Here is a 72089-nt window from a genome sequence, read left to right as displayed (position 1 = left end):
GTGAGGAACATGAAAGTATAAGATCTGGAAATAAACACGGACCTTTTTTAGGGAGAGCCTGTTTGGTAAAGCATGGATTCTTATTGGATGCCTGCTCTGGTTTGAGAATTACTGTGTGGACAGGAAGCACTGTCACAATTGCCTCTCTAAAGGATTTCCTCACTTGTTGACTCAATAAAACGGTGGTCGTAAAAGGGGATCTAGTCTCTCTCTACCCCTCTCTCCCCCTACCCTCCCTCTCTCTCTTCTATCTTTTAACTTTAAGTCGTATAACCATAAAAGGGGCAATAAAATCACTCTTTCGTCCCCTCTTCCTCCCTGGTCTCTTTTTTCTCTCCTTCCTCTGCTTCTCCCTCTTCGTTGGCTTCTTCCTCTGCCTCTGCCTCTGCCTCTCCCTCTGCCTCTCCTTCTCCTTCTCCCTCCGCTTCGGCCTCCCCTCGCTGGCCCGGGAATTTGTCTTTGTTATTCTCTTTTTTCCATTTCATACGCCGGTTCTGAAACCAGATCTTCACCTGTCGCTCGGTTAGACTCAAGGCGTGGGAGACCTCGATGCGTCGCTTGCGTGTGAGGTAAGGGTTGAACAGGAACTCCTTCTCCAGCTCCAGTGTTTGGTAACGACTGTACGTCTGTCGACCGCTGCGCCTTCCGGGAGCTAAGGAAATCAGTGGGTAGATGTTTAAGCATACACATGCACATAAAAATCATGTGATAATGTTTACATTCGTGTATAGAGCAGCTGGTTGTAACCCAGCGCTGAACCTGATTTCAGGAACTTTTTTTTATAACAGTCGCTTGTGTTATGACTCGGCTGATGACATACCACACATCCAGCTAGTATTTATTCGGTGAGACGACTTCCACAATATGCGCCTGTATACACCTACACCCTTAAATCTCAGAGTCTTGAAGGATGAGTGAGAACCCAGGCCAAGTTCTGTTACTGCACTCTGAATTATATCTTGTTAGTGATGCGTTCCTCTCTTTTATTGTATGCTGGCACATCTTCACTCGTGTTCAGATGAGCGTCTCTTCACAGTTAAAACGTATTTACTTGACAGCATTTAAAAAAATATATGATCGATTCTGTTAATGTGAAAGACAACACCGTGGGTAGTTAACGAAGATCCACATTACGGTGAGTCAACAACCTCTGTGTAATGCCATCACACACGGAGAATGTCTCGACCCAATGCAAACAAAACAAACACGTACACTCAGATATACAAATACACACTCATAGAAACGCACACGTACCCACACGCATACAACAAACAATATATGTATTTTGAACACACAAAACTGTCGATTTAAACGTAAAAACAGGAGCTGACCGTGGGGTCTCATCCAAGGGAACATAAGACCAGGCGACGGGGTTTGATTTAGATGGCCTTGTCCGTCTCCGAGGTTAGTGCCATTCGACGATTTACAGTCTGGGTATTGCGCCACACTAGCCTCTTGCTGGGCGCCATAAAGTGATTGTCTCGGAAGAGCGTCGTAGCTGTAAAATTTCGTGGCATCTCCGTGGCACGCTAAAGCGCAGGGGTTCTGTTGGTATCCGGCAGCGGAGATCCCCGGCGTTCCATGGTGAAAGAAGTCTTGGACGTGATGGGGCGTGGGTTGAAAGCCCGGTGCCGTTGCTCCAGCCCCATACACCAGCCCATGGGTGCGGGTGACGCTTTGAGGGAACCTGCAGTCGTAGTAAGTTGGCTCCAACGATTCAGCGCCTTTGTACTTGGAAAATAACGGGTTCACAAAGTAGGAGCTCATGTTTTCTTCCCCCTTCCTGTTCAGTGTTATTGTTGGATGAGCAGAGTAGTGGACAATTCGGTATTACCTTAGTTCTTGTCCAGAGCCCATGCATATAACCGCCGGAACCATACAACCAGAGAGACAAGCTGGAGAAAAATATTGATAGACTCTCAATATCCAACTCCAGGTATCACCGTTTTTCTTCCTTTCTTTACTGTTCCCCCCCTTCTCCGCTGAGGGCTGCTCGTTTGTACCCTTTTCTGTTTTTGCAGCGTCTAATAGGACTTATGTCGTGAATGGTTGATGTGTGCTAAGGCTGGCTAGCTCCTCCGACACAGTCACAAGCGTTTTTGCGCGCCCCCCTCCCATGACATAGACCCCCTCCCTTCTTCACAACCTACCAGCCTCAATCCCCCTCCCCTTCTTTGCGTTCCTAGACGTCTACCTTGAGCAGCACTACTCGTTTTTATCCAGACCGGTTACACGATTGTGCATTGAAAGGCAAATCGCCGCTGTTTATGAAGCACATTTCGATTTCCCACGTTTTTGTGCTTGATTTCACGTGTGTACCAAGGCCCTGTAATCCGAACAGTAAGTGCCGGCCTAGGTCCGGTTAGTAGAGCAGTAATAGCTCGTATACTAGTAATCGTGTGTACTTGACACAAATGTGCAGTTCAATTACTATATTAAGGTTAAAATGGCGTGTGTGCATTTTAAAAGCTTCTCACGGTCTATGCTGCTATTCTGAAAGCAGGAACCCTGAATGAACATTTCTGAGTGTGCTACTATTCATTTTAAATTGTGCTATATTTCCAGCACGACATTTTATATCCAATTAGGTGTAAGCCTACATGTATTGAAAATGTATTTGCTCTTCACTACACGTGTGTAGACTTTTGCTTCCTTCTCTGATTTTGCATTTAATAAAGTTATCTTTTGATATATGTGTTTATCTTTGTGTGAATAAAACTGTGTTGATTAAGATGTCATTGTTTGTTGCATTTATTCATTTTAGAGATGATTCTTTCATCGACCTGTACACGCATAAGTACTTGTGCTTGTGCTTAAACCTCGTTGCACAAGTGACCTTGCATTATTTAGCTGGGGCAGTTCAGATTTTGCATACAAATTATTGTCTGTCCGTGTAGTGAAAACCTTCCTTTGCAGATCAATTATCATTCACCCAGCTTGTTAAATCTTGCTTTCGATGCATGGGCCCGCAGGAGAGAACTGCACAGATTATTACATTTGGCCCTTGAATTTTATACAAATTAGAGATTTCACAAAAATTAAAACTAAAACAATCATTGTCAGCATTACATAGCATATAGTGATGGTGAAAGATCGCGTCCAAAAAGTCCATAAAAGGGCGAAGGGAACTGAAAAGCTGTTTATCTAATTCGGGGGTTAACGAGGTGAAGTTACCTCTAAACAGCAAGCAGAGTTTTTATGGGAAAAAAAGTATACATTTAAGAACTGACGAATAATAACAGTTGACCAACAGTTCATAAGGAAATTCTTGAAACATCTGATGACATAAATAAATAAGATGCCCCAGATGACTCGTCTAAGCATATTCTCACGGTCTTTACACAGCTATACTACATCAGGTAGGCCAAGGCTATGGCTTACAATGAGAGATCGGGCACAGTTCAGCTTATTTTAAGGATAAACTCTCTTACGGTTTACAATGTGTAATATATGATGTGTGGAGATCAAAGATGCCACATGCGAATTACAGAGGGTTGGAAGTGAATGGTGCACCCTAGCGGACGCTACATAGAAATGCAATGCACGTCTCACAAGCCCTGCTTGGTTGTCAACCTCTTTTATAGAGACTTTGTAGCTATAAAATCCGTCTTTATGGTGTCACAATGCAGCGAAGTAAATTAGTATTCAGGCATTTTATTCAGCTGAATTAACTAAGTCTTTTTTTTCAAGCACTGGTAAAACCTCTCAGGGCTATTTTGCCATGGAGAGAGGTGTAGGCCTAATAAACAGAAATAGAAATGAATACTCCGATTTTTAAAAATACATATTTTTTCCATAAAAGTATTGCTGACAAGAATTAAACTTGTCTACAATTCACAACGTTAATATAAGTACTAGGCCTAGTTAAATGACTAAATAAATGTAGATTCGTTATAATTTAATTAATCACTAGGTATTAATTAAATTCGTTCTCGATCTTTCCAAGATAAAAAAAAACAAGTGTGTAAGAGCGATTGCCCAGAAATTGGATAGCTTATTAGAGTGTCACTAAACCTTAAGTGCCAACACAAGTGATATACCTAAGGTTCCATGGTCGGAGAATACGGTCCACTCAGCCTGGCCAAACGCAGAGGGTGCAGGGCAATACAAGTACGTCTGCAATAGTCTTAAAGATAGATCAACAGCGACATCTAGCGTCGAATGTGTGTTTGGTCAGACAATGCTTCATCACCCTTTCAGTCGGGAACGCGCAGCGTGCCAGGCACTTTTGGAGTCACCAACGGAAAAAAGGCAAATGTGGAATGGCCTCTCAAGCCCTCCGATGATCCCAGTGAATCCCATGTCTCGAAGTTCAGTTTCGTGAGAGGCTTAGTGGATGTCTGAGGCCTTCAAGTAATTTGGCCGAAGATGTTGTGCCATACTCATAGGCCTATAATAAGACTAGGCCTAGTTAAACAACTTCGTAAGAATGTAATAAATAACATACTAATAATTAGCTGGTCAAAATGTGTCTTCTAAAAGAAACAATAAAACTAATATTACACTATTAATAATACAAATATCATAAATTGTAATTATTATTATGATTATAACCTAAACGATTCCTCTGGCAGTGATTTAGATTCTAATTCTGATCTTGGTTATTGATGCCTATTTCCTCTGAAAGTAACGGATTTTCGGAAGCGAAATTGCATTAAAAAAGGGTAGCTAGGCAACCATTCAGTGATATCAGTGGCTGTATAGGACACTGGTGCGGTTGTGCAGTTGCAAGTGGAATGCAGTTCGGGTCTTTCAAGTGGGCCTACTCTGCAAACCCCCTTCTTCTTGTAGAAATGTAGATAATAAAGGGGAAATGGCGAAGGGGGTCGACGCGTTTGTAGTGGACAGTGCAGACAAAAACAAGTGCAATAAGCCTGCTTTGAAACAAGGCCCAGCATTGCATCCAATAAGAGCAATAAAGTAATTTAGCCCAGACGTCTAGCCAGTTCCCTGGCTTTGCTTTGTTCAATTGCAATCGAAGCAAACAGTGCAGCCGCAAGCAGAGTTGTAAAACCTACATTACTCTGTGCTCCGCGGCGGAAATGTCCAGCTTGATTGGGCTTTAAAATCGCCGCATCCTGTCAATAATGTTTGTGGCACCTTCTAGAAAAGAGACAGTTTGAGACATGCTCGAGGAGCCGAAACGCCAGACCAGTCACGCTTCCCACAAGGTGCTGTGTAGACTAGCTCTAGGAAAGACCGGCTCACCAAATTCGTCGTACAGCCAGATTTAAAAAAAAAATAGTAGGCAACCGATGGAACAAATGGAAAATGATGACCTTTAGTAGGCCTAACCGACACACACACACACACACACACACTACATAGGAGAGCGCGAGCTTTATAACGTAATTTTCAATCTAAACCTTTAAGCCTTTTACTAAATCTGAAATCAAACAACAAATTTGAGAAAATACAATTGTACAATACAGTTAATAAACTGTAGTTTGCCTAATTAGACAATGATTCATTTCGCATAAGTCTGCGTGGAAAGTCATGGGCAAAGGTATTTATTTATAGACCTGTACATTCACACGTGTTAGCCAAATGCTTAATTTCTCAACTGCAAAGGTTATGAGGCAATGCAAAAATAATACGCATCTTTTATTTCTTAACTTTGTGTTCTCACATACACTAACTAGTCAGGCAGACCTACCTAATTTACAACAGCTTGATTATTTAGAATAGCTCTTTACGGTTTCAGATATGGTTTTTATTTTTGTTGTAAACAGATGGATGTTTCATACTACTGCTTTTGTAATTTTAGAGACGTAGCTATTCATCGCATGAAAAGGACGCTCATGACAGAAACACTTCGTATATCCTCGCGTGAGCGAGGGCACATCCAATGTAGCAGTGGCGCCTTCGCAGTGGGCCTCAAAATGTCACCCTCGTTTGCAGTCTAATTCATATCACTTGTATTTGTGGCTACCGTGGAGGGAAGTGGTCAGGAAACGTTCATTACGGAGGAAGTGGAGTAGTGGAGAATGACGACCTAACGCTACAGCTGCTTTCAATAAATATTAGCACGGTCGTTCTACGTACTGTCTCGTGACAGAATTTGTTTACCTTTTCCTCCATATCAAGTACTGGCTCACGCACTGTGTTAAAGCACGCCACTAGGCCCAAGGATTTTTTTTCTTCAACGATTTGCTACTTCATGACGAGTACAACAACTATGAATGCAAGCAAGCCATTGCAATCAATCCCGAAACACAGTCCACTGAGATGATGTCAGATATATTTTTAGTATAACCACAATCTACAATATAACATAAACTTTCAGAATCAAGAGGAAGAAATGCATTATACGGCAGATGCAACAAATATCCACAGTGACGAAAACACATACAATCCCCTTGTCATTTTTCTTTTCTTGTACAAAACCTTCTAGTCAAAGTGTACACATACGATGCAACATCTAGAAAAATACACAAGTTTTAAATTACACGTGAACACACCAACACTACTGAGTATAATTCCTCGTCTTAAGTCTTCTCCAATGTTTTTCGAACAATGTCTTAAGATGCATTTAATTCACTCATGGTATACAAAAATAAAAAAGTATGTGACCAAACAAGCTGCATGTCACATATAACAAAACAATCAAAAACAGCCAAAGTAAACCGCTCAGAAGTCATCCACAGATCTTGAGAAGTGAGATAGCTAAGTGCAACAAATATAGAAATCATGAGAAGAGCGACTGAATTGTTTTTTAAATTTTCAGTCGAAAGTTTCAGTCACTCTTTGTCCATTTTATTTATTTCAATGTCCATTTTAACTATTTCAATGTTGACGCAGGTCTTCGTAATCTTCTGTGTCTGTCATTACGAGCTACTGTTCATTACTTTCGGTCTTCTCCTTGTTCATTTTCTTCATCTTCATCCGTCGATTCTGGAACCAGATTTTGACCTGTCGCTCGGTGAGATTTAGGACCCGGGCCACCTCGTATCGACGGTCCCTTGTAAGGTACATATTGAACAAAAACTCTTTCTCGAGTTCAAGTGTTTGATATTTGGTATAAGGACACCGCTTCTTCCTTGTGGAGCGCGCGTGGATCCAATTCGCCACTGGGTTACCTGGAAATACAAAAACAAACACACACACCACATCAGACGGAGTTCAAAAAGTAATTTTAATTTCCAAGGCCCACAACATTGACTGGGTGTGAAAAGGAACTCATGGTCTGCTTTCATCATAATTCGATGACATCCAATAGATTGTACACATTCACAAAAGGGTGAATTCTACGTTCTTCCCCCGCAAAATATTCCCTTTTCAAGACGATCTAAAAAAAAGGATCCAGTCGTAAAAAAGTGAGTGCACCCATTTGCTTTATTGGCCCATAAAAGATTTTTAAAAGCCTGTAGCTTCAAGTCTCGGCAAGCTCTGCAGCTGAGGCAGCTCGGTGTGTTTGGGCCATTCGCATTCCTAATGCTGTGGCTCCGAGGTTTATCTGCTGAAGACTGCGTTGGTCACTTATCCCCCCACAGTAAACACTTCAAAACAACACTAAAACCATTTACAGTATGACGTAAAATCTGTGTAAATCTACGATTGTTCACCCTTGGCTTGTGTGCAATCATGCAACTAACTTAACACGAGAGAAATACTTAAATATTGAAACTACTGTCTTTGTAATAACAATGATACACCTGCTTTGACAAGTTCTCTAGAAATGTACTAATAATATCGTGAGGATCGATTTTGTAATGTTATTTTGAGGGAGCTTTAAAAGCAAACCTCAAAAGTAAATTAAATATTCCTGGATAATGGGCTGAAAGAGCGCCATGTTGACAGGCCTTGGGGCACCTATACTAGGTTATAGACTCCGAAGCAGAGGTTATTGCCATTTCAGGGATACAACGCTATAACAAATAGTGGTTACAAGCTATGATAATACAATGTAAAAACAAGACGTGACTGTACACGAATAGTTGCTTCCGCAATGAAAATCTTGACTCGTCTAAACGAGGGGGTGTTATTTATTTTATACCCATAAGAAAAAGTTGTATTACTGGTTAACCACGATTTAAAGGTTGTGTTTCTCAAACGCAGGTTTAAAGAGAAGGAAATTGCCTATATGAGCTTTGGTCTTGATTCTCATCGCGCCAATGAAAAGCTAGTTTGCCGAGATTCCCCATTTTATAGCCGGTTTATTGCTACTGCTTACTTTACAACCTTAAAGCCATTGGCGTTTGTCCTGTCTATCGCTGTCTCACAGCCCTCCAGAAGAGCCCGCGTTCAAAGGGAACTGAAAAGGGACTATAATTTCGTTTTATAGTAGGGGCCAACGGACAACATTGAGCACAAATCCCTCAATGGCACAACATCCCCCTCACACCGCCATCACACGGACCGTAAACAGGGATGGTGGCGTATAGCCTATACTTACTTGGATCAAACTGCGGCTTGTCTTCTTTGAGCTTGTCCGAAACCAAAGCCTCCGCCTCTGGCGAAGGAATGATCTGCTGCGTTTTATCCCGGAGATCAGGTGAAGAACCATAATAGTAATCCGGATAGCCGCGTCCGTTGGCGGGGATGCAATCTCCGGGTCTGCGTTCGGGGATAGCGTCGGGCTTCAGCCCGTAGTGTCTGCTGTTAGCCGGGTAGCCTGGAAAAGAGACTGTTCCAGAGATAGGCTCCAACCACGACCGCACATACCTCGAGTCTGTGCTTAAGTGTGGCGGATGGGTATAGGGATGGTACACCACGGAGGACTGCGAGTGCACTGGGCCCCAGGACGAGGTAAAGACTGGAGGTTTAGGCGCAAAGCTGCAAGAAGGAAAATCCGAGCACTCCGGGACAAGAGGAGACGGTCGTGAACCGGCAGGGAGCAGCTCCGGCGCGGAGAAACGCGTCGCTAATACTTCCTCGCTCTCGTGGTTTATCAACGAATCCACATAATAATTGCTTATAGGACCCGTGGTCGACATGACGATGTGATACCTCTCTCCTCTTTTACATGCATCAGATTATTATATGGAGTGTATGTGTACTTTTTTATCTGCCCATAGAACAATCAAGTCAGGTAATTATTTCTCCCGGGGCTTTTGAGCTCTCATTGGCTGGTGGAAGACACGTGATCATATTTACTCCAAAATTATACAGTCGATTAATGCGCACGCAATACTTGGGACAGTGATGTACTTCAGATCCGAAAATGCTCTTTATGAAAAGGATTTCCATTCTGTGACCAATCATTAGGCCGGAATAACCACTCATCATGCCTTAGTTTTATGCTGTTGTCATAAACAATGGACAACTGCGCCCCCCAGTTATTGGACCACGGAGGTACGTTGACTGCTCTAAAGAACGCACTATTTCCTCGTGTAATTTGTCTTTGTCGACTAAATGTCGTTTGAAACTAAAAAAACTTCCACATATCAAGCAGAACTGCTCGATTTAAATATAAGGCTTATCGTTTTCTATCATGATCTTGTGCATTAATTCACAGCAATCGATTAAAAATAGTTTATATCTGACCGCACTCCTTTTCGATGTGTGTTCCACGTCCAATATGATTACTTGGGGTGAGGCTGCTATTTATCGGTTTTGTTAGACTATTAAGTTGTACAAACTTTGTACGCATGGGATATTCACTGCTAAACGAAGTTTTGACGGGGATTGAGAAGACCTGCCCACTACTGAGGCTAAATTCGGAAACAGGCCATGCATGTTTTTATGTCCCTCCATAATTTTTTACGAGGACCATTTGATTGTTCATAAACGTGTCGTTAATAATAATAATAATAATAATAAAAAACTCAGCCGAGTTCTTCGTATGACAGACATAATACCAACACTTTGCACACATAGCATGGCACAAATCACAGCATCACAGATAGAAGGGAAACCTTTATTTTGAACAAACGTGCAGAAATTAGACCCAGCTTCAAGCTAGCTCATCGGTAAATATGATATTTTTGAAGACCAGTGTATTGCTTTTCTTCAACACCGTCCTTACTCGTAAGACTCGTAAGAGTATCTACAGCAACTCTAATTATATATATTTCTAATAATAGAAGGAGTCTCAACTTAGTTTGGGTGTAACATATGTGGGAGAAGTCTATGGTGTTGTCAGTATATATAGTGGAGGGGGTGATTGTCTCTCATGTGTTGACATTGCAGCTGCTCGTTTTACAGTCCCTAATACGACTACACGATGTGTGCAGGTCCCCCACACCACAGTCTGAGATTATTGTGTCAAGACCAACAGTCAAAGTACTACCACGTTTACACTTCATGTTGGGCTACTCTCTTCAGTTTCACATTGCTCGTCCAACAACATTACTAAGAACATGTTTCGGACCTTTCAGTGCCTGTTGTAAATACGCTATATCACATATGTCCAGGGTGTTCTGAAATAGCACAGTTTTTCGCTAAGGAACTTCTTCCGGGGCCTTCGTCTGCAGAAAGATGGAAGACAGACGCACCGCACTGCGGTGTCGAGGCCCCTTGATAAACAGTCATTGTCACTCGGGTACACTGCTAGGCCCAGTATCTCATGCCGCAGGATCGCAGCCAATCCCCTACCTTTGTGTAATCAGAGCTCGCCATAAGTTTTGAGAGGATGACATTATGTTGGATCCCCTTTTCAGGTCCAGGCATCTCTGTAGTATTTTTCCACTTTGTCCACCAATACTGCAGGTATAGCTGATTTTCCGAATCGTACAGAACAGGGTGTACAATAACAGCGCAAATTACCAGGCCGCACGCAAGCCCCGTGGCTAAAATAATGGTCATGAGATATAGAACAATAGCCATTTTACGAGAACCGTCTAGTTTATGCTAGGTTTGGTGATATTGGCCGCACAATAGATTGCCACTTTAAGTGCACCCATATCTTATTAGTGTGGAAAACAAAAGCGCACTCCCAAAACTTAATTAAATAGGATTGTGAGTTGGAACAATAAGATAGATCCAAATGGACAGTAGACTGTTTGTGAATTTGGTTTTGTCAGCATTGTTATTGTCATTGTTGTGGTGTTGGGAATGCGCTTGTTTGCGCGCGCCGGTGATAGCCTACTTAGCAAATGACAAAAGTATTGTACCTACTAATCGATGGGAATCAATAACGATGACCAGCGATGTTTATTTTGACGTCGTCCTCAGCCAAATTCAGTTACCATATTTCCTATTGGTGACTGCCCACAAAACACCCAAGTTTAAAATGAAGTGTACTTTTATCTACAAAAAGTGTACACAATGGACCTAATTGTCAGTGATGTAGAAACCTATTGGTAAGTCAGTCCTGTTTGTGGGGCAGTGTTGTCGCTTGTTATCGGCAGGGTATTCACCCTTTAAATACAATTATCTAATATATCTGTAATATAATATAGCCAATATCACAGTCATATAACCATTTATAGGTGGTGTTTTTTTCATATGGGTTCTTGTGTGTCTCCTTAAGAAGCATGATTTTACAGATTTTGCTGATATGCATCCGTCGCTATATATTGAGGATTGACTATATTCACGTTTTTCATCTAAGCCAGCTACGATGCAGTAATATCAATAGAACCTTAAAAGCTAAAGTAATTGGTATTTTTTTTCTAAGCTTTTCGACAGAAAACAAACCATGAAATTAAATAATCAAACTATGAATCAAATAATCTGGTATGAACATAAAACGAAAGCTACGATAAGTGTGGAAGATATTGCATGTACTTACAGGGAGGTAAAGGCACACATAAAACGGTGTTGTGCATATTTGTCTTGTATGCTATGGGAAGTATTGAGCACCACTATATAGTTGTAGATGTGCAGCCTAAATGTGCTATAATTCCGATTAACTAACGGACAGCAGTTAATGCCCAAGTCAATTTGACATCTTCCTTTTGCAAATGCGAGGATATGTATGGAAAGCATGATTTTATTACATGAGAAAATATCAAACAATTGGGTGTGTCTCGTACAGTTTCAATAATTGTTACGTTTTCGGGAAAGGAGGCTTTTGGTCCACTTGGTGCATTTCAATGTCGTTTTGCCCGGCTATCCTTCGGACTCAGAAAGTGACACTGGCTTTGGGAATGGCACGGTTCGAGTGTGTGTGTGTGTGTGTGTGTGTGCGTGCGTGCACGTGTGCGCGCGTGCTTGAGAGTGTGTGTGTGTGTGTGTGTGTGTGTGTGTGTGTGTGCGCGCGCGCGCGTGTCTTTGCTTTACGCACAATTTGAGGCGCAGGCAAGCTGAGGCCTTGTGATCAAGATCAACCGGTTTCAAAGAGCAGCCTCCATAAACGCGTGTCTCTGTGTTGATAAGGGAGCCATCACCGGTCTAAACCGGCAAGCATAAAAACTGTGGCTGCACTGTTGCGAAATTCTTTGGACATTCTCATTTAGTTTACTTATAGATATAATTTCAGGCCTTCCGAAGTTCATCTGTGCGAGACGTTGCCACACGGCTAGTAGGGGGACCAAACAGTTCTTTTTTTTAATGCGTGGTGTTGTCAAGTATAGCCGATATTTTAAATATATGACAACATCTAAGAAAGAGGATTTGACCGAGAACTGATCAACTTCAACTGGCCACCAATCGTTGGCCAGAAGTTGCCCATTCATTAGCCTCTATTTTTAAGATCCAATCCGATATCTGCACTATTTGGTTCAGACAGCAAAGTTATAATTCTTATACAACAGTTCAAATAAATGCATGAATGAAAATAACTTTTTATATGAAAAATACCCAATGCACAAAATCTGTTGGGGTCTCTATTCTTTTTCTGCCCTTGTCCTTGCAGCTATCCCGTCCCCATTTTATTTAATTTCGTCCTGCTATTTGTATGTTTTGCTTTTCGCCCTCACGAACTAGGCGCATGGGAACTACAGAAAACATTCCATTTACTGAAATGATTTTGTGGTTTACTGGTGAACCCCATAAGGGTGGGTGGGTAAACTCTGTGAGCCATTACTTTCGTCGCTGTCCTCTTATGGACCGACTCACTGACCACAACTGCAACCATATTGTAGCATACGTGACTGTTAAGTTATTTCGGCTTTCACCAAGGACACAAGTCACAATATAAAAAAAACCTATGCCTGTGATTAATTTCCACAGTGAAGCGACTTTAATTCGTTAATTTACAGTTCCAACTATCACCCCCATACACCGTACGTTGATTTTAATGCAATTGTTCCCGATAAAAGTATTTCAAAATCTATGCCTGATTTGATGTTGTTAAAGTTTCTTTTGATATTGGTTTTACGGACGAACTGTTTTTTTCAAGCATGCAAGAGTGCTGCAGCGACACCATTCAAATGCAATCAACAAATACGTGGATACCAAGAAATGTATGTTCTCTACACTGGTGACAATGAATACACTTTATTTGAATACATCTATAATGTGTTTGTTTAAATTATGTGATTACTTGATGAGCAAATAAAGAATAATGAAACGTAATGTTACTTGTGTGTAGTAACCCATGTGTTATTTTTTTTAGTCGACGCAGCCTGCAGCTTGTAGATGTTAGACATAATGATTAATGAAAAGAAATCATTCATGAAAGTACTTTGTTGTTTATAATACTGATGGGTCATAGCAAACAAAACACTATAGCACTGAAATCTGAATATCTGAAATAACTACACTATGCCACTGGACTTGCACTTGTTTGCTAGCATAGCACATGAATTTATAGGCTACATTTAGCACGCTCTCTGAGGCATTGCTCTGACAGTCTGAAACGGCTTGCTGTTCGTAGCAAAGTATTTTACCTTCAGAGATGCAACTTTATTAAACGGCCACATTTAAGGGTTGTGTAGAAGAGACCCAATAATCTGGTATCTTTATCATACGTCTCCCATTGCATCCACCAATGAGTTGTTTCCCAAAGCCACATTTAACTGTCATTTAACCATGAACCCATCACGTCCGTTGCTCCAGTGTAATTTGGAAGTAATGGGCTATTAAGACAGATATTGCCATTACGTTTATTAGTGATGAAAGTAGGATGCGAGTCACACGAACTGTAGTTATTTAATCGAGAATAAGTGGGTGTTTTGGTGTTAAAGGACATTTAATCGTTTTAATATATTGCAATATCAGGCCACATCCCAATTCAGTGTCTGTCAATTTGTTTATTTAAATGGAAACATATTTTTGAACAAAACACAGACAAGCATCAGGCATATTCAAATTCATATTGGCTGCAATCAGGATACAATTGCATGTTCATGTTTCATGAGTCAAAATGTATTGCTTGAGTTGTAAAAATACATGGGTGCCATGGCAACAATTAATAAAAAAAGAATGTACAATTCAGGCACTGCATTGCCCCAAAACACAGAAACTGGTAGTGGTGACTGAATGTGGGGTCTCTATACAATCACTACATTTTGTGAAAGAAAAAAAAACATTTAAACATTGTTCAAGGCCCTACACACATAAAGGAATTCACAGTGCAACATGAAATACAAGTACATTTAAACCAGCCATACTGAACGGATAAACCATACATGTGTTGCTGACGGGAGAAAGATCGCCGATGCACTTCAAGGTGAGTTTGACTTCTGTTGCTTGTCTAGACATCGACTTAAGCACTCTGCCGCAGTTTCAGAACACACCGATTCCACAAAGCTGGAGCCAAAGCTGGAGCCCAATTTGGATGAGCCATTACACTCAATAGTGTCATACATACACGCCATGCTCAGTTAAACTTCCTCAGGGGAAATAAACATTCTGTGTTGTTTTGAAAATGCCCACGGAAAGCATTCGAAATATTGCAAATTACAGGCCAAGACTGCAGCAGTGACATCGTCTGATCATCAATGAGGCAGTAGTCACAAGCCATGACTTGTGTTCACGAGCACATGGCACATGCGAGAAGGGGAGAGAGAGAAGATATCGCGTCTATACTTGCAAGAATCATGAAAGCAGAATAGTGTCAACCTTGTGTAAAGTCTTCGTCCTATCAAGCAACATTTATCCCAGCCTTAGCAGAACTGCATGTATATCGTCTGCCTTTATAGTCATATATAAAGTACATAGTAATATATATATATATATATATATATATAAAGTAACAATGGCATATTTATTAACTCGAATGACAACATGTAATTGACAAAATAAGTCTCGATACAGTACAGTAGCCGTGCCTATGAACACGAGCATTCACACTTATTTTTCACTATTAAATATTAATGCGCCATGCCTTTCAATATGTGACTGAATAAACCCACAGCTGTTGAGCTTAAAGGAATCTTGTTTATTACTTGCACTGATTGCATCGAGCTGGGGTAGTATTGCGAACTCATAAACACGTTGAAAGCCGTTCGCTTTAAAGTCTCGCTGACAGGAAAGGTAGGCCCATAGACAAAGCTCCTTGCTGTAAAGAAATTCATATTATGGCAGCAATTGAATCCTGCAGAAATATAGGGCAAAGTTCAAGCAATTACTTATACAGCTTCGTACGATATGCAGTAACAAACCAACCAAAACCGTCACATGAAGATGGGACAGGCTTGCTCACTTTAATATCAGCCTTATTAAACCGAGGACACCATAATGTCCTAAGTCACATGTGGTTTGGGTCTCGATAGAAAGCTTAAAAGGATCTTTCTGACTACTCTGTAATTTTAAGTAATTTCGCTTTAACATTGTGTCAATCAGAACTCTGTCAGTTCCACAAACCTTGTCAATTTTGTATTGCTTATAGGCTATTCATTCATTAGCACATCCATACTGCACCAGAGGTTGATGAAATAAGATAATCACTGGTTGACCAAACTGCTTGTTAAATAATGCAGTTTACAATCTGACCCACATAGTGATAAAATAAGGCCACCATTTTAAACCGGCAAGTTAGCCTATAATTAGTGTGGCCTTTTTTACAGACTGCGTTTCGGTGCGCATTTTGGGGATAAATTTCGGCACTGCAACCTGCCTCTGTAACTAAACCCTTGGACTCTTCCTATGCGCTACACCGTAAAAGCTAGATGCTATTTACGACCAGCAGTGAATTATCTTGGAAGTGTATGCGAGCATGCTAACTTAAATTCAGTCCCAAGTCAAAGTGAAGTGTACCCGAGGGTTAGCAATTCCATGCTATGCATCCTCATAATATAAATAAAATGAAATACTATAGTGTTCCGACTTGAGCGTCGATTTCTGAAATACAATCAGAAGGCCAGGCTAAAACACAACGTAAACATGATCAGACCTGTACTCCAGACTGATACCCTTACCGGTATATTACCTATATTAACAATATCGAATTCTGACTCATTTTGTAGTTTCGTTGTAGTTCCAGCGTCCACTTGGATAGACATTATGTTGTTTTGCCATAAACCCTTCTAATTTTTTAAACGGTATGTTGATGTAGAACATTGCACATACATTCGGTACAGTACATTCGGTAATAGTTTAACATTTAAGCCATTTTGCTAAATAATATTAAAACTCAGCCAGAACGGTAGGCCCCAAATACTGACAGTCCACTGCACAGCCTTTCAGGGTCAGCATCACATTTTAGCCTCAGACGAACACCATACGAAGAGACAATAAGAAGTCGTACCAAACGAATACGAACACTTCGTTTTTCCTAAACCACCCACAAGCAGACAAATGCGGAAAGCTCCAACAGGCCTTCAAGTTCGACACCGAGGAAGACACAAATCAGAATATGCCGTGCTGACTGATGTCAGAACTGTGATATCAGCGAATGTGATTAACTGCCATTAATTCATGCAAAAATAACAAGCACTGTGTGAGTTGTGTTTGAATGTGAACCAATAGGCCTATACTCTAGAAGCTAAAGTATGTATACAGACTGCAAAAAACTGCAATCAAAGTGCTTGAGTGTAATACAACATTACACAACAAGAACATCAAAACACAGAATGAAATCTTCCTTGTTGTTAAATTAGGCCAACACTTATTTTGTTGTGCCATGATTATAACTTAGTTGCTCCGCAGAAAACGGCTACTGGATAATTTCAACTATATTATTTTAAACCTAGAGAACGGTTCTGTTTTACAATAAACAAGAATGTTAACAATAGTTAGCAGAGTATGGAACCAAATATATTCAAACTCAAAATATTGCAATCTTGACCGTAGAGCTGTGCATTGTGTACCGTGTCTGGCATTATAAACGACACTGTGTGGACAAGTAACTTACTCCTACGAAGATTTCAGTGCTTTCACAAGAATTGATTTATGCAATATTCACAACTAAAGTTAATTTGGGAAGATTTCATTTTTTTTGCGCAATGTCCTTTAACGTTCTTGCAGTGGAACGAAGCTCAGCCATAAAAAGGTGCGTTTCAAGGACTTGCAGTGCATGCATGCAGATTCACACACTTGTTAGAAACTGTACAAAGCAAACTCATCCTCACACTTCCTTTGCCTTTTACAGATGAACATCAGTATCAATACAGAAACCTACAGTTTTACTTGTCAATTACTTTGTCATATTGGCCTATATGGTATCACACACACACACACACACACACACATATATATATATATATATACATATATGTATGTAGGTATGTATGTAGGTATGTGTGTGTGTGTGTCTGTATTTATGTTTGTATGTTTGTATGTTTGTATGGATGTATGTATGTATGTATGTATGTATGTATGAATGGATGGATGTATGTATGTATGGATGGATGTGTGTATGTCTGTCTGTCTGTCTGTCTGTCTGTCTGTGTGTGTGTGTGTGTACAAAAACAGCTACAACACTGGCAGATGTTCTAGCCTATATGGGCTCGCACCTGTACAGACCGAAATGCTTCGACCATCTTTAGGGCACCTTCGGTAGACCATTCCGGACGTGAGTCTGGATCTCAAGGCCCGCAAGCCACAACTACAAAGGGGGGAGAGGCGATCCCCACAACCCCCATGTTGTTTACAGCCCCAATTCACTGGCTGGAGGCTATAGACCGGTTTTAGTGACCGCCACATAAAACCAGGAAGAGAGAGAAGGGAAGAAAAGGGACAGTGTCGCGGAGGAAAGGCGGCGGTGGTTCATTTACAATGCCATTTGCGGAGACCGCGAGGGTAATCTGGCGCAAATGGACGCCCTTGATGAAGGCAAACTGACGTAATCAGGGCAGTTTCTTGTTGCCGAGCCAGGAAGTCAACCCCAACAACATGAAACTACCTAAACCACGCATCAGCTGTTTGTAACGGGCAGTCCATTGAAATCAACAGTCTTGAGTTAAATTGCGATCTCAAAGTAAAATGAAATGCAGCCTTATTTACGCGACAGTAAAATATAGGGTTATGTGCGAACACATCATAAGCAAGTATGCATAGTTTTTGAATATATTCAGAGCCAAACGTCAAAATGACACTTATCATCTATGTCCTATCAGCCTTTGTGCAAATACACATTCCAATGGCTAACTCCTAAACAGTGAAAGACTCCAAACACAATGAAAGATGTGCAGTAACATAGACACAATGCCCTCACAATGCAATTTTCCACGCAAGGCTTCCTTACTCCAAAGACAGAGTTGCCGCCGACGCCAGTCACGGCGCATATCATACTCCAAAGTCCACACCACTGCTCATTTTTAATGTAACTAGGAGAGGAGAACATCGACCATGCTTGTACTGTCTTTCTTCGTGAAAAGGCAGGGTGCACGTCAAGATATTCAGAGATTATACACAACATCATGGAAATGTATTCACCGCCAGCAACGATGGTGCCAAACAAACACAGCCAAACATGCTCGCCTCCAATCCAAAGCAAAGTAGTGCCAGCATTGGGTCCTACCTTACTCTCCTTCCGTCTCCCTGACGAACGCTATCCGCGTTCCCGTCTTCCTCCTCCCGTCGCTTGTGTTCCATCGTATCCATTCCCTTTATGTCATATCCCCGTGGATTTTTGTTCCTCATCTAAGGATGAACACTGCACTCTCAGCAACCGGAGAGTCCACAGCTTTGTGCGCCGTATAAAAGAGAGCCATCCCCAGCCTAGGCTCCGCGGCTAAGCCCGTCCTCCTCCTCACCTTTAAAACGCATCTTTACTGCGGCGGCTGCACATTATATTTGCAGATCATAAAATCCTGCTCGGGCGCTCTACTCCGACCATACTGACATTACTATTTTATGACCTTGACTTATTGTGGTCACCTGGCTAATATTTAAATCAACGTTATGGTCGCTCTTCCACTTACATTGAAACTACCAGGATCTCTCTCTCTCTCTCCCACACTCTCATTCCTTTCTTACTGTCTTCAAATCAACCATAAAGGATACCATAAAGGGGAAAGACAGAAGGGAGAGATAATGCTCCAAAACCCGTTTTATTTATTTTTTGTCAAACAGGCCGCTCATCGTTTCAAAAAATTTGAATAATTTAGGAGATGTGCCAAAGAAAAGTGCATGCATGCATTTCACTCAAAGTACACAAGGGGGATAGTCCAGTTTGTATATACCAGAAACGCAAGCAACAAATATGAGATGAATGCATAATATGAATGCGTAAAACAGACATGTATGAACATTAAGATTAAAATTGCACAATGCATTCTAGTCTAAATACATCTTTAACTATCACCGACAAATATTTAAACATACACTAGGCCCAAGTTAAGTACAGCAGATTGGCCGGTCTGGCGTTTTAATTTTCACATCAGGCAAATACAAAACGCATGTCACTCATCACAGATCTGTGACAAGAAGCGCCATATTCTTATTATGAAAAGATGGAAAAACTCAGTTGTATACAATGGGATCTTTATTTCTTTGGGGTTGATAACGGTTATAAGTGTTTGTATTATTTCCCGCCGAGGGTAATGTGAACATTTATGAATGCAAAGGTGGGCTTAAAAGTGCTGCTCAGGTGTAGTCATAACCCGAAGTCAGTTCTCGCACCCTGCTCTCCCGGTGGAATTTCTTCAGTTTCATGCGGCGGTTCTGGAACCAAATCTTAACCTGCCGGTCGGAGAGTGAGATATTCTTGCTGATCTCCAGGCGGCGCTCCCGAGTAAGATACATATTGAAGAGGAACTCTTTTTCCAGCTCCAGTGTCTGATGTTTGGTGTATGGACATCTCTTCTTTCGGCCGCTTTTCGCTGTGAGCCAGTTACTTGCGACCATGGCCGGTTTAGATTCATCTGTTAAAAATATAAGATAATTAATGATGTAAAAAGAATCCACTTAAACCTTAACGTCAACTTGTATAACCCCACAATATCTTAAGAAAAAAAGTAGGCTACTAAGGACAGTGTAGAGATGACAGTCGTGAAATAAGGTGGAATTGGGGGTTAGGTTATTTTACTTTATACAATTACTACTTTTACTGTCATCCTTATCACGAATTGTCATTTTCTTTTCACTGAATGATTCACCACCTTGCATCCAAGTTTATCCTATAACTGCCTTTAATATTTATAATAAGCTACCCCATGTCACAGTGTGGACTCTTTCTGGAAAGGTTACTGTTTTAAGTTGAAAAGTGTATTACATTTAAAAATAGGTAAGCACGAACAAACCGTAACTGATGCCATTAACAAAATAGTTTGGTAGATTGAGTTTTCAGCTCTTCCATTAATTAATGAGCACACGCTAGAGCTACATTCAACGAGAAAAGGGTATTGAATGTCTATAAATATTACAGTGCAGTGTTCTTATGTGCGATGACTGTGTGTCCCGTTGTGCAAGCCATAAACGCAAGCGAGAGAGATTCCTATCCAAACGTTATTGACTTCCGCCTGTATTACATGGCCCAGCAGGACGAATAATAAAACGAACCATTCCATTCACAGTGAAGAGAGAAAAAACAGGAAACACCATTATTTGGACGGAACAAAGATGTTCAATGTCCCAAACATAGATTCTGACTGTTTCACTGTGTACTTACAGTGAATTCATCCAGTAAAAAAGACAATTCACCATACACTGTCTATCCAAGAGAATGGCTCTCAAAAGAACAAACGCAGTATACAATAAAATAAAAAAGACACATTATTCATTTCTGATACACTCAACACCCTACCTTTTAGGTAGGTTAGCTTTTCCTCCTGTATCGTATGTTCTTACATCAGGTCAAAATCAAGTCTTTTGGAAGCTACTCGTCAACGTCACTGAAGAAATTCATGATAATGAGATTATAGAAGAAGTAGTAGTAGTAGCAGCAGTAGAAGAAGTAATAATAATAACAACAATAATAACAATAAGAGGAAAAATAAGGAGGTCATTTAAAACTATAAATAATTATAAATAATAATAATTATTATTGTTGTTGTTAAAATATCTACTAAAATATGATTTTCAATTACACTTCCTTATCAATAATATTCCTTTTTACGAGGCTAGACAGTGTTTTACTAAAAGAGTTATAGTGCGAGTATAGTTCCGGCCCTCTTCCGACGTTCAAATATTAAAATAACATAGCCAAGGTCAAGCTCTAAATATACAAAAATGTAGGCCTAATGTTTACAAGAATTAACGAATACATTCTCAAATAAGGCCCGACTTAGATAGACATAAGACAACATAATATTTGAGATTTGGAATGGGTACGCCGCAACACTTAATCACTGTATCAGATAACAGTATTTAAACAGTTTTCAGCGATATGTACAAGGAGCTCGGTGAAGTGATATGTTTGCCAACATTATTTTAATTTCAAAAGAGATTTAAAGGGTAGGGGTGGGGGAAGGGAGCATGTTTGTTTTACATTTTGAGGTGCCCTACGATAGAGGTAAGAAGGGAGTCTACCTGAAGGCTACCAGGCCATATTCGTGCTATTTCTTCGTACGAGTAAGTAAATATGACCTCCTTATAAAAACAGTGCCCTGTGTAAAATATATAGGAGACCTGTGCCATATCATATAATATCATATTCTGATTCTGATTCTGACACTCGGAAAGAGGTTTTGTCGAGTCCTTATTTTGGATTCTAGGCCACTGCAGTGACTACTAGGCTACTTGGTAATATTAACATTTGTGTAACCAATATATCCGTGTAGATAAATGCCATTCAGCCAAAATTGCATTAAGCTTTAGGGCCAGTAAAAACGTATGCAGCTGAGTGTACTTGTTACTATATGGCCTCGTTATCATGCGCTTGAACGCAAAACACGGCACTGGTATTGGAACCACGGTAAGATGATACAAACATGGACATATTTACCCCTAGCCTGACTAGGTAGTTTGCTAGTCATGGCACCCATATGTTGTTCAGTCCTCTTGTGAAATGGCTTCAGTGTAAAAGTGTAGCGTGCCTAGGCTACAATAAAAATTGACAGGCTATTTATATGAAAGGCCTGTTACCGTGTTGATGTCCTCGCCTGATCTCGATCTCACCTTTCAGTGTCCAAGATTCTACATACACACCGGACTTTGAAATTGTGGTGGTTAATCAAAGAAACTACTCAGTTTAAAAGAAAAGTATGTGTGTTTGAAAGATGCATTTATCATTCACAGGTTACAATCTAAAAACGCCTCTCCCCATCCCACCACCTCTTTAATGTGTGTGTGTGTGTGTGTGTGTGTGTGTGTGTGTGTGTGTGTGTGTGTGTGTGTGTGTGTGAGAGAGTGTGTGTGTGTATGTTTGTAGGGGCTTTTAGTAGTTTGCTTTTCTGATTAGTTAGTACATATAGGAATATAGAATATAATAAAATAACAAATACGGATTAGAGAAGGAAACATAGGTGTGTGTGCTTTTGTGTGCGTGCGTGCATGAGTGTTTCTATGTTTAAGAAAGAGGGAGGGGTGTGTGTGTGTGTGTGTGTGTGTGTGTGTGTGTGTGTGTGTTTGTGTGTGAGTGTGTGAGTGTGTGAGAGTGTGAGAGTGTGAGTGTATTTACAAAAGAGTTGGGTAACAGGACCTGTGTGTAGTGTTTGTTTGTGCGTGAGTCTAAGTGTCTGTCTGTCTCAGTGTGTGGCATGTTATTACCTTTCACCTCGCTGTCTGAATTATCTGTGTTACAGTCCGTCTTGAGAACATTCTCCTTCTCTGAGAGTCTTTTAGGCACGCTATCGTCGTTTTTAAATTCGAGCAAACTAGAGTTCAGGCTGACTTTGCAGGTGTCGGTGAACGGCTGCGTAACGAGCGTCTCAGGTTCAGGTACATGGACGGATGGGAACCCCGACTTTAGCCCGCTAACTTGGAGTGTGTTTTCGCTCGCGTACTGCAATCGCGAACTTGGCATGTCCTCTTCAGAATCTTGGAGTCGATTGGAGCGACTGATGTCTGTCATCTGAGTGTACGTGGAGGCTTCCACCGTCTCTTTACACCCGATACTGGCGGGACGGTAGTGGGAATTTACAGAGACCTCAACGCCCGATGACAAAGGGCTTAGAAACGAATGTCGGGCAACAGGCTGTCCGGATACGCACATTTTTGGATCTTCCCTTAGAGTGTCCATTGGCAATACATAGTGTTGATGTGGATATGCGCCCACCAGTGCGCTCTGAGACTGGTGACTCCGTTTAGAGAGAGAAGCGATTCCATAATTTCTCACCAAGGAGCAGTCATACTCGGCGCTTTGCACGAACATTCCGGAACTGCCGAAATAGCTATCACCTCTGCAGGCGGCGGGTCCTTCTACGGGGGTGTTCACGCGGAGGGAAGCGCTGGCAGCGGACATGCCGTTCGGGCATTCCATTTTATCACCCTACAGCTCTTATTTTGATACAACACCACAGATGCTTCCAAGAGGATTATGATAGTTAGAGAGTGACATATTTGAGTTGGATGAAGGGAGGGGAAGAAGGAGAGAAGGGAGGAGGGAGGGGAAAGGAGGGGGACGTAAAAAAAAACATCAGTGACATAATTATGAAGGTACGACCGTGTCACGTGACTATCAGACCAATAGGAGCTTGAAAGTGGCCTTGATGCGCCAGACGGAGGTGACGTCACAGGGGTCAAGTTGTAGAGTGTTGTGATGTTCCGCGGAGCAAGGGTGCCATCTTCCAGGCCGAATGTAGTAACTGCATGCAGGCCAGAGAACAAAGAAACAGTCGATGGTGTTGCAAGTCAAGCGCATGGAGAAAGGGTAAATCATAAAAACAAAACTGCATTTCTAAGTCTTCAAATATAAATATCAAATGGTTTATTTGTTCCAAATATTGAAACGAGTAATGGATATGTTACTATGCTCTTGCAAGGAGGTCTCTAATAAACCCGTCATAGGAGCGCATGTGAGTTCATTTGGCCTATCACCTATTTTATATTTAAATGGAAATTGATGCCAATTATACAAATATTCTGGTGCAATTTAACTCAAAGTTTTGCAAAATAGATGGAAATAATATACCTATTCGTTGGAGCTGATGGGCTACTTCTAACTATTCCATGCCTCTTTGGTTTCCAAACAAGTAGAATGCTATACCATCGTATATTTAGACAATTCTAATACAATAAAGAGAAAGCACATTTGGATAAAATGTGCATTTTTTTGCCGTGATTTTCACAAAAGCTCACAATTGCATAGCCCCATGGGCAGTGTGAAAATAAAAATAAAATCAGCTAAGATAACATTCGTCTATGTATAATCTTGCTTCGAAATACAATATCTTAAATAATACTTTGTATAATGGTGCCTCTGTCCATGGTTACGTCGTGACTGGCTGGAAATATAAGAATGCATAATGGGTTCTGTGAATAGAGGCCTTTAATCTCTATGTAAACACGAAAAATGTGTAGGCGTGTGCGCTTTTTAATTATTCGAAGACTATATTTTCTTGTGTACAATTTACAAAATTAAAACACTAGACTCGGTGGCCTTGTGAGGTTTCCTGATATTGTTATTTCAAGTGCATGAACTGATATTTTCTTTGATTTGCTGTATCCCATCGCTGGTACGTATGTCAACTTCGCTGAATGGTCCTGTTTGGTGGTTTATTCTTTTCGAAGATTATATTATTTGTTAAGAAGCGAATTAGATGCTGCAGTGTTTTAGCCGAGAGAATTCTTGGGATTTTTTTCTACACTTTTCTGACTAACTTGTATTATAACCTCTCGAGCCCGTTAAGCAGAAAAGCTCTTTAGAAATACAGATATTTTTATTGGAGCGGATGTCACCCGTATCTAATCATTGGCAAATAGTAGCCAAGCAGCTACGTCAAAATTCATTCAAAATAATCCTCCTTCGAGCATTCAATTGATGCCACAAAGAGTGTAAGAAACTAAACAAAAATAACCAAAAGAAGGGGAAGACATGGGAGGCTAATACACGCTATAAAATCCACTGCTAATACTGGAACCACTGACACTTAGTTAACAACGTTGTAGCTCCTTGTAAATGGAGTGAAAGTTAAAAACAGGGCGTCTTTATAGATCTGAAAACTTAGGCTGGAAATCCACTCTCCTCTCCTAGGACAAATACTTTGATACAAAGAATGTACTTGGGTATGGTGTATGATTTCCTTACAAAGCCTCTTGCACTGTAACTTTATTTGGTTCTTGTCCTTGGGTTTCAGTCACTATAAAGGTGCAGGCTCGCTTTCAATGGCGCCGACACGGAGGTCAATAACACTGACCCCACCATTCCAGCACAAACTGCACAGGTTTGCCCCCTCCTTGAGTTCTGTTGTTGAAATGATGTATTCTCATTACATGTGTAGGATTTAGTAAGACTTAAGTTTGATTCCGATATGTTTTCTGTGATCACAAAGAGCCGTGCTGGAACCACATGTGGCTGTCTGTGTGTGGGAGTCTTTTCTCTCTCGTCTCTCTCCGCGTGCATATGCGTTTAGTGTGTGCGTGCGTGCGTGTATGTTTGTATGTGTGTCTGTCTGTCTGTCTGTTTGGTTTAACATAGTTTTGTGTTTGTACACAAATCTTCTAATCCAGAGTTCTCCTCTTACCTTAAATGAGGATTACATTATATTGAGAGCTGGCTATAACGATATTACAACCGACGTGAGTATTGGGTCCTTAGAGGTATACTAGCACGTCATTATAGCATTTTAAAAGGACAAAGGCATTGCTTTACATTTTGCTACATTTTCCCTTCCTCGTAGGTTACACGTTGTCTATAAAACACTGGGTATGTAATGACAATTATTTGATCATAATTGAGGACAGTTTTAATGCTTGTTTTAAATAAATCACAAAGACAGCAATCAAACAGGTGCAATCTGTTTGAATTTAAGCATTTACTTGTACGTTCAATTCTTACTTAAAAGATGGGTAACTCTGAAGAAGGATTTGGAGTTTGAGGATTTTTTTCAGGCACAGACGAACACACTAAATACAGACTGCATTATATGCCAAATAGTGAATATTTTGAATTACCTTGTAATATTGTTATTACCTCCCAATAACATTGTTATTACTTTCTCTAAAACAAACAGTCATCAGGCTGCGGTAGGAAAAATACATCCAAATCATTGCAATAATTCAGTGACTTCAACAGGGACTAACATTACATTCTAGGGGCATTACAACTGGTTAAAATGAAAGGCTTAATTTAGACACATATAGTAGCCTCACAGGCATCATGTGATGCGCCGATACTCGTTGATATCAACCCAAATATGAAAAACCCCAATGAATTATTAAATAGATACTATGCCTTATATTTCCAGTCTTGCAGCTGACTACAGTATCCTGTAACCTACACTACGGTGCCTTATGACCTACTGGACCGTTAGATACGTTTAATTCAGCGATACATAGACGATTAGCAGCCATTTGGGAAGTATAGGAGGACAAATAACCTGTGCGTGCCAGTGTGTGATGAAAAATTTTGTGTGGTAAAAAAAATATTCTTGATGTTGTTGACTATTGTTGATGTTGTTGACTTTTTCAGTATATGTTGTTCTAACTTATAACGGTACTTCGAGTACAATTGTCTTCCCAATTCATTTTGGGTACAAGGTGTGTGTGTATGTGCGTGTTTCTGTGTGTGTGTGTGTGTGTGTGTGTGTGTGTGTGTGTGTGTGTGTGTGTGTGTGTGTGTGTGTGTGTGTCAATGACAGGAGATGAAAAAGTGGTCATTAAACAGGGCATTAAAGTTCACACCTGGCAGTACCTGATCTGCTCATTAAATTGGGCTTAATTCAAGAGCAGGCAACAAATTAAATGCCATTTGTGTCGATCTACCTGTCCATAGATCCACATCAATAAAAAATAAATATTATTCACTGTCTTTCTTTGTATCATTCATGTTGTCTGATTGGCTTTCTCCAAATTGCCCATTTATGAAATGGTATTGTATCAGTAAGTTTAAAATGTCTGATTACTATTGCTTTGCTTCAAACCAGCAAAATCTCCAGTTGGTTTAATGCAAGGCAACTGTATTTTTTTTTTGTAAATACGATGTTCTCACTATTAAGTACCTTGCGTTTTATCTTCTGTTTTATTTATCAACACAAGTTTGTTATTCTGGAAAGATGCTATAATTCTGGTTTACGCAAGGCACGGTACGGTTAACATAATCTGACATTTAAAACAAGCAAAATATCCTCTCCTGCTAGCAATCGTGCTGGCGCTAGCAAGTCCAGCTACAGACATAATCTGAACTCAATTTTTAATTACAGATTCATGATAGCGATATAACAGTTTGTATCATACGTTAAGAGCATATCCTTACATATTACTATTCTTCTTCACGCATTTGTATCGAACATAATATACATGCTATTTTTCTAGGGAACCAATGCAAGATACACTACTTATTGCTTTGTGGTATGGTCATGTGAAGCCGTTTTACTGCTACAGAATTATGTGGTCTGAGAAACCTCTCATGTGATGGCCATATTTATATGAACCAGCACAACATATATACGAGGAGCACTAGGCAAACCTCGGCAATCGGAGCCTCGAAATAGCTCCAGGGTATGGCAAAGGGTTAAAATAGTTTTCATTCGCTGGAGAATGCAGACATCTCGCCGACAAAAATGAAATCATTAAACAGCTGAAGTGGCAGCTAAAAATGAATTGCAGGACCTCTGAAGTTAGCAGTGTAAAACTCTTGTATGCTAAATCTAATTACAAATTCGCCTGCTGTGTGATCTGAAAGGCTGTCTGTATTGCATTAAAATAGTTTATCCCCAAGTACTGAAACTAATAACTGCGAAGAAACCTGGTCATTTATTAATTTGTTTTCACCTTCTAACCTATGCTAACGGTACTGCAGAAACTGCAGACCAAAAGGAGCGTTAACATATAGGCCTACCATTTGTTTTTGTTAATCCATTGAGGTGGCCTTGTTCATATACATAACCAGAAGTGTACACATATTGTGCAGCTGGTCAAGCCTTGGAAATTAAAATAAACAAGTTCTGAGCGCACCTTAACGCAATTGCAGATACGTCTCGGCAATCTGCTGCCACTTGTATATGGTATATGTAAGGGTGCATGCTTCTGAGGTCTCAAGCGCTTGTGCTCTTTAGGTTCAAATAGCTGTAGTCCAATTAGGACGCCAACAGTGCGAATACGAATTTGGAGCTGTCATGTAGCAGCCTTTGTGAAGTAAAAACACGCGTTTTGTATGCCTGTTGACAACTTTTGGCACATCTGAAGAATCTAATTCAGCTCAGAGACATTCACCCTACTGCTCAATCTACGACACGTCAAATAATTTGCTTCAGATGGTATCTGTCGCTGTTTCATGACTTTCTTCTACAGCCAGCATACGGTTTCTTGTATCCTCTTGGCTTCAAAGTGTTGTTTTCTCAGTGCGGAAACTTCGCCTTGTAGCAACAAACCAAAAGTGACACATCAAACATGTCAAAGCCAGGCAAACAGTCCTCTGAGAGCAAGTATAATCATTCATTTAATTGTATGTTAGCAATAGCTCCTCCCTGATCACAATTCGTATTACTCTGTTTTATGACGTCACGGTAGAAAGACGAGGAGCATTCCTCTCTACTTTGAGTGGCGTGAGAACCCGCCATCCATGGATGATTACCTCAGCTGAAGTCCAAACACGCCAGCTTCATAGGCAGACACAACATGAAGAAGGCGAAGGAGGCGGGACCCAGGGAGGCCCTGGAATATGATGCCGGCGAAATGGGTCCGTGGTCGTGAAAATCTGTGGGCCAGGTCTAAGAACTCCTGGCAAGATTTGAGTGCAGTGGCTCGAGATTCTTGATTTCCCCCCCCCCCCCCCCCCCCACCCCCCAAACCCATCGTTGTTCTTCAAAATACACACATACAAAGACACACAGCTGGACACAAGTTCATTTTGACATAATCGTGTCAATTTACCAATGAGATAATTCTTGTTCTTTCGTGCCATTTAATCGTTCTTAGTGCTATGGGTCACATATCGATTTTGAACTTGATTTCTACTTCCAGTGCAGCACTGTAGTAACATAGGCCTAGAGTACATTCTGAACGGGTTCCCTTAAGGAATGCCATGACTACCCTGACAGATCACTACTACAGCTGATCGGGGTCGTTCTCGTCATTTAGTTCATACCTTTGCCCAAGTAAATAGCTTTGACTGAAAAAAAAAACTTTGAGGCATTTTATTTGGCTATTAAACTTCTGACCACACGGAATAGACCTAATGAAGATGGTCGAAGTCCCCAAATACTAAATACTCTAGAGACCTTACATGACAACCGTCTAAAAAAAACGGGTGGTAAAACTTGATTTTATGCGCAGGGTCGCAGACAAGTACAACGTCAGTGTTGGCGCAAGACGCATTGTTAAGCAATTCCAAGATATCATATTTACAACAAGAGGAAACAAGATATGGAACCCTGGGTGACACATTACCCGAGAGCAAAATATACTTAAAAGTAAACGCCCACTCGCGTTTAAGGCACTAAGGTGTTGAAATAACTACGTCGCCTTTGCTATGCAAACAGCATGTTGCCATGCACGTAATCAAAAGTGCAGGGTCTATTTGCAATCCACCATAATTTGAGAAAACCCGTTTAAATTAGGCCTACAACGTGGTCTAAATTCTTCCGTATGAATTCATTGATAACTTATAAATGTTGGAAACTATATTTATTGAAGTGCACAGCAGAAATGGTATAGATTCTCGAAATGTCAGCTTCTTTCAGATTATTTTCCCCAGCGAAGCCTTTCGCTCCGAATGTCAAGGCCCCATTATTGCAGAGCAGTTATCCTGGCCCTAGGTTGGTCAGGAGGTGATTACCTGCCACCGTTTCACAACGTTACCAAGGCAATATTGGATTTTCTCAACAGCCCCCACCTCTTGGCTCTCTCAGCCACCTGATTGGTCTGTTTTTCCCTCGGTCCCCAGATTTCCGGGGGCAAAGCCACTCTCAGATGGAGCTTTATTGCGCAGGGTTAAAGGTGATGGCCTTGACTTCACGGAAGTTCAAAGACAATATCTCTCCTCTGCATGCAACCATATAAGCAGTAGTTGAGCTCGAGAGGGATTGAAATAGCAGTGCATGCATTCATAAATAGGCCTACCGGTACCTTTGTCGTAAGAACGCTCTAATTTTAAAACCACACAGAAATCGGTTCCGTCACTCCTTTAGGTTCACACCAATCAGTGCTTATAAAGTTGAATTTCACAACTTTTACCGTGAAAATAAATTATGTTTTTTTGTATTATTATTTAGGAGATGAAGCTTTTAAATATTGTGGATATCGGTGTGCAAATTCTTAAACAATAATTGTGCATGGCCGACGTTTTCGACTTATGCTTGTTTACGGCGGAAGGAATCTCACTCCACTTGGCAGAGGGTGCAATTAAGAGAAAAATGGCTATTTAGTGCCTTGGTCTTTACGACGGTGTCTAGACTGGACGAGTTTTCAAATGACCGCTGGATATTTCCTTTAGTGCCCACCTCCCACCTCAAACACACGTACACACACGCACACACAAATGTGGTTTTCTTTACACGTAGGTCATACCTGGACGAAAACCAATTCAGCATTACAAAGCTCTACTAACTCTTTGCAGACATTTTGTAAAAAAAAAAAAAAAAAAAAAAACATCCCCAGATGATTAAGACAGAGCGATGGACTTCATTGCCGTGACAAATTATAAAAAGGGTCCTAATAGTTGTTAACTGTTTTCTAAAAGCTGGAAGAGGTATATTATGAACAACACGGCCCTTTCACAATCAGTGATTTGCGAGGGGAAACACTTTCTGATTTGCCAATTACAATGTAGCGATTTCAAAGGCCATATAGGGCCTATGTTTTCCATCAATCTCCCCCTAAAACCTGTGCAAGACACAGTGAGGGCATTAAAGTTTTTGACGATGTTAGTGGATTGTTTTGATTAGACTGATTCTTGAGTTTTACTGTTAAAATACCTTAATGGCAGCTCGTCAAGGAATGACTGCACCTAGACGTTCCGTGCTCCCTGGGAATACATGTGGTGTAAAGGTTAAGTTATTTGTTCACAGGTGACGATTTAATCCGTTTTTGCGCTGTTCACTGTGTAGGCTAGGTGAGACCAGAGTGACTTAATCCAAGCAGTTTAAAAAGTGACAGTCAGTAGGCCTAAGGGTGTTCACTTACAGGCCAATATGTGACACATGTACACATTTCAGCAGGATAAAGCAAAAATAATAATACACTCACACACTGCCAAACATTCCAGAATAAATAACTAAAGTCATGTATGAAATGTGTAAAAACGTCAAAGTGAAAATAATTCATAGAGCATGCTGGAATCGTATTAATTTAAGAATCGCGTATTTGTTTATTTTGAATTATACATTCTTATTTAGATGCATATATGCAACGACTTTATCCTCCCGTCAACCGCATAACATGTAAACAGCAAGCATTACACAATTAGCTTACAATGGCGCCGAACAATAAGCCTTACATTCTCCCAATCAGATTTTCAGTTCTTGCAGAAAAAGCTTTTCGGCAACGAGATAAAAAGTACTTAAGAAATTAAAATACATATTTACAATCAAAACTACACGATTGCATAGTCTCTTCACTATTACTGCGTAAAGTGTGTCATCACAGTCTGTGGCTCTCTTGAACACATCATTTTTGTAGAAATTATCTACAAAAACACGAAAAGGGATGCGTGTTTATAAAGGAAAGTGGTCTTATTTTACATCTTTTTGACGAGAAATTTGAGACATACAATACTGTAAATATCAAGAAACCGTTCACATATTTGGAAACGTCTTAAACGATCTTTTCACCCGTTATGTCAACTATAACATAGGCCTAGGTTTATACACAAATCCTCCCACTGACAAAAATGCCTGCGCGCAAACCACAAGTCTTTCTCTTATCGCATGTCTTAAGGTAGGCTACGGCCTTAAAGATCTTTCATTAAAAGTGGCAAGGCCTTTGTAGGCTTTTGAAGTATGTAGCATAAGACATGCCGACAAAAACAACTTAAATCGATTAGCTTGTTTACCGCTTCCAGTCCCTTCACCCAAACACACAAGGTTTTTTAGCTGAAGTCGGCGCTGGCTCCATCCAATGACGATTTCATCTGAACGATCAATGAAGATGAATACGACTTTCCAGATCTAAATTTGGGGTAACTGTTCACAATAAAGGGTTGCCGGAAAAATACTGCAAGCGATCTCGGCTCAACTTCTTTTCTTTCATCCTGCGGTTTTGGAACCAGATTTTGACTTGCCGGTCGGTCAGATTAAGCATTCTGGAGAGCTGCAGTCGTTTCTCCTTGTTGATGTACACATTAAAGAAGAACTCTCGCTCAAGTTCTCGGATCTGAAACTTGCTGTATGGACATCTCTTCTTCCTCGTCCGAGGGGTACCTTAAAACAATAAACCAGAACAGAAAAGAAACAGAGACATGGGGGAGAGAAAACAGAGAAAGCAAGGTCAACAACATCTCTACTGTGACGTGACACAAGCACACCATGGGCGACTCGTTCAAGGCTAAAAGATATCTAAATGACGACTAAACGACATCCTAAATAACTGTAAGTGGATGAAAAATGAACACTGTAACAAACATCCAAGCCACACCTTAACCAGATGATTCCCATAATATCTATTCAACAGCCCATTTCACAGTCTATTCAGTGACACTGAAACAAGCATGGAACATGAAATATTAATAATTCCTGTCAAGCAAAGGCCTAGATCACGGTGCACCCTGGACTGAGGTCCTTTGCGCAACTTTTACCTATCAAGTACCCCGTGGCTTACAACACAGCTGCTAATTTTTAGAGCGGATATATTAAAGCCTGTTTTTCCAATCTTGAGGTAACTTCTCCTCCATTGCGTTTCAGAGGCACAAACATCCAGCACGATGGTTATAACATAGGAGGTATTTCTCCGTATTTTTGGTGCTGATCAGCAAATGGGTAACGAAGGGAATTCATGGGCATCTTGAGTTACAAACACACACACTACGCGCTAATGAACGAGAACACATAGCGCCCCTAAGCAGAGTGTGGCCTGTGTAACCCATTTTCTAAACAAAATAATGAAAAACTGCTTGAGGTTAGGGGGATGCTTTGGAATATTGAAGCTCCAAATGTTTTATAAATTAAGGCACACATATTTAATTTCAGTGGATCCGTTGTCCCTTGCTGTTCTCTTTTGACATTATAGGGTTTAGTATTGGGTAGCAATATCCATTACAGTGGCAACATTTATCACTACAGATAATAGCCTACAGCAATTGTAATAGAACAATTAAGTGACCAAGGAGAGCATTACTTGAGCACATTATATTTTCTCAGAGGAGCAACACTGGTGTCAGTATACATGCTATTCATTAACCAAAGGGGCAACTACTTATTTTCACATTCAACCCTTAGTTCCATGAACTCAACCACTGTTATATTTGAGAATCGGACAGCAGGCTACTTTGCATGCAGGCTGCTAAAATTTGTCATTTGCCAAAAGCAGTGTTCTGCCCAATTGCTTTTTACCCTCGACGGCCCCGCAAAACAACCCTTAAAATGCACAGCGCAAGTTCATGATCAAAGTTAGCATTTGTCACAATAGCTTGCTCTTAAAATTTCACAGACTCTAAGATAGCAGTGCCTGTGTGTAACATATCGTTTTTCCAAAGCGCTTTCCCATCGTAAAAATTCTTCGTGTTGGAAGAAAGAGCTTTGTAGGTTATAATAAAATCCTTTGAATGCTTATAAAACTCCACATAAAATCTGACCGACAAAACACCGGGCTAGTCCCTTAACCTTTTTTCTCCCCCATTTACAGCTGCGGGTACCTACTGGAGTGGCTGTTTTTGCTAGCGCCGCTGTCGTCTTTCGTGCCCGAAGAAGAGGCGCATGAACCCGAGTTTGTGTTTTCTTCTTCATCCTCTGGATCTTTTTCCGGGTCCGCTGCGCCATGCGGGGCGTTCGGCGCTTGGGACGCCGAGTCCGGCTTGCCTACGTTCCCCTTCTGCGAGCAGTTCTCCGTGGAGCTGTTTTCCGTTCCGCAGTGGGCGCCGTCGAAAAAGCGGTCAAAGCCCGTAGGCAGTACATTGTTCTTCCCCACGCCAGTGTAGAAGCCTGTTGACGGGTGGTTGGAGGTCGGGTGGTGATGGTGGTGGTGGTGGTTGTATACGCTCTCGTTCTTCATCAGCATTTCTGTCATGGTGGATGATGGCGGAAGGCAGTCTCTGTGCACCAGGTCCTCCCCTGAGTAGCAGGATGCATAGTTTCCTCTATGGTGCCATTTACCCGAGGGATCCAAGCCGTAGGATACGTCCCGAACCGGTTGCACTTGCGAGAGGTTCGTGGAATATGGGTAGGTAATCTGCCGCGACGGGGCCTGTGGCAGAAACGAGGAGACGGCGGAAAATTCAGGCACGTAGTAGGTGCAGCTGGGGAGATAGAGGTTGGAGGCGCAGCCAGCTCTCTCCCCGAACTCGGAAGTCCTGTCTTTTCGCGTCTGGGAGCAGAAGTTGCCCAGATTGACCGAGTTAAACATCGTTCTCCCCGTTCACTCGCTCTATAGATAGATGTTTTGGATTCGAACTGCAGAAGGGGAAAATTTGGGAAGGCGAGATGACGCGCTATCCGTCTAAGTCACCCTTAGACACGTGATCGAAAGTAGATATTGTCATATATCAATTTGGAACACTTACATGCGTAGGAGTGGTTCACTTAGGTAAGATATAGGAGGTAGAAGCGATTGGTTTTCAAAGTTCGCATGAACATTATGAAAATTGGTGACAGACATAGCATCGTTTTCTCTGCTTTACACACATAAACACTTCAATCAAATTATGAATATGTTATGGCACATGCGCAGCACACCAAAGTATAGGCTAGTGTGTTACACCCTCACTCGCGATGCTATTTATACCTCTTCATACTCTCTTTCTCGTTGTTCTTAACTCTTAAATGTAGCTCTTATTGTTACAATACTTAATAAAGTCGACATATACAGAACAGTATAAGATACATTCCATAAAATAATTAAGGCATATATACTTTATTTTCCCGAATATAGAGTACTGAGGTATCAACATGATCTTTCCTAATTAAACATATATAACGACCCATTTAACAAAACATAATTACATACTTTATATAGGGCAATAAAGGGCCGGTCAATGACTTCTCTTCCCATGAGTTCATATTCCTCTTTCAGTTTCCAGAGTCGGATGCCTCTGCAAGCATCTTCATCATCTGTATTCAAACACTTGATGAATTATTAGAATGTATTCACCCCACATAAGAGTAGTACAGTTACAATTGCTCAGATTGACAGTAAAACAACAATGTGGCTAATAATCTAGCTAACAGTTTTTAATGGTAATGTTAGGCAACCGCCTCACTTAAACAGGCGTAGTTTTTATATATGTAAGTACGATGAAAACAACCAGAGCCAAAGCCAGATTTGGACCCTGCAAAATGTATATGGGCAGCAGCAAGGAAAAGCTAATAATCGCTCTCTCTCTCGCTCTCTCTCTCTCTCTCTGGGTGCGGGTGTGTGTGTGTGTGTGTGAGAGAGAGATAGAAAGCAAGCGAGTGAGAGAGTGGGAGAGAAAGAGAGATAGAGAGGGAGGCGGATGAGGAGAGAGAGACTATATGTATTTGAATGCATGCTATCACAATCGCTTGCCTATGCACAATTATTTTTAGACATGAACGCTGTTCCTCACAGTGTTACACACGGATATTGTTTTAGACTAAACAGAGTAGGATTTATGTTAAGAAATTGTGCAAAGTCTACTGACCTACTCAATAGCATTTGAATTTACAAATGTGTGAAGTCCCCTGAAATGTTGTGACTGTAATCGCTTCACTCTTATTAATTTATTGTCTGATTTACATTCGAGATAAAAACCGCCAATAAAATGTATTTGATATAACATTTCCTTTACAAGTGTAGCATTTCCCTGGAAGAGGCCACGCTTACATAAAGCAGCAGATGCCGCCGCCCTTTCCTCAACTCTTTCTTTGAGACATCCGTTTGCTAATTCTGCTTAATTTCCTTTGACAAAATACAAGACTGGAATAGGTCATACTGATTTGATAAGGGTGTCCTTGTTTGCATTTGACAGAATATTTGCCAATATCTGCTAATTATTGGTCGGGTTATTGTCTAAGACATAAACTGCCTGTCAAACATTTCAAATGCGAAGCATCAAAAACTCTATAAACATCCTGCTTTGACGATACTCATGTTGTGAATGACGAATATTTTAAACACGTTTACAATCACACAATCAGTAATGTTTTTAAAGTTTGAAATCATGCTGCCCAAGCATTACGCACGTATTTTCCGCCAAAAAAAACAGAAAGGCCTAACAGACTAAGGTCAGTATCCGTTTCATAGGAAGGTATGTGGTCGCGGTATTAACGTCGGACAGTTGGTTCAAAAGCCCCCTTTTCCACAGATAAAAGGTTGAAGTGTAAGACGCCTTCAATCAAGTACAAAGAAAGCAGACAGCTGTCCAGACAGCACTTGAATTTGACCACTAAAATCCTCCAAGCGACTCGCCTGCCATAAAACGTCGAATAGCAACAGAGCGACACAAGTAGTCACACGTTTGGGGAGAGTTAGAGACAGAAAATAGCCTCCATTGGACTATCCACAACTATTGCTTTATTCACAGCTATTCAATATGTGTTGGAAAGAAGCTGCATCTGTGTTTATCTCATGTCCTACATGTCCACCCAAATTACGCAGTAACTATTTTTAAGTATTTAATAAATGCATGGGATCATATCTTAACGTGAGTATGAAAGTCTATAGGGGAGAGAAGGGTTAAACAGGAGTCTAGAATAGAGTGTGTGGTACAAATACAGTTTATATCAGTAATATCTGTCTACTTCTTGTTATATTGTGGAAAAAAATATAAAATTAGATACAACTGTATTGGGAGCAGTATAACTAATAAACAAAAAGTCTTACATGAAAAACGATATCTTCTTCCTGGCCAGTGCACCGTGTATGACCATTAAGCGACCATCTTTCTATCACTTAAGCGTTTGCAACTGCAGCAGTGGCTCGGGGTAGTCGTTTTCATTTAATCATGCTAAATGTATTTCTTTTATCAGACGATTACGTCTCTCCAAACCAGTCGCCATGTGAGTTGTGTGCGCGTGTCTACATGTGGACATATCAATATGAAATGCCAAAACATTCCCTCATCATCCAAGCCTACTAGCAATAGGACCCTGGGGATGAACAGTGGGTCTTAGACCTTCCTCAAATAAAGTCATTTTTTGTCAACCAAATTGCTGAGTGTTGCGTTTTCTGAAGTTGTCAATCACTGCACGCTGCGCATCTCCATGCAGGTGATAGGAGAAATAGCGCAGATAAATTCGAGGTTTGCACAGGTAAGATGTAGCCTTGCAGCTTCAGTATAGGCTCGGGTCCCGGAGGTTGTAAGAACGCAAGCGCTGTTGTAAATATTTCCCATTCTCTGTTTGAAAACAACACTGTTGGGGAGCAGACTTTACGACATGTGTCTGTCTGCGGAATCTAAGCAACGCCTCGGCACTCTTTACTATATCAGTAAAAACGGTGAGAATTACAGACTGCTTCTTTAACCCTACAAAAGTGAAACCCCAGTAAGAAAAATCAAGAGGGAGTGAGAGGGCGCAGCCGATTCTCTCTCAAGGCAGTGGTCAATTTTAGGCGTCCATCGCCCACTGCACATAAATCGGCTCAGAAACAAGCGCTAAACGTGGCAAGCGTGTGGAATAACATTATTGTCCCCTCATGGCTCAGATCATTTTAATTGGATGTAAGCCAGGCTATTAAACTCGCTTGTCTGAGCTGTGAACAGTTTCGAGCGTCAGAAAAAGGGCCCTCGATAACACTGAGGTCCTGTGCAACATACCGAGCCGCAATGCTTGTGAACAGGAATCAGGTTTTTACCATAGAGCCCCCATGCGTGCTAACACCATTTAAAGCACATTGTGGCCACTGCATGAGAACTATCAAATATGCCTAAATGCAATGGGCCAACTGCAGTAGTAGACACAGAATAAAATAAAACAACGCGAAAAAAAACTAGTTATACAATATATTCATGGATGTAGTATACATTTGGAGATGAGCGTAATATTATATGTGCCATTTGATATTTTTCAAAACGTCTAATTGTCAGCAATTGTGGCAAACATTGAATGCATTTTTGAAAACTTTGCCTGCAAAGACTAAATCGGTAATGCAAATGTCCATACAGATGTGTATGTGTGTAAAATGCAACGCATGCAATTGGCAACCCAATGACCGGGTGATAACGCAGAACGCCGTGCAAGACGGTTTAGTTCAAATTCTGCTTGTTGAGGTATTGTATACTTAAACTAAAAGAGACCTACACCTTAGACCGTCTTGGTTATTTATTATATTGGTCGGTCATATAATGGCTGCCATAACAAGGAAAAAAGACGTCTGGTGCTAACAGAAATATTTTCATAGCCACAAAAGGTGTGGTCTGACCACTACAGCGAATCTGTGTTGACAATAATCTTCCTTAATGACAAGCAATTGTTTAACATTCATACACAACACATCAAAAGGACTGCAAAACTCTTTATATATATATACAGCACAAGAGTCATTCTGTGCCTTGTAAAATGAGGAAGCCCTTAAAATGGCAAAAAAAAAATATGCCATTGCTGACACATATCCAATAATGTCAAAATTCTAAGTGGTTTGAGTTTATGTAGGTGGAGTGTACACAACGCGGTTTCTTGACTATTACTATTTCTGTGGTCGATCCAGCTGGGCAGCAGATCGTTTATACACGTGTAGTCATAGACCACATACACTCAAGTCCGCAAGTTCATGGAGGCCCATCATTTGGGAGCCACGTCCTTTCGTGTCTCGTTGTATGAACACGGATGGGGAAATGTACACGCCAGAAATAACGGTAATGACAGAGAGGAAGTGTAGAGCGAAGTATGTGTGTAAGAGCCATAATCAAAATAAGCGAATTAATTATTTGCAATAATACGTGAGAAGAAATTCATATTTAAACGCCTCGCCTTTTTTTGTCTTTTCACTTGTGTTACATGATTAGCGAGCGTTTTGTTGCTATACATTATTGACCAAAACAAAACTAGTATACTAGTCTAACATTTCCTATGTCAAACATTGGATTTATTAAATACCAATTAAACGCATTCCAATGGTTTATTTTACGAATAAACTGCATTTCAAATCAACACTAAATCAGCAAACATTAGGTCACGACAACCCGTACATCCTATCTTAATATGCAAATGTTCAACTGCGACCTGTTTCAGACGCCAGTAAAACTACTACCGATGGAGCCAAGATATCCAACTGCTTTCTCAGCATCAAGGAATACAAGCAGGAACATATCTACTCATCTTTGGCATACCGTTGCGTGGTTTGGGCTGCCAACTCATCGTTTTGTCGGTTGAGAAATATTTGTATCCGTTTTATGGTGTAATTTGTACCTTTTATTATTTGTACTCAGAAATGATAACCTTGCATTGCAATGCAGGAAAGTGTATCACAGCCATTCGATATATGGATCAGAACAGGGTGTCCCAAAGCCTTCCAAACGCTACGTCATTCGTAATTATACTTTAACGTATCGAGGTGTTTCCCAGAACGTCCTTAGCTAAGCTAACTAGGCTATACCTAGTACCTTCTCACATATACTTTCTCAAGGTTGGTCTGGACCACTCTTAGCTTTACCTTAACCCTGTTTTTTTATTTAAAAAACGTTTTAGAGCCTACAAATGTTGTGTTGGTGTCTGAACATATACGCTGACTGATATGTTGCATTACATTTTGTGCTTCATTAAATACAAAGAAAAAACATTGGTGTTAATGAATTCGCCGTTCATTTCTAGGCCTTTGCGAATACACATATCTGTTTAATATCTAGCCTACAGCCGTCCTTATTTGGGAACCTTTTGAAATTTGTATAGCAATGTATAGAATTGCTTGTGCTTGTTCTTTCTAATAATGATCACCTGCGTTCCCATCTGAGTCATGTCCATCATACTCATCTTACGCGTCCTCAAACCTACGTAATCGATGCCAGACACATGGTTTCAGCCTCTTAAGGTATACGTTGGAAGCTTTCTCTTGGGGAGACTCTTAAGAGGTGGTTTAGGAAATAAGCGTGTAAAAGTAAACAACTTAAGTAAGGGATACTTTCAAGATAAGAAACAGGTTATCGGAAGACCCAATCCTGGACAATTTGGAATAGCCTACACCGAATCATGCAAAAAAAAGCGTTTGAGACATTAAGGACAATTCTCCACAAACCTAGTAAAAACGGAGTGAGATGATTAGGCTAGTCCTGTTAATGAATGACGACTAGCTACAAGCTGACGCGCTATTACTAAACATAGTTGTAGACGACCCTTCCTACAACTATCCTACAGCCTAGGACACAATGAACTCTCCGTGACTTTAAACACCCCCGGCATTGGGTTATGGCAAACTTTAAAATAACGTAAAGGTGTTTTTTTCTCCAAAAGTATCTGAAATATAAAATAGATTTATGAGAGAGGAAATAGTATCTGTGTTTTCTTACCGAAAATCCGTCTTTGTTTCCTACAGGATTCGGTAGCGCTAAACCTTGGGCCCTAATTGAGTCCCTCTCTTTATGACGTTTAATTTCCTCTCCGACTCTAGACACTGATACCTTAAGAGCTAGAGGAGACTGTTGTTTTTGAAGTCGGCATCCCGATCACTTGCAAATGCAGCTTGGTCCCTATTAACTTTCTTGTCCCTTTCTATCTATCCGAGTGCTAAGTCTTACTTTATACCTACCACAATTAAAGGATAAAATACGACTGACAGGGAGGAATAAAAAAACTTTTTTTTCATCCAACAAACTCCTCAGGCCCTCCTGGTCTTCTTTGCCCTTTTCCAAAACATTGTTGGTGGACTCCTGAACCCCATATAAGGCGCTTACTAACTTGACCTTCAATTTGTATGGGTTCCCGCCCACATAGACAGCAGGAAACACGGGGTAAATTTCGCTCACACTCCGCCGGGACAGATGAAGGAGGCATCCACACAGGCCGTGGAACTCCGCATCAAAACTAGCACCCCAGACAAAGGTGCAAAAGTAAACAAAGTGTTTTAATGTGCAGGATACTAGCTCCATATCAATGCGAAGCTAGTTGTTTGCGCTGCCAGCATGCTAACAGTCAATTAGCCCCAAGAAACAGATCATATGCCCTATGCGGAACACCGCCATTATGTGGCGAGAGAATTTAGGTTACAAGGTGCGGGTAACATTAAGTCTCACCAACGTACTGGTGTAGCATTTTTTACATGCACAGAAAAAAATTCAATCAGAAATTCAAAATTGAGACGTTGAAAACACACCTTACTTTCAACAGTGTGCTTATAGAACTGCGTGATCAACAGTCTTATTTATTACATAAAACTGCGGCATTTCCAGGTCCTACAAAGTTTTAGAAATATTCCCGCCCACCAGCAGAAACCCATAAAACAGGTCTATCTGTCTATAAGTGCAACTTTTGTAAAAAAGGCATTTGTTTGTGTGTTTGTGTGTCTGTGTGTGTGAGCGAGAGGGGGGGGTGATGACGACGACGACAGTATTTAAAATGGTTTCACCTCAAAAGGTCTATATGTCACATATGTTAAAAATATTAAGTTCCAAAGAATTGCAAAGCCCCTTCTTTCATTTATGCACCATATGAAGCAGGTCGAATATAAATTATTTATTTTAAAGTCAAGGGCAAGGTTAAGACCAAGGTTTGGCGCATGCACAAATCCGCCAATGGTAAAGCCTTTTACACCGCAAACCATTGGAATTATGGATAAGACATCAACGTTCAAGATCTGAACACATTTATACAATTTTTTACACATTTTAATTTGAATTGGCTTTGCTACCCAAACCCCGATGCCAATGAATCGCAGGGAAAGGGCATATTATTAAATTGCGGGGAGAACACATACAATTTAAAACGTTTGCCTATACAATGATCTCACTGTAGACAATCCACGCATTCTTCAAAAATAAAATCGATTTCTAATTCTCATTACTTAGAAAGAACAGAAAGAAACATTAGACCCAAACTAAGGCATAGGTTTTTTTTCTGATTACATTGATTCCAATCTCTTCATGTCATTCATTTTATGCAGCTATTATACAGAAATAGATCTTTTTTTTTAAAGAAATTTTCATGCTGGAAATTTCACGCATTGATCGACAGAGGCCAATGAACAGCAGTCTGTAAATACGCATTAAACCCAGCTCTGGGTTCCCGTGGAGACCTTCACGCCCAGTCGGCCAATGAAAATAATATAGACCTGTTTACGTTCAGTTAAACTGTTTAATACGGACACAACGGTGTGTTTGACAGTCCTATAATAATGGCAAACACAAACGGATCACTTCAATGAATTTGAGAGGACTTTGTTGCTCTGATTTTACACACACGCAAAGGCCCGCTGGCGCGTGCTCATACTCATACGTACCCGAACGGAAACACACGGATAGAAGATATTCAAATGTTAACAGTGAAAACAATCATGGATGATTATAGATATATTAGAACGCTTGATAACTTAAAACGTACACATAATCATGGGTAAATATACACGCATATAGGTTTTATATATATATGTAAAACGTGAAAACAAGTAGTAGACAGACGGCTTACGAATGTAAAAGAAAAGGCAAATGCGCAATAATGGATACACGGATACAGCTAGTAAACACAAACATGGATAGTGACACAAGCAACAACACACTTGAGGCTCCCGCTTGAGGCACAAAAACGCATGGTTCACACACTCAGGTACGCACGCACGCACAGTGTGTGAGTGTGTGAGTGTGTGTGTGTGTGTGTGTGTGTGTGTGTGTGTGAAAGTGTGGGTATGTGTGCGTGTGTGTGTGTGTGTGTGTGTGTGTGTGTGTGTGTGTGTGTGTGTGTGGGAGAGAGAGAGAGAGGACGAGAGAGTGTGCGTGTGAGAGTGTGAGTGTGCGTGTGTGTGTGTGCGTGTGCGTGTGAGAGAAGGATAGATAGAAGGAGGGAAAGAGTCCTCAAAAGGGTAAAAATACTTTAATAATACTTTAATCAAAACTAAAGAAGACAGAAATTAGCTAAATGTCTACCTGGTTATTATACTCTTTTGACATAGATAATTCGTGGCCACTCACATCCTATGCAATAAACCTAAATACATGAATCCGGAAATCATTCGACTTTGCAGAGCCAGACATTTAACTTTATAAATGTCTTTTTTTATTAACTATATTTGAACTATATTATTGTTACTTCTTAACAATAGGTTTGACTCATTAAATCCTAATTGCTTTATTTGCTTTTCGTTTTTGTATAAATTTGGACCAGAGTGAATTAGTTACTGTAAAGGAAATTGTTTTCACACCATCTGAGAACGTCATAAGATAGAAAGATGGTAAGGTGTCTTTCCAGTTTTTTAAACTGTGCTTTATAATTAGCTCTCCACTGGATACAAAGATAAATATTTTGCATTAGTGTCATTACAAACTGAATATGCAAAACGAAAAATGAGCGCACACCTAAATATGGTTAAAATATGAGCAGAGGTTCCTGTGAGTGTAGCCTACTGAACAATATTATTCTGTTTTTTTGCGAAGTGAAAAACAAACGACCAATCCTAATACAAGGACGTATTCATTTTTAATAAATGCGCATACCATCCTGTGTATTTCATCTACATGCCGAGGAAATCTAAAAAAATATATAGGTTAACATGGCTTATTCATGCAAGCCTGTTTCACCACTTAATCATACAATGAATACTGAGAGTTACAATATCTAAATATCACATATATGTATGAAAGTACCATTCTACGGTTATGGTAACGTGCGTAAATCGGAAGAACTGATATTAAGACACCATAACCCGCCTGTTAGCAACATATGTCACCCAACCGTTATAATTCAGTATTGCAAATAGAAATAAAGCACATCAGACAGGGACTATTCTTCTCTATCTCTCTGTATGTGTGTGTGTGTGTGTGTGTGTGTGTGTGTGTGTGTGTTTGTGAGTTTGACAAAGCGTGTGTGCTTGTATGCTCTTGTGTCTGAGCGTCCAACGTCTACCATTTATATGTTTACCCTTCCACAGAGAGTCCACATAGCAGCCGTCATTGTTAGCAAAAAATAGATGCAATGACAGGGCCTCTGCACACCCTGCAAGGTGCAGGATTACGAATGAGTACAAAAGACACAGTCCCCACACGCTAGCTGACTTGTCCTTCCTCCCGCTCACATGCCTTAAGAGAGCGGGAGCTAATGTCTGTGTGTGTGTGTGTGTGTGTGTGTGTGTGTGTGTGTTTGTGTGTGTGTGTGTGTGTGTGAACTATGAGCTAATGTCTTCATAGAGAGCGTACAGAAAAGGTAAGCCGATCAATTTGTATTTCATTAGGGAATGTACAGTCCCCCCAAAAATCAAACCCGTGCCAAAAGGGCGTTTTTGGACCCTCATGTGTTGCTGGTATTTTGAATGGCACTGCATGGCAGCCTATAGTTCAAGGCTACTCAGTCCATATAGCAAAACAAAGTGATGGCCCTCGTCTTGTCCCTCCCAATCCTGCCGCCTCTGGTCTCCTCCCATGGCATGGGGGAGACTGCCGCTTCACATTCAAGGTCTGCGTCAACGCCGCAGATCACTGACCTTTGCGCCTTGCAGACAGGCCACCATAAAAAGAGCCTGGTCCGTCTCAAAGTCAAATCCGTGTTAGTTGGTTAAACCGTTGGTGATACTCGTCAAACAACTTCCACTCTTATTTATATTCATAATCCATCCAAAGACATGTGAATACGCATCTGGACCCAGATTCGACTATTCCAGTGGAATGGTCAACACCAAAGCTTTTTACTCCCTCTACCGCTCTACTTCATTTCTAATGTATCCTATTTACTTGAATACAACAGAAATCTGGTCAATCGCTCCAGAACTCAACATCTTTTCGGGTGATATGGTAGTCCGTTCAAGTGGGTCAGTCAGGCTGGGTGAAGAGTATGCAGACGCCACAACTAAAACACAAAGCTTTACAATCCATCGCACATCCAAAGCCCCCCATATCCGTCACTATAAAAGCCCTTTGTCACGTTGTAAGTTCTGCATTTGACCTTGAAGATGCAAACTGGCATTCTGTTGGGGAAGCGGCCTTGACGAATTCCTGCGTTTGTTGACAAAGGGAAGTAATGACGTATCGACAAAAAAAGGGCCAGCCAGGTCTTATCCTGCAAAAAACTTTATGTCCATTTACGTGGCAAAACTGTTGTCGTGTTATCTTTTCGCATAGTTCTGCAGTTCAGTTTGTGCATTAGTAATGGAACAATGTCAGGTTCTAAATGTGAGGCAAGTAATCGTTACAACATTCGTTCATATCACGCTAAGACTTTACTAAGAAAACCACTCGTTTGTATTCCAAAACTATATTATGTATCACAGATATATGTCATGTTGTAAATATAACATATTTACCTTTCCTGAACGTAACTTAGTTGAAAGATCAAATTATTATAGTTGGATTTATAACAGAACAAATATTCCACGTGAACTCTTAATCGCTAAGGCAGATCTTTAGTCTGGTCTCTCCTATATTTCAACACCAGTCAAAGAGAACGGGGACTGGGAAATTATTTGAGCCTGCATCGTGAAGCTATCTTGAGGCATGTTAAAACATTTCTCATACAGTTGAGGCTTATCCTGCTTTGAACCCAGACAAGAAATACAAAAAACTCATGGCTAAAGCCCAGTGTATTATTGTGATACAGACTCACTGTCTGAATGTGGTCTTGACCAGTGCCTTGGAGATAGGGGATCAAGATTCTTGTTTAAATAATTGATGATGGCAGCAAGCATTTCAATAATACTGTGTCTTAACTGGACTTGAGACTGATACGTCCTGCTGTGAAGCGGCATGTGCTTGCTGTGATAGGCATTTTATTTCAAGAGACTGCAGAGGGCTATTGTTCTTGGCTCACGCCATAGCGCATAGCACTACAAATAACCGGGTTGAGTGACATCATCAAATGTTTCCTGTTTGAAACCCCATTTAGAAAAGATTGTGCCTTCGAAATATTTAGTTGTAGATTTTATAAGTCAAGCATTACCATCCTCGAGCAGTGAGCTCCATCCTTTGCCACAGATGCCATGCGGCACGGCATTAGAACGTGGCGCGGGCAGCGGGTAAAGATTTTCATTGCAAATATATTGTTTTATTGCATCCTCTTAGCAGTCTTGTAAAGGAATGGCTTGCTCTGGCCAGCTTGTGTAAAAAGGAAATATAACTGGATTTATTGTTATCATTTTTCTTACTAGTGCCTTATAAAATGATTGTTCGAAGGCCAGGAAGCCGAGGGGATTTGTATTAGGCCGTGGAGCATCTCATCCGGGATGTCCATTCGTTATGATACAATTATTTTCTTTCTTTTGTCTTGTTAAGGTAGGGAATCATGCTGAATTATGTCATATTTACCATACAGTAAACTGTTGTATTCAGTCTTTTGTTTTTGATTAATTTGATTAACTTCTGCCCCTATGAAACCATCATTAATATTATCGTATCCACGAGAGTAACAACAATTACGAACACAGTCGGGCATATCATGATCATGATAGTAATATAAAAGTTTATAGATTTTAATAGATATCATAAACGTACACATACATCAATACATTCATATTATGCATATTGGTAGAACACAACGTTTTGTAAACGGAGGTTACAGAAGAAAAATAGGTGCTATTGAACAGAAAACACGGACAAAATGAAAACATTCTTATCACATTGATCGTTCTAGGACGGCAATATCAGTATAATACACAAATTTCGCTTATTATACAAATAAAGCACAGACACAACCAAATGTGCTTGCTTTGAAACAAAGCATAGCACCCGAGAGAGGTAAAATGAGAGGAAGAGCAGCAAAACGTTTAAACATCAATACATTTCAAAGTTAAAAACCTGGAGGAAGAATTCATTCAAGTTCTATACAAATACTGATGGCTACTGGACGAGCTTACACAGAGCTTCTTATAGGATAACGCAATCTCTATTAGCCTACTATTGGTCTAATGTACTAGCTTACTTAGCGACTGACATGTATGCAGTGCGACACCAAAATAAAGTGAAATAGCAAATACAGATTTCATTTTTGAAATTAAAAGCAGCAACACACAAATAACAATTACCTATGCATAGAAATTAGTATCTGCGGGGTGGTTTGTGAAACTTAAGACTACAAAAAGAACAAAAAATAAAAATAAAGCCGCGCAAAATGGAAGATTTTGTCCATTCAGATGTCATTTCCAATACTTTTTCGAACAAGAATTTTGATTTTAAAGAATAATTCCGTTACACAGACTCTCCGCTAAGTCTTTTTTCTGTCATCACGCCAATCAAATATGGTGAGGCTCGACGTTCATAACTCATGTCAATTAGATGGCAGAGGCTGTAGCACGCAGCCCTGCTCCCATTCCTGGCCATGTATGGAGCGCGACAGCGCAGACTACTTTTAACTAAATTCAGGCCTTGCACAAACGCCACTAGAGCTTTTTTCATTTCTTATCAAATAGCAAGAAAGGAAACTCGAACAGACTACTCCAGCTTCATATAGTTTGTTTGAGTGTGTACCTGAAAGCACACGCGTGCCTGCGTGCATGTTTGTGAAGCGTATATGAGAAACAAACATTATATTGGATGTCGCTTATTATTGCAGTAAGCGATCTCTGTCGCTAACGAGTCACGACAGCGCACTAATATTTCGCACCCAAGCGCCGAAACTCTGTGGATCGTAATCCTGAAATAGCAGCAGAAACTGATTCCCTCCCCACCTACACAGACATCGTCTCAGTCTCTACTGAATAAACTATTAGGACTTAAACAGCACCGAAATGTTGAGATACATTGTATTTCCTTCTATCAAAATCTGCACGTTAACGACCACGTAGGACACGGGTCAGTGGGAGATGCGTGAGGTGCAGGCGACAATTCTGTCCTTGACCGTGAACATCACCCGCAGCACGTGGCATTAATCAGAGAGGGAGAGGAAGTTAGGCTTTTCTCTCATTTAGAGGGAGAGCGAGCTTATATTATTCACAAAGATTTAGAAATGTCCAAAGAAGCACCATACCCTCTGACATTAAAGTGTCTTTATTGACAGTGGTACATACGTATTATGTAGAGTTTGTCTTTTTCCAGCATTGGAGCACGCATATTACTATATTATGCAGCACCAACAGATGAACTATTCAAAGGAATTTGGCGGTTTGCTTTGACATTGACCTCTATGCTTGGCTCATGGTATGCTGGACGTTACAATAATGCATTCCTCTGTATACCTCATCTTCACATTAAACGATTGGACTTAAATGAAAAGTTGGCAATGGTCTTTTAAAAAAAAAAAATTATATGAAACAAGTGTTTAGCTGGTGCGCCAAAAGTGTTTTTTCTTGTATTCGGAAATTGTGAACTATCGATTTGCATAAATTCTAATGTTGGACAAATAGATTACAAAAGAAGGGAAGAACGAAACAGCGAAAGTAGAGAAACTCAGTCACATTTGACACTGTCTGTATTATTTGGAATTACAGGTGCACTGTTCTCCATTTCAACAAAAAATACAAAATTAAACCAATGAAAGCACCTGGGTCTACGTATTTGGTCGCTTGTCTGCTTAACAGATACATTATAGTATATCTGAAGTTGCTTTTTTTCACAAACCTTACCAGAAGAGAAGAATCCCAGGCTCCTTTTAAAATCATGCAATTGAACAATTGACGAAAACTAAACAATATGTCCCCACTAGTCCCATTTCTCACTGTGTGGTGAATCCACCTCACCGAATTCTCTCCCGCCTCATCTCTCAATCATTTCTCTCTAGAAGAAGGACAATGCCTGCTCTCTGAGCATCAGTCTTTTCTTCTTCATGCGGCGGTTTTGGAACCAAATCTTGACCTGTTGGTCGCTCAGATTCAGTCGGTCAGACAGCTCCCTCCGCCGCTGACGGGTGATGAATTCGTTGAGCATGAACTCGCCCTCGAGCTCAGCCAACTGTAGCTTCGAGTAGGGCTTCCGTTTCTTGCGGGTTCGCGTGTGCATGGGGTACCATGGAGCACCTGGAGAAAGGTGGGCACAGGGCAGTTAGTGGGCGAGGATGCATGAAGTGTCCGAGCTGTCATAACTTAAAGAAGCAAATGGACACATATATAAACATCAATGCCCTTTGCACACATTTTCTTACTTTGGCAAAGTATACTTAATAATTCGTGTCAGTAGAGAGCACAACGCGAGTTAGTGCACAGAGAAAGTAGCTGTAATTATAGGGTAGTCTTGGAAAAAGGGTATGCTGAACAGGCCCTGGACATGTATCATGTGCTATAGGTGAACGTTTTATACTGGTGACATCCCTAAACCTAACACATATGGCAATCACCAAATTGAACTGCGGGGAGAGTGAGGGGGATCGAGTGACCGTGGTGGATGAGTGGATGTTTCCCCTCGGTCCTGACACTGCGACAATTCATGCCATTTTGTCATAGTAGTGTAATGGTCACAGGTGGATTCAGTACGGATCCTCACACTGTCTACACTTAGTATAGGTGGCTTGTATTTCAATGGCATGCAAACTATTTTACTCAGTGTGAACGGTGATATTATTATACTTTTTTTCTTTAACGAGTGCGTAAATCCTCGTTAAAACGCTTTGCATAGCCTAACAAAAAGGCCCAGGGTGCTGGTTTTATTAAAAACAACTCTTTTAGCGAGTGTAGCCTACTTCTGCTACTAACGGAATAATGTCTACTTGGTGCAGATATGAAGCGCTTCTGCAGTTGTGATTTAGACATATCCTTTTTTTTTTTTTTACCACAAACAATATCCTCATTTTACTGCGCAGTAAGGATTTACTGGTGTGTAAAGAACTGGGTGTAAACGAAAATGTGAACTCTGTTTTTCCAATGCTTCCCCTAGTGGTGCTCATCTCAACGTGCAACTTCTGAGTCAATCAATACTTGCAACCGTTATCTGGCCGTCGTGACGATAATCAAGAACAATCAAGAAATAATGCTTCGATGACAAAACAAGACTAACGCGCCAGTTATTGTTAACGTCCAATAAGAGCATTGCATTGTCTCATATAAACATTCACACACTCACCAGTGCCTGGAGTTGCGCTGCCTGCATGCGTGTGTGTGCCAGGGGACGTCAATGTGTGTGCTATGCCTGATGGTGTTTTGCCCCCTTCGTTGAGCAGCGACGACCCAGAGTCGGACTCTAGCGACTGGCAGGACGGAGGATCTTGGGCCAGCTGCTCGCTGGTGGTTCCGTAGTCGTATTTGGAGAAGTTTCCGCCGTTGCCCATTGCGTTGTGGTTGTGCAGTCCTTGCTCTCCCACTATGGAGACGGACGGGTCCCCCCGTGCCCTGTCCTCACGTTTGAGGTTTACACTCTCTACACAGGTTTCTCGATTTACCCCGCCGCCTCCTCCACCACTGTTGCTGTAGAAACATTTGCCTTGGTCTTGTCGCGTTATTTCGCACGCTCGGTTAAAACTGGGGTTAAGGGACACGGGGCTGCTGAAATAAGACTGAGGGTATCCGTTGCATGGCTCCGATGGGGTCCACGGCAAGGAGCACACATTGTCCCTCCTAGGGTAGGGAAGAGAGGGTAGACCCGCCAGTTGTCCCCCGGATGCTCGGAAATTGGGAAGGTAAAAGGTGTCTCCGGTGTGGATGTTTACCAAAGGTCCCACAAAACCGGGATTAAGAAGATTATGCTCGCCCATTTCGGCGGGCCCGACCAAGAGCTTCTAGTTTATAGCAATCTGACATTTAACATAGTTAAACCGTACGCTGCGCCTGATTGGCTCTGCATAGATCACGTGGCCACAGCCAACTTGCGTTACAGAGGGTGCCACCCACCAGGTCCAAGTCTGACAAAACAAAACATTAACTTCTGTATTACGGTTTTTATAAGCTTTTTAAAAATACTATAAACATTTAATGCAAAAATAGAAAACGTTTTCTCCCCATGCCTTACAGAGTTTCAAGTGTTTAAGGACCCCCGAAACTCCACTGACTTCCCTATGCCTCTTTTAATGACTTGGTTCTGTTAACACAAAGATGCCTTTCTGAAACAAAATATGAAGTTCTGGCTGCACGTATGGAGTCAACGCACGCAGAAGTGTTGGATTATTTAACCTGCACCTGTATGTTCTCAATTCCTACAGGGAAAAGATCACCGATGTCTTTGTTTTAGAGCAAATTACAAATGAATTGAATGTCAAATAAAGCTGTGATACGCCCCTTTTACGGGCCCGTTTTAAGGAAAGAGTGATGCTCACCGCCACACTCCTCTCGTATTTACAGTAACGAGGTCAGTGGGATGAAACCACTGGCTCTGTTAAAAAAGACGCGTCGCAATAAGCTTCATTTTAAGAGCGTATATTTCAAATAATATCTCGCTCACCTCTAAGGAACAACTTAAACAGACACCCTATGAAACGTTGGTAACTGAAGACTGGTTGGGTCGTTAGAAAGAACCTCCTCAATTCTTACATGTGGGTTTTGCAAAGACCTGGAAGTAGGGTGAAACTATTTAATCAGGTTGATGTCAGGGTAATAAGTTAATTGATCTTCACTCTGCGTTCCAGCACAACGACAGAGTATGAAAAGGTATATACAGGACTTTGGAATCACGCCCAGTGCATCTTTAGTTTACAATGAATTGGTAAATATACTTGAATATTGTGGAGTTATACGGGGGAATGATGTGCACTTTATAGATGTCGCTGTCCACTCAAATCTAAAGTCTACTCAAATACAGTTGGAGGCCGACAAAGCATCTTGTGAAACTGCAATAACTTAATGTTAGAAGAGTTAGGGGAATAATAGTATAATAGTTTTCTTTCGTATTTAGGCCTTGGTCCGAGTTATATTTTCCATATTCATGGCGAAAGGCGTAGTTATGACACCGGTATTTTCGTTAAGCTTGAATACATCAACAATTCATCAAAAATCAACAATACGAATCATGCTTATAATATAATGTTTACTTTGATGGTGGTTTGATACGTACATACACTGGCGCTGACCAGGGTTAAATTCATACCAGGTTACATGCCGAACAGGGTGTTGCTATGTTAATTTGAAGTGGGAAAGCTGTTCTTTCGCACCACTTTCATCATAAACCCGCCCTGCTGCTATGCGGCAAAAAGGGAATGATGGTAAAAGAGGATGAAGGTATTCATATTCGACTACAGAAGAGAGACAGAGAGATGAGCGATGGAGGGTGCCCTTCCAGTCACGATGGGAACGAGGGGGGGTGCCCTTCTGGGCAATATATAACACCAGTTTTATAGTGGACGTCAAAATACTAGGATGGCACGTCTATGCTGTAATATATTTCGCCTTTCCTTTTCATCCCTAATTCTTTCTGAGAAAGATGGAAAGGGAGATGAAGAACATGTCCCCTAAATTGGATTTTTGATCTACGACACCAATTCAACTGATATTACAAACCTACATTACTGAAATGAGGCCTTGCTGGTTACCAGAGACGCGGAAAAGGCAGAGTACATGTAACCAAAGCAATATGCATTATTAAAATTTCAAGAATGAGAGGTTTGCAAAAAAGGGTTGAAAAAGCATTTCGTTATTGACACCAAGGAAATGTCGATAGTTTGTAATTGCAGGGGGTTGCTCGGCTTACCAGTGTTTAGGCCTATACGTAAACTGCTTGCATAATTGAATGCCTGCTTCACTGCTGCCAATGTGTCTAAACATTTGTACCATATAGTTTTTTATATGACCATAACTATGCGGATTTGAATGTATCCCCAATCACTTCTCTATCTCTCTAACTACATATGGGCAAGTGAAATAATCACATTCTTGTCAATAGAGTGTGATGGCGCAACTAAGTGGATGATGAGCAATTGCATTCCATTTCGCCTGTTTGAAAATGATGGCAGAGATGATGATCATAAAATACAAACTGTGAACCTACTAACTACTTAGACTGGTGATACAGGAACAATCTCACATCAGAAGCCCTGATACATTCTTTCATGCCAGACCTCAATGATCGGCCTGTTTGCAGGTGCGCATGGAAACAGACACTATTGCGCAAACACTTTCACAAGTATTATATTCACACATGGAATGTATTAATCATAATCCAGTTTGGGATAGAGGATTTCAACGAAATGTAAAAAAAAAAAAAAAAAACAAAAAAACGTCCTTGCTAGGAACAAATAAGTTTGAAAAAAAATCTTACTTTGAGAGCAAAGCCGCATTCTTGGCCCAAATAAAAAGAAAGGTGGCAAAGTTAAAAGCTAATCTCTTAAATGGATTGCTACGCTCCTCCTATCAAGTCCACCATTCTAACCTCCCCGACGTAGTAATGGAATTAGCCTACCCTTAGCTGCAGTGTCACGGGATCGCATTGCGGCAAGTTGTGCCAAACACACAAGTTTCCAAATGTGTCTTGCGTGACATCATCACAGATCTGCTGAAAACGGCGCTCCAAAATATGTTGTGGAGGGGAGAAGGACAGATTGGCCAAATGCAGTAGTTAATACTACTTATAATACTTTTTATATCTTCATGTCTTTTAGGATCTGGATCAAGACTATCAGCGTGAACCCCGCAATAGATCACATGTAAATACAGATAGTTAATTTCAAAAGGTACTGTATAAGCCAATGAATGTCTTTGGTGTATTTAAGAGTAATATAAATGACAGATTACAACGCCACAATATATAAACACACAAAACTCAAAATACTCAAATGCTCTCATGCCAATTTTCCTGACAAAACGTCAGTAATCTAAGCAGTGATAAATGCAATATTTTCAACCGGACAGATATCATTATTCGTGTGTCATAACGACTTTGAAAAAAAGGCCTTTTCCTATCTCTGTTAAGCATACTGTGGCTGTACGGGGTCACATAACTGAAAAAGAGCTCTGTGGTTATGTACTTCCAATCAGGTACAGTAATAATCAGTATCAGCGTAATCAGAATACATGGCCAACAACGCCAAAAATAAAACATAACTTACATGCGGCACACCAACATTCTCCGAGACCATTGGACGTGACTGGGCTTCTGTTGGTTCATGACGCCGTAAACATGCATCATTACTCGTCAAAATGTCTCTTTTGGGCAAATAAAAAAAATAACAGAGCACCCAATTCTAACCTGGAGATGCAATTATGTAGAGATACGTCCGCGCTTCCTGCTCTCACTGAACTTCTTCCTTGCTATGTTTTTGGAGAAGGACTCTACCAATTGGCGCTTTGCAGTTCAAGGTCACTGTCTAGTGCATTGATGTCTGCGGCGCATCGAAACGACCGTCTTGGAATCCTGCTCCTTGTCCAGACAGGGCAATAACGTAAACAAAGAGTCTTCCCTTCCGTTGGCTTTGTTACAACATGTTGTCAGACGTACTACCCAGTTGTGAAACTCCCGTGAAGAATTTGAGATGGATAATTTTTAACTCTGTTCTTTTTTATTCACAGGAGTTAAAACAGTAGGATAGAAACTATGTTAGGCCTACCCAAAACACACTACGAAAACTGCAAATAAAGGTGTGCAAAAGTATCATAATGCCTCCATGTGTTTGTTTTGCGTCTACCTGGTCTTTCAACAATACAGAGACAAACACTAAAGTCTTATCGTGTAAGATATTAGATCAATGGAATACAATTTAAATGGTGAGTTAGTAGTGTTAAAACGGACAAGGGGGTTCGTATTTTAAAATGTTTGTTAGACATGGGTAAATCTCATTTTAATATGGGCCAAAGATGTCTAACAATCACATTTAATAAAACAGAAGAAACGAAAAAGCACTATTTTCATAACATCCAATATATACCAATATGCAGTACATACTAGCATGCGTTTTGCAATTCATTAATACACAGTTTTACGCACAGTCATAAAGTGAAATTTTCTATTTAGAAAACCTCATAAACGAAAGGGATAATCCTGTTACAATAATACTACTTCCATCGGCCTCTATGACTTGCCTGCTAGGTCTAAAAATAGTTCTATCAATTTGAGATATACCCGAGTCTATAAATAAAACTAATACTTGTTGCGGGGTGAATACATTGTAGAGTCTCCAAACCCCAGTAAAATTACCAGAAGCGCTAGCCACGAATACTCTTTATGCAGGCTGACTGATCAATAACCGATCAAAAAAAATGGTTGTTGGCTATAGCTCACAGACCTCGTGTCTAAATAATGAATACAGCCCATAGGCATGCTAGCTTCTGTGTGTGTGTGTGTCTCTCTCTCTCTCTCTCTGTGTTGTTGTGAGATGGAGAGACAGAGAGCGTGTACGCGTATGTGTGTTTTGAGAAAATTGTGGTTTTATAAAAACAATTTGAATTTCACCCATGGTAAAAAAAAAAAAAAAGGCAAAAGAGTCCATCACCTGCAGTCGACTTTTTTTTTTGACTGGGTCTCTTTAATGCAACATCCGTCTGGAGTCAGACCCATGTAAAGCAAATGCAATATCCTCTAAATCTTACTGCGTCTGACATCACCAGGAAAGTATGGCAGCAATTATTTCTTTATGCCATGTCAGCTCCAGACAGACTCATTCTCAGCTGTTCCAGATAAGGCGCAATCCATTGGGCGTATGCTAAGCAAATACTACCAGTCTGCTTCATATTATAAAGCCTTATTTTATATAATATTCCATATCAGGGTTACCATTACGTAATGTGTTATGTGTAGAAGTCATAATATTGGATATAACTAAGCTATAACCTTCAAATTAATAATTTCACATATATTCCAGAATTGCAGTGTGCTAGATTTAGAATGACTTCCCTTTTCACATGCTGCCTGATGTTACCTCGATTCGCCACCAGAGGCTGTCAGGCGCCTGCTTATCACTATAACTGTGCGCGCGCGGGCGTGCACACACGCACACACACACACACACACACACACACACACACACACACACACACACACACACACACACACACACACACACACACACACACACACACACACACACACGCACGCACACACACACACACACGCACACACACACACACACACACACGCACACACACCATCCGTCCCTGGCCATTTTAATGTTCTGACATGCGTTCACATTCTGTGCTGTTTGCAAGCACATGAACAGTAAGATCAGGAAAACATGCTACCCTGCATTACTATTAGTTACAGATTGGAATTCATGTGATTAAACTACTCCAAATTATATTTATTATAATATTATTTTTCCATAACCTGAACCCCCAATTTTGGAGAGTGTTGACAGGCCACTAACGACTACAAGCAGTATTTATTTTACTTACATTACCCAATCGTCACCAGTTGTGACAATCTGAATGTCCTGAAAGTCCATTTTATTTTGTTTTTGAAGTGTATTAATATTATTTTTAGTCTACTTTATAAGAAGGCTGGCCTGATGATGAGCAACAGCTCAGTCTAGAAAGGAAAAAATATGAAACAAATCTGTACACTTCTAGGCATTTTCAGTGCTTTACAATTAGAGATAAAGTTAAAAGTGTTCAAGGGAAATATTATACATTAAAAGTGTTAATTAATACCAATTTTACCTTAAGCTATGTATTTCTAATGTCTGAACACACACCTGAAATAACAGGGCTTCCTTTCAGTTTAGCGGTTTTCCAAAAAAACATTTGTATGTTTTCTTCAAAGCTTTCCATGAATATACAGTGTCAAACTAAAGTTTTTAGTACGCATGTATGTATGTATGTATGTATGTATGTTTGTATGTATGTATATATGTAGTTGTTTTTCTACTTCCAAGATTTAAAAAGATGTTTTTCAAACTTTCGTAACATAATTCACAATTTGCACTGCTACAACTAAGGAAATTCAGAAACCAATAACTATTAATAAAAACGTCAGGGGACATGTGTATAGTGCATTTATTTTTCAGTGGCGTCCTTACAACAACAAAAACAACAACAATGATGATAATAATAATAATAATCATGTGGTACACTTTGCCGTTCCCTATCTCACCACATAATAAGAGTAGCCTACCCTAGTTTGTTCTAAAAACATTACATTTATTTGGAAGAGGGCGCAACACGAAACTTTGACATTAAAACAATGGGCTATAGAAGGCAAAAACCAACGAATTTTATTAAAAGGCCCTGACTTCAATGAATGAAAACTGACTCAAACATAAGTCTATCTACTGACACCCGGATCCATAACAACGTAAGACAAGGTGCCGCATCCATCTCAAGGTTAGTGGCTAACATCACATGACGTCGCGGCTTCAGATCATCCGTAATGTCCAGACTTAAGCATCATAATGAAGGCAAGTTGCCGTAACTCATCAGCTAGGCACCCCTCTCCGAGCTATTGATATATGACATCGCCGTATCCTCACGCCGCCGCCAACTCGCACCCAACATAAAAACAGCTTACATACCTTGAAAATGATTTTATTGCCGACGTCTGTTTTCCTTAAGGCAGCTTCACCGCTCATCTGCCTGGTTGCACCTTAAATCTCGGCATGAAAAAGAGCACCGCCCGGCTCCAACTTGTCCGTGTCAACGTGTCTGCTGAGACGTCAGCGGTCTACCTGTTATCCACGGTCCAAATACCACACCAACTCCACTGATGACTGTGTAAGTGTGCGAGATAATTTAAGGTTTCGCAAGCTGGAGAGAAAATAGTCTGGATGTCAGTCAGGAGACAGGAAATTATGGGAAATGCGAATGAACGAAGTTTAGAAATAAAACAAATAAAGAGTTTGTGGGGATAAAGACAGTCTGATAACAATACGTTCAGAATTGTCAGTATGGTAATGTTTATATCGATAATTAATTGAATATAAGCATATTTAGTTAAACTGAAAAACAAAACAAAAACAAAAAACAGGGCATTGCCTCGTCCGCAGACAGTGACCCCCCCTTCTCAGTCCTTAGCGCCATCTCTGGGAGGAAGCCCACCCTTTCCTTGTTTGCTATGCACGAGCTGCTGTTGTGTCAAGGTCAAAGCGACTGCATAGTCATGGTCAAGTGTAGCCAAGAAGTGACGTAAGGACACAACAGAGTCTCTGTGCCACTCAGACGGGTAGGCGAAACAGTAGACCAGGAAAACCAAACAATTGAGGGGATAAAATGCATTCTAAGCGGATTCAATTGTCCTAAGCCCTCTTGATTGGAGGTAAAATGGTAACACTAAATGGAAGATGGCCTTCCTTGCGCAATTATCCCTTCTTTTCGCCAATCCCTTCATTTTCAAGAAAGGTCCACCTACATAATGAGCCGCGTTGAGCGTAGTTGTATCAGGAGTATTTGATCAACAGTTGGGAATATGCACTGGCAAGAAACACACTGCAATGGGCCCACGCCAATACATGTTCTGCGACAAGCTACACATTTTGGATCAAACGTGCACTTTACCTTTCACATGTTCCCCCAAATGGTCCAGGCCGAAAATTATCTTACTTTCTACTTTACATCAGTGACACAAAGTAGAACATAGAGACTGTGATGCAATAATGGTGTCATTATGACAGGTGTATACACAGCACATTAAAATGAGTCACTAATGAAGCTATAGGCTACATCGTACTGCATATACTGCGTATTAAGTCTACATGCTCTATACTCTACTTGTAAAGCGTGCTTATATATGAGGCCACTGCAAAATTCACCTCAGACAAAAATATAACTGATTTTAGCATTTCTATAGAAATGGTCAAAATATCAAAAAATTATGTCATTTGGATGAAGAACTACGATATAAACTATCGCAGGTCCCTGCGGTTTTGAAAAGCACTGGGCTAATAGCAACATCGAAGCCCTCAAATGTAGGCCCACATATGATAAATTAATCTTGGCAAATAAAATAAGAAAACCCTACTTGTTTTGGTTTGCTGAAAATCCAAGTAAAAAACACGGAATATGGGACAGGACAACACAACACAAATAATGCATGCTTTTTGTTCTTAGACGTTTCCGTTTTCATTTTCCAAATTGTGGCCTACTGCGAAAACTTTGAGCTCACACCCAAGTGTTTAATTTAATTCTTGTTTTTATATTTTGTTCTGACATTTAATTGAAAATGACTCGGAATGAAAATGTGAGGTAGACGGGGCAACATTGTTTGGGTGTTTTGACCATTAAACCATTGCGCACCATTATGTCTACGTGTCCAAAATGTTCTGTTAACGTCCCAAAATATGTAAATGTGGCCTACACAAACAGGCCTAGACCTACATAGGATTGCAGAAGGTCAAATATCCTGTTGGCAAAGAGTTGTTCAAGAATCCTTTACCATATGACTGAGATATACACATTTTCCTACGTAGACCTGTGGGAGAAATTATGTTTGCGTATTTGCCCATATTCAACTGAACTGAATATTGCAGCTGAACTTATGTGCACGAACAGTGTCGCCAATTCTCTTTCATATACAGGCACACTATGGTGTTAAGAAGATAAGGAATAGTTTCAAAACCGGATCAACCACACAAAAAGTTGTCTACTGTGATAGGACCGCTATATTGAACGCATTTACATAGCCTAAAGTGACACTTCAGCTTCCGGGTTCCCTCCTGAATAAAATCCTTTGTTTATTTTCATATGCCTGGTATTTATGCAAGTCCCCTGAATGAGAATGCTTATGTCTTTTCCCCGGGCGTAAACATTATTGCATTCACGCAATATCTCCCTTACGCATGCGGCGACACCAAGGCGCCATTTGAAAATGTGCCTATACAAATAAATGTTTTCAGAATACAGCCGTGCATTTCCGTACAGTAAACCTGAATTGATACGAATTTAATTCTCAACTTCTATTATATACTCAAAGTTATATGGTCTTTTTGCCTGTCGTCTAAAAATGACAGCTATTAAGGCCTATTTATGAGAGAACTAACTGTACGGTAACTTTCCTATGCGACTTCACATCTAAAAGTCTGATATTAGATCACGGAAAATTACGCAACAGTCATACTGCCCCAAAATCTTCAAACGAAGTGGTTACAATGGCCCTCAAACATATAACCAAATCGAGGCAAACGTATATTCGTGGTTCTTATTCACTGAAAATGAACACCAACACAAACTCGCTCACAGACAGAAAGACAGACATAGAGCGAGAGAGAATCATATCACTAAGGAATCATAATAATAATTAAAAAACTACCACTGTGTAGTCATTGGCTTTTATTTAAGAAACATTTCCATTTGAGTAACTTTTTAACACACACCACATCACTGTTCACATACTGCACTGAACCAATGAAAAAACGCGTACAATGAGAGTTATCGTCTCGAATGCAATGGGAGCGAACTCGCTATATAAACCAAGTAAGAGATTGTGCATTAATACGTAGTTCTCTTTTAATATTCATTATTTGATAATCATTCCAGTTGCATGACAGACATATCATTCACTGACAAAGAACAAATTATGAGAACCATAAAATAAGCAATTTACAACCCCTGCCATTCGAGAATCTTACTTAAATAATAAATGCACGTAACTGTACAATTCCACATTAGCAGCCTCCCTCCACACACTTGGTACCAGACAAGAGACGGTCACTGAAAACTCTTTAAGTTGAAGTGTCCTGTAACCAGAAATGGCTTGCAGAATATCGAGAACATCACTTGAATTCTCCACACAAACACTCCCAGTTTTATTTGTGGGTCTGAAAAGAATTCCAGTACGCTACATCTGTCTCAAACTCTTCTTTCTGGGGGAAAGTAATCATTCGAAGCACCAGAGGGTTTTTGGGCTATATCCAAACGCTGCGTCGTTACAGTCAACCTTCTCTAGTTTTGTCCTTGTTATCAACACACTTCTATTATGAATGTCAAATCCAGATGATTAACTGATGTGAGACAGATGGGCATCAGAATTCGGATAAAATATAAATATTTAGTTCGCGTGGGTTATAAACTTGGGCGTAAGTCACCATGGCCGCTGGGAAAGAAGGCGATGATCAGGTGGCATGCATGTGGGTATTTGTCTTGGTTTTGCAGATGAATTTCTTCTCTTTGACGCGACGGTTTTGGAACCAGATGGTAACCTGTCGCTCAGACAGGTTGGTGGTCGCAGAGATCCGCCGTCGTTTGTCTTTGGTAATGAACTTGCTGGCCCCGTACTCTTTCTCCAACTCCTTTAGCTGGAGTTTGGTGTAAGGGACTCGCTTCTTGCGGCCTCGGCGGTAGCTACTGACCTCGGGCTGTAGTGGCACCACGTCTGCAGGAGGAAAGAGCGAGAGACGTCAGTGCATGTTTGGTCACAAAACAAGCAAACAAACAAAAAATCAAGTTTAGTAACTGACTGCATAACAACAATAGATACAAAATACTTAATATTGTCCGTGATGTATGTAATACATGCTACATAGAAACCCGCATAGCGTTCTAAAGGCCATCTGAACGGTTCGTATGCAGTGGGACTCACTTGTCCAATTCAATAATTATCTAACGATGGGAAATAACACAATTTGGTATGACATTGGCATGAAGTAAGTATCACTGAAGAAAGGACTAGATCAGATATGCTTACATCAATGGATTTAAATAATATATTGCCTCTAGGTAGACAGGGAATATGGAAGTGATTCACAGGGAACTTGACTTTGATTGATAGCCATGTCAAAAATGCAAAACGCTTTTGGGGTGATGTCGAGACTTGAGGTGGGTGGAGGGCAGGTGGGGTAAACTAGTTGACGCCAATACTAGAGTTTGGCGCAGTAATCACATCACGGGTTAGATCATAAAATGCACAAACATGTGCAATCGTCAAGGTTATCTACTAAAATCGGTTCCTAATACCTGCAGTCACAGGATATGGAGCAGCAGGCCTATGCCCAAGCTATTATTAATAGCGAATAACCCAAGCGGTTATTCATACTTTTTATCAGGCCTTCTTCAACGTCAAAACAGATCACTAAAGGATATTTTCTTTGCCGACACCAATCAATGCACAGGCCATGTATTCATTTGAATGTGCAAATAGGTCGCAACAGGCCTTCCACCTCAACACGTATAGACCTAGTCTAGAGCATGGAGCATAGACCTATCCACGTCCGTGGTATACAGTCGAAAAAATACCGCAACCAAATCCCGCTCAATCAAATAAGTATTGGTAATTTACATCCTATTGAGAATAGGCAGTGTTTTCATGAACGCTAAATTAAAACCTAGTTGATAATATGCGGCATCACATAGAACCAGAAGGTAATGCGGTTTTATGAAACTAATTCAGTTATGGTTTTAAGTTTTCCATGATTATCATCAATGTTTATGTATTAGCTCCTGTTTCTACATTATGTACAAGAACTACTGATTCTTCTTTATTCGCTATCCTTATTGCAATCATTAAAAGTATATATTTCAGTCAGTTAAAGACTGGATCTGCAGAGCAGAGGAAATTAACTGGCATTGTTTATGAGGACATGTACAACGGTTAATAGGACAGTCTAACTGAAGACAATGGAGAAGAAAACTATAGCCAATTAAAATGACGACCGACCGCAGGGAATGCTCTAGTATTTGGAAACGGTCCAAATATACAATATACAATATATTTTGACATTTGATTACTTCAAAAATAAAAAAGAATGCTGTTCAGGACATTATAAATTTGATATATCTTCTGATATGAAAAGTTCTGTAACGGACTGTGGTTTTGGCGCCTATCGAAATTGATAGTATTCTTCCTTGTGGAACTGAAGACTACTAACAAGAGCAAAGCTGACGTGTGTTAAACGTTAACTAGATCATGAGTGATAAGCCAATCAACCGTGGAATCTGGGAGCTATTCTTAACAAGATGGAACGTGAAACCGATATTCTGAAATAGAATGTGTCATCCAATAGGACCAAATGGCCTTTGCATCCATCGCATGGGCAGGTCCTTCTGCGAAAGTCGCACGGTGGAAACATTCAGCTGAAGTGGGTGATTGACTGAAGATATATGTAAAATACTTGCATTCTGTACACACACACACACACACACACACACACACACACACACACACACACACACACGCGCGCGCGCAGGGGCACGCAGACACGCATATATGAACATGGACGCGCTCACGTACACGCGCATGCACAATTTACGTATGTACCTCTACAGTGGAAGGAAACCATATACTGGAGTTTCAATAATACCCCCGCAGTCATGGACATGTGCCACGGTTAGGGAGACTTTTGGTGACGTTGAACAAAAACAAATGATAAAATGGCATAAAATGCATGATGAAAGGAGATCGCAGCCCTCCGATGAACGATTACATCTGCAACTGTGAGCAGAAGGGACCGTGGATGGCTAACTGCCACCACTCCCACAGCCATGACAGTCGGCACACAGAGATTTACTGAGCCTGAGCAAACAGAGCTCACAATATTACTTGCTAGGGCAACTCTAAGCCATGGTACCCTCATGCGCAGTCCAAATACCAGAACGTTATTATCAATATAATGCCAAGGGCTGTGAATATGGTTTTTACATTTTAGTACTACAGTGTCAGATTATTGAGCAATTCATTCATTATAACAATATGCTTGTGATAAAATAAAATAAAAAAAACACGAAAGCTCAGCTTTGATTTCCGCTTCCATACAGTCCCTTTTCGCAAAATTAAATAAAGCTTCTTTATTCAAACACAGTTATGTAATGTTCAAATGAAACTGTTGTGGTCAATACCCATTCCATGCGTATGAGGCCACGGAAAACACTGTTTACATTCTCTGTTCTCGACATAAATAAGAAAAAAGTGTGCACAAATCATCATGTCCAATATTGTATTTTGACACACACTGTAACTGAGAGCATAACAGGTAATTATCTAGAAACGGAACCGAGGAAGACAAAACGACAAGCGTTTCGCTGCAGACATTTCTACAATTACAGAAGAGATTGGCGTCAAATAAAAAGTGACATTACCGGGGCCACCCAAGAAATTGTGACGCATGAACGTATATGTACAGAAATACATGAAAACGTGTAAGTATGATGTGTATGCCCACACATACAGATATTTCTTTATATTCAGTGATTTAATAACCATTTTAACCAACTGGTGGTCTATGAGGAAAGAAACTAGCACATGTACTGGGACAAGAGTATACATTATTTAACGCTGAATATTTTGCTTTTGTGACCTACCTGGGAATGGAGACTTCCAGAGATGGGTCGACTGAGATTGCTCCTTGGAACAATACACCTGGCCATCCCATCCGTTCGACAGAGCCCAATGCTGGTAACCGTCCATAGGAATCAAAGTTTCATGCCTCGGCTCTGGGTGCGTGCTGATTCCCGGCACAACTGACATGTCCAAATAACCCGGGACAGTTTGGTAAGAGCTGGCGAAGCTCGGGTAAAAGGCGAACTCCTTGGCTCGACTGGAGAGTTCCTCTGTGGGCAATGCTGCGCTCGGCTCCGTGTACTTTTCGGCAGGGTGATAAGAGCATGGCTTCTGCTGCAGGTTGACGTTGTGCGAGTGAGACAATCGGCACCCGTAGTATGGGCTTCCGAATGGATAGCCATAGCCCAGCGAGGCGCTTGACGAAGTTTGCGGAGCAGGGCACTGTCGCCCGGCGTCTTGCGAGGGTAGGTCGGGGTACACGGAGCCCTGGTGGGTAGCAATGCTGCCGGAGTGCCGGCCAAGTGCCGGGTGCGAGATGAGATCCCTGCAGTGAGTCGCGGGGCAATTCCCGCTTAGTCCCTCCATGGATTGGTTTTTATGTGGATTATTTTCATTCGGACTTTTTTCATACACGTACATCAAGGTGTCCGCCCAGCATGGATGCAGGACCAGCGAAGTCGTCATATCACGGGCTGCCGATGCTTTTTAAAAGTCGACTACTCCAAGACGGACACCTCACTTCCAAGCTCATTTTTTCTCGCTGAGCGCATGCGCAGGCGAACCTATTCGAAGTGTCCAGTTCATTATTAAGACTAGGGATTGGGCCGACATGTGACGATAAGAAGACCAACGTGAGCCTACGTTAGGGGGTGGGGGCCAGGACAACGAATCATCCCTTTAAAGCATATTTAGAACCACATTAGCAACTGCACTTCCAAGTGTTATGCGCCCACTCATTGGCTGAGCTATGAAGACGCGTACGTCCTTAAAGGGGAGGCGTAGAGCCTACAATATTCCGCGGAAGGAGGCCAAATAGTCGCCACCTTTGTCGAATCTAAGGGAAAGTTATTAACAAAAACATTTGAATGTATGATTGGGTTTTCCTTAACATCGCCTTAATTTGTCTATCCACTTCATTCGTGTTACTTCTTGAGTAATAATAAGGCAATGCTACATGCCAAGTTCGAACGTTATTTGAGATTAAATTAAATGTAAGTTGGTCTAATAAACAAATATATTAGCCTACAAGAAAAGGGGGAACCTCTCAAAATACCCTCCACAAAGTCAGGTGGAACGTTTTTAGTCCATCAAGAATGTCCTGTAGAGGTACTAAGAGTGATCCTGTTTGACACAAGGTAGGCCTTTTCAGTGATGACGATAAATAATTATTTAACAGACTAATGGAAATTGCATCAATATTTTAATTTTAATTAAAAACTAGAGAGAAATGAGTGTAACATAATACGGCCGCTGTCGCCTTTACAACTGTAAAGTTAGATGCCCACTGCTTCGATGTGGTTCAAGCTAAACAGCTATGTATGCACAAGAATACTATACTAATAATAATTGAAAAACTGTAACCTTTCTCTGAATACAGAATACTTATAGCCTACCAAACTCGAAAAGGCCTGTATAATGAAATGGGTTTTGAAGATGATATTGCGTTTGTTGAAATCTGATGAAAATATAATATGGAAAAAACCCTGTCTGAAATAGCGGATAAAGATCCAATGTTTGGCTGATAAACCAGTTATGTGCAGGTATTGCCCGAACGGTTCGAAGAAACACATTTATGCGGCACAATAATTCGAGGTCAGAAATCCACAAGATTGGGAAGATTTTCTTCATTAACGTAAATTTGAAAATTCAGTAGCCTACACAGATGATCATATCAAAGACACGGTCATTTAGAATTCCGTAACCCTTTGTACATTTTATAATAATATTAGCCTTTTGAAAAAAAAATTGAGCATGTTGTCTTAGACTGTAAAATTACCTATACCTTTTAGTCATAGTCTTTGATGCAGGACGTATTTTGAGTCTTATTGCCCAGCGGCTGTTGAATAGTTCATTGACTACTGGATATAAAATACAATAATGCAATACGGCTATTTACTGAGATTGCACAACTCGTGTGACCACAGGAAGAGCAACCATTTTCGGCCGGTAGTGTAAACAGCTCACAAATATTGACCATTCGTCCAAATGGCAACTGCCAGGAAGTCCAAGGTCAAGGTAGAAACGCAGACAAACAGGGTCGTAATCAGTCTAGACAGACAAGAATGAACTTCACACTCGCATTGTCGAGTTTACGTGCAAACTTGGTACAATTAGAGAAGGCTTTCAATGGTGCTTCCGAGAGCAAAGAAAACGTAAGGTAAAAAGAAATGTATTTGTCACCAAAACAAGTTAACAATCCTAGACTGACAATGTATTCACATTGCGTCAGTGTAGTTTTAGAATGACTGATGCCGAAAAACTCATGCATATGTGCAATGCTAACTTTTTTATATTATCTTTTCAATTACGTGTAACTGGTATTGCCCATCGTTAAAATGCGCATTATCTGATGGTGAAAAAAAAATATAATAATTATTAAAGAAACACTGATGAGCACAGTAAAGCGTCTCATTGTGTGGACGTATACTGCCAAACAGAAACAATTGTCATACGAAATGCTAAGAGGCTCAATATGAAAGTATTCAGCATGTTTGTCTCTGAGAGTGTCACTATGCAGGCTACATTTTATGTTAAGACCTTCACTATACAAATATTCAGAACATTTATTTTTCACTGTGTACCTTGGGCAGACCAGCCAACCGACCGACCCCCCCCCCCCCCCCTCACACACAAACACACACACACACACACACACACACACACACACACACAATTTTTGCCCAAAGTATTATACTGACACTTGAAGGTAACCAAATCATAATATCAAAGGGTCCACGGCGCTTTAGCTCAAATTGTAGAGCAGCAGCTCTACGATATAATGCGCCTATCCCCTATTTGAATCAGGTTTGACCGGTATAAAATATAACATGAGAGGCTAACCTGAACATATAGAAAACACTTTATTTGCCACAAATGAGTTATCACAATGTAGGCCCAACCAAGAATCAAATCGGGGTACAGAATAACACTCTCAATACCAACATGCTTATAATCAAACTTATACTAGTGGCTGTATCCATCATTCACATCACCATCATCAGATCACCCCCCTCCCAAACCAACAACAGACATCCTGATTTAGGATTCTTAGAAAATTGACTCTGCACAGAATGCATACCTGATACAGAATACTTAATCGCTTGGTACTATGCATTTGAAATGACAGAACTGCAAATAAGCATGCTGAGATTAACCCAAATTGGAGAGCTGAAACAATCCTGTCTGTCCGACGCAAAGCATAGAATTTGGAATATTATATGCAGGTGACTACTAAATGGAGAAATGTTTATAACGCACTTTGTATTAATCAATGGTCACAAACGTTTTTATATTTGTTTCCCACTTTGCACTGTATCCTATATTTCCATTCATCCAAATATGTGGATAGATGCCTGCAAAATCATTATTATTCGGATTCTAGTATACAACTCGAAAGATAGATCCCAACCTTTTTACACAAGTTCCCGGTGTTGTCTTAATTCAGGATAGTTGTACGATATGTCACATGCTGAGATCAAGTAACTCAGGAGACATATACAACGCATTTTAGCCTATGTGTTTGCGTTCAGGGTAAGCGGTTGTTAATCGCTGTACAGTGTGAGCTCAGATGCTCTGATATCTGTATGCAATAGTAAGGTTTGCCCCCTTGAAAGTGCGATCTCGCTCTAGAAATACATATATTTCACTATACACGTGTATTTCTAGTGGTTGCCTATCATCCGGTTGAACCAATAAGTCTTATGCCGACACAAGGGGATACAAATAACATTAAATGTCAACTTAAAGTGTTCAATCTGCCTTTAATAGTGGTTGAACCGTAGTCGAAAAAACATCCATTTAAAACTTGGAGGCGCACCTAACAGCGCTGCACACACCGAGCAAACCTTCAATTTGATTTCAGGTCATGGCGGAGGGCCACTTCTGTTTAGTGCTACCCAGTCCTATAGAAAAAAAACATTAATCTTTCCCACAACATTTTATTTTCATTTTGGATGCATTGAGTTACATATCGCGTATCCATTTGACCGAGTACTTGCCATTTGCCTTTGGCCAGAGATGTTGATTACATTCCTGACATTGATACAGATATTTGAATACAATTGTCTGGGTTTTGTTGTGGGATAGGCCGTCCCTTGGTCCCTTTTCAAGGTCAAGGTACAATTCGCTGTCTAGCACAATGGACATTTTCGAAGGGCCCTCGTCTTATGGTTGGAAAACAAGCAGCCTATTTTTCCATAGGAACACGAGAGTAGCAAAGCCGCACGTTTAATGCCAACGTTGCAAATAACACGTGGGAGGCTGGAGTGGACCAGGCACCCCATCCCATGACATATTTCTCCGGGAGTTTAGTTAGCTGGGCGTTCATTGCGCTGCGGCTCCATAAGTACGCTCCAACCCACCAAATTTTGCATTCCAATTTATTAGCCAACCGCTCTTAGCGTGGGAGTGAATATATGGCTACAAGCTAGTCATGCTGTCAAAAGCCTTGACGCACAAGAAAAGTAACGTTTAAGAGGGAACCGGGGACGGGATATCAATACCTTATGTTCATATCATGAGCGTGACTAGCTTTTTTCCTAATGCAAGACACTCTTCCATTATAAGTAAGACGTATTCAATGTTTGGGTTCGTATGAAGTTTGTATGTCTAGACTAATTTTGCCTTGATTTTGGCTCTGAGCTACTCGAAAGACATGAAATAACCATTTGGCAACCCAGATACAAAAATAAGATTCAAGATTCAAACAGATTTGATTTCTGCAGTTTTGGCAATTTGCATGGGGGCCCACTGTTGTGATCACCCATGCAAGAGCATTCAGAATGGTACATCCTCAACCATCAGCATGTCCACATCCATGAGAGCAGTAAGCAGGACACTCAAAATGGGCCTCAGAAAAATATAACTGTGTGTCTCAGAATCAGGGGTACGTTAGCTACTAGGTTCGAACAATTGCGATTTTGCTGTTTCCCCAAACCATAGTTCGAACTATGGAGGCATCTACGTTGTTAACTTTTCCTTGTACACATAGTTTGAACCACATCTCTCGACCTGTGGATAAACTTAGCACCAGATACTAAATGTCTGAGACATCATTAATGTCAGTTATAGGTGTCCAAATTAATCATGATAAATGTATTCCCATACAGCCCTGCCTGTGCAAAAAATACCTGATTCAAAAGCACACTTGCAGAAACGAGCATGCGAGGTGAATCCACACACCTGCATACAATAATGCGAGATGCTACACCTCTGCTACGTCAGCTGATAATAGGCTACAAATTATAATAACATTCTCGTGTTGTAGGGAAGGAAAATGATGTAAGCTTTACATAGGTCTATCAACAGGGGATAAGAATGACAAATACGCACACTCCAGGCTGTATTTGAACCCGTTACTATCAAGGTGCAAATGCGTGTCAGCAAATACAATAGCTAGGCTAACTGTTCAACATATGTAATGCCCAAAAAGGTTTATCCAATGCCGTAATTTGACGATGCAAGCCCATATAACCAAATTAATAATATGCAAGGTGACTTAGGAATTTGAAGAAAAAAAATGAAATTGAGGTATTCCAACTTTCAGTGATTTGACCCTCATTAAAATATGCAGGTGGGCCAGTCCACGTGATACACTACGTCATTAACCAAGTTAATTCGAACTACTAACTAACATGGTTCAAACGGACATAGTTCGATGTTGGTACGACAGTTTTTGGGGAAACCGTCGCTCTTCAGATGTTGGTTAGTTTAACGATGCATTGTACCTAGGTAGTTCAGTGCTAACACCCGTCATTGTACGGGAAACGCACTTCTCACCGTTTCTGATTAAGTGCTGGTGCTTGGTGATTAAAAGTCAGTCTCTTTTATGTTTACTACTTAAACATTTTTAGTCCATCAAAATGCTCAATTCAGCCAAATAAATGGTGTACAGTTTTTGTTTGATTGTTGTTTCTAAGTAATCTTAAATGGTTTTATAATTCTAATTAAAACTATACCCGTTCAGAAAAAAGTTAAGAATGGTGTCTTGCGTAATACTCATTTGCCAGAGGCTGTGCAATTGTTGTGTTGGAAAGTGTGTATCCAGGTACTGTGAGTAGCGTCCATATTCCCCCATCCATGGTGTGTGGGCTACATGTTAGATTTGTCAAGGACAACTACAATGTAATAATAATACCACTGTACTTGTTCTCCCGTCATTTATTTCTCTCGTTTTGGCATAGTGCAGATACGCTCATATTTACCATGACTGTTAAAACGTAAATACTCCATAAACTCATGATAAAGTGAAGGAACGTCTGGCGTCGTGAAAACAGCAGAACCAGCAGCAGTGGCAGCAGAAGGATCAAGTTGTTGGTATGCACTTGGGTAACATGGCAGTTCAGGGGGCCACTCCACATATGTGTAATATAGGCCCATTAAAACACGAGCAGGTATAACTTCAAATCAGAATAGTGCCAAAAACCGGGCTAGCCTAATAAACACACAAATATAGCGCGTTTCACTCCATCCCGCCACGCAAGAGGAAACAGATACAGTACAAACATCATGGGAGATGGTAGAATGTACTGTGTCGTAGGCTACCTGACACGCATTCAGTTAGAGATGTATCCAGCTGAAGGCATACAGGCGAGTTAAAGTATTCCTCAACTCTACATTGGCACATACCCCAATTCAATTGAGCGACTTAAGTGTGTTCGACAGATGCAACATGTAGGCTATATAATTTAATTACATCTTGAGTATGGGGATACAATCAAGGATAATCACAATAATGTCACTTCTTATAAACAATCACACATTATGCTAATCCATTTAAACTTTAAGCAAATGTATTAACCATCTGTAGCAACACCGTAAGCATGATGTAGCCTACTGCAACCCTGTGTGTGATGTGCTTTGCATTCAATGACATACAACATTCAATTAAAACAAATCAGTTAGTCAGTTGACAGAGGCTTTTACCAAAATCAACGGAGGAAAAAAAACAGCAAACGAATGCAAGTGTTGGCAAGGTTGCATTTCAAATTCAGTCAATTTGTAGAATATATATATATTCTACATCTTATATGCGTCAATGAGATCGACATTTCCTAAGTGGTGTACAGATTTCTACCTCAAAAATGGGCTAACAAATATGCCCTGAATAGAAAGCACCGAACGTTTTACTAATGGACTTGCCTGCCGGCTTTAGTGGGGCATCAGTGAAAATGGCGCGTCGTCTCGCCTGCAGACCCGTCTCAACAGCAGAAGTCCAAGTTCAAGTTAAAGCGGCCGTCTGTCCGGACGCTAGGGCACTCGACAGCCCCTTTCAATTAGTCCGCCGCCTGCATGGACCCATTCCTGTTGTATGAATTGTGCTGAATACAAGCACTGAACACCTCGCTACTGTCAAATAGTTCAGAGCCTATTCACACTGCTAGTCCTGTTATTCTTATTTATTAATCATTTTTATTTGACCGAGATGGAACGCGGAGACTGCAGACCATTGAGGTAATTGCACAATACC

The 72089-nt window shown here is 40.6% G+C and overlaps 6 protein-coding genes across 6 annotated transcripts; all 6 read right to left on the bottom strand.

Annotated features, from left to right (window-relative positions):
* Positions 1-293: 293 nt before the first annotated feature.
* On the bottom strand, positions 294-2008 carry LOC308370940 (homeobox protein Hox-C8-like; the record flags this gene model as incomplete). The annotated part of the gene is made up of 2 exons (XM_080845689.1): positions 1332-2008; positions 294-652 (listed from the first exon to the last, which is right to left on the bottom strand). Exons 1-2 carry the CDS (start codon positions 1765-1767, stop codon positions 294-296), a joined length of 795 nt encoding a protein of 264 aa, XP_080701815.1. The 5' UTR covers positions 1768-2008.
* Positions 2009-6224: 4216 nt separating this feature from the next.
* LOC308371114 (homeobox protein Hox-C9-like) lies at positions 6225-9006 on the bottom strand. Its single transcript, XM_080845902.1, has 2 exons — positions 8396-9006; positions 6225-7079 (listed from the first exon to the last, which is right to left on the bottom strand). Exons 1-2 carry the CDS (start codon positions 8934-8936, stop codon positions 6835-6837), a joined length of 786 nt encoding a protein of 261 aa, XP_080702028.1. The 5' UTR covers positions 8937-9006; the 3' UTR covers positions 6225-6834.
* Positions 9007-19243: 10237 nt separating this feature from the next.
* LOC308370828 (homeobox protein Hox-C10-like) lies at positions 19244-23635 on the bottom strand. Its single transcript, XM_080845545.1, has 2 exons — positions 22861-23635; positions 19244-20075 (listed from the first exon to the last, which is right to left on the bottom strand). The coding sequence occupies exons 1-2, from the start codon at positions 23570-23572 to the stop codon at positions 19798-19800; spliced, it is 990 nt and encodes a 329-aa protein (XP_080701671.1). The 5' UTR covers positions 23573-23635; the 3' UTR covers positions 19244-19797.
* A 7918-nt stretch (positions 23636-31553) lies between these two features.
* Positions 31554-34796, bottom strand: LOC308370782 (homeobox protein Hox-C11a-like). The gene is made up of 2 exons (XM_080845494.1): positions 34044-34796; positions 31554-32609 (listed from the first exon to the last, which is right to left on the bottom strand). The coding sequence occupies exons 1-2, from the start codon at positions 34744-34746 to the stop codon at positions 32377-32379; spliced, it is 936 nt and encodes a 311-aa protein (XP_080701620.1). The 5' UTR covers positions 34747-34796; the 3' UTR covers positions 31554-32376.
* Positions 34797-49132: 14336 nt separating this feature from the next.
* LOC308370888 (homeobox protein Hox-C12a-like) lies at positions 49133-51053 on the bottom strand (the record flags this gene model as incomplete). Its single annotated transcript, XM_080845621.1, has 2 exons — positions 50411-51053; positions 49133-49371 (listed from the first exon to the last, which is right to left on the bottom strand). The coding sequence occupies exons 1-2, from the start codon at positions 51036-51038 to the stop codon at positions 49133-49135; spliced, it is 867 nt and encodes a 288-aa protein (XP_080701747.1). The 5' UTR covers positions 51039-51053.
* Positions 51054-61241: 10188 nt separating this feature from the next.
* On the bottom strand, positions 61242-65086 carry LOC308371367 (homeobox protein Hox-C13a-like; the record flags this gene model as incomplete). Its single annotated transcript, XM_080846232.1, has 2 exons — positions 61242-61501; positions 64423-65086. 2 exons carry the CDS (start codon positions 65084-65086, stop codon positions 61242-61244), a joined length of 924 nt encoding a protein of 307 aa, XP_080702358.1.
* Between the last annotated feature and the right edge of the window lie 7003 nt (positions 65087-72089).

This window comes from Sprattus sprattus (genome assembly GCF_963457725.1).
Source record: "Sprattus sprattus genome assembly, chromosome: 10".
NCBI lineage: Eukaryota > Metazoa > Chordata > Actinopteri > Clupeiformes > Clupeidae > Sprattus > Sprattus sprattus.
Note: the sequence above shows the minus strand (reverse complement) of the source record. Positions and strands in the feature narration are given on the sequence as shown.

Excerpts from the sequence above, each read along its gene's own strand:
- LOC308370782 (XM_080845494.1), bottom strand. The coding sequence starts at position 34,746 with ATGTTTAACTCGGTCAATCTGGGCAACTTCTGCTCCCAGACGCGAAAA. Across the intron at positions 32,610-34,043 it reads TAGCAAAAACAGCCACTCCA|GTACCCCTCGGACGAGGAAG; the intron begins GTAGGTACCCGC and ends TATTGTTTTAAG.
- LOC308371114 (XM_080845902.1), bottom strand. The coding sequence starts at position 8,936 with ATGTCGACCACGGGTCCTATAAGCAATTATTATGTGGATTCGTTGATA. Across the intron at positions 7,080-8,395 it reads CAAGCCGCAGTTTGATCCAA|GTAACCCAGTGGCGAATTGG; the intron begins GTAAGTATAGGC and ends TTGTATTTCCAG.
- LOC308370828 (XM_080845545.1), bottom strand. The coding sequence starts at position 23,572 with ATGGAATGCCCGAACGGCATGTCCGCTGCCAGCGCTTCCCTCCGCGTG. Across the intron at positions 20,076-22,860 it reads TTCAGACAGCGAGGTGAAAG|ATGAATCTAAACCGGCCATG; the intron begins GTAATAACATGC and ends TATTTTTAACAG.